We start from the raw sequence: 61,287 nt of genomic DNA on the forward strand, positions 1-61,287 counted from the left end.
TAAATTGTGTGTTGTTAGATAGATAGGAACAATTCAGATGACAATCAAGATACAAGAATGTGGAGTTTCAAAATTGAAATGAAGTTAATAAACATGTTGAGAGAAGAGGTACAAAAAAATCAAACAACAGGCTGTAGTACTGTAACTCAGTTGCAAAATCTGTATGGATTTCGATACACACCAATACAGGTGCGACAAAAATATCAACAATTGAAAGCTGATTACCAAACTTTCAAGCTACTGCAGACACAGACCGGTCTGGGATGGGATCCCATTGTAGGAATGGTTGTTGCACCCGATAAATTTTGGGATAATGTTTTTCATTAACCTGTACCATTTTCAATTTTTTTTTTTTTTTGGTAACATTTCGTCACACGTTCAGTATGTTTATTTTCAATATTTTCAATTGTTGTAGGCTACAAAAAATGTAAAGAAGTTTAGGACAAAAGGATTTGAGTATTTTCAAGAAATGGCCAAAATTGTTGAAAATTGTTGTGCCACAGGGGCCTTGGCCCGTGCATCCACACAATGAGCCCCTAACTTTGATGAAGAAAATGAAATGCTTAATAAATTTTGGAGCCCTGGAGCTAGTGGGAGTCATGCTGCTGAAACCATTGCTGTTGACTTATTCGGCGATGGTTATATGGAACCAGCAAAGGGAAAAAGTCACAAGAGGGACCTGCAGACACCCCATTTTTGACCGTCCTCAAGACTTGGATGTCACCGTTTGAACACCCGGTGATCATCCATGTTTGTGTTCGTTTGGAGTTCCCGGAGGCCTCGGCTACGCGCTTTGCCTCAGGATCTCCGAACTCGACTGCTTAGTGTCTGGTTTTGCACCAAACACTTGTGTTTTGCCTTGGAGGGGCAGGGAATGCCTTGTGAGGTATCCCCACACATCATCGGCCATGGCCAGAAGCCACCGGCTGTTGTTTTGTTTTCATCGGCAATGTATATTGCCGGTCGGCATTCTTTGTTGCCGGTCGGCACTCAATTTTGAGCAGCCGACTACTGTTCATCTGCTTTTGCAGATATTTTAATACAACTGTATGGCATTTTGTTCCCCTCCATACACGTGTATGGAGGGATGGCTCCCTTGTTAGCTTACCTTGTAAGCTTTACAAGATTGGCTCCTCTATAAGAGGAGCCCTCCTCTCTTGGCTCTAGGTTAGACATTTTAGAGAGAAAAGTTGTGTGAGAGCTCTGGTTTTAGGTTTAGGGTTCCATACATATTCTATCTCTATACCTCTCTCTCATTTGGCCTTTGTGTGTGTATAAGTGTGTTTGTGTCTTACTATTGCACACAAACACATAGTGTTCCACCTTTCCTTGGTTTCTTGAAGGACCAGAGGTTCTTCTTGAGGTTCTTGGGCTGTTTTGAGCTCAAAGAAGCTGCTGGAGTTTCATTTGTGAAGAGGGTCTTCAAGGGTAAGACTTTTGCTCCTTTATTCCCCATTTTTGCATTCTATTTTTGCCTATCTTAGAACTGTTTTTGAGCTTAGTGTATAATATAAAAAAGTTCTGTTTTTAGGCCCTCTAAATAGTTTGTTTAGGGTGTTTTGTGGTTTGAGGTTGTTTGACCCCTCTTAAGCCTTGTAAGGCTCCATTTTGTGCTATTTTGTGTAAGCTCCGAGACTTTGGTGTTTGGGCCTCCTCACCACTGAAATCTTAAGGGATTTCAGTGGTAAGGATGGTGCCTTGAAGTCCCAAGAAGGAGAGGGTCACCCCCTCTCCTTGTTGTCCTTGAGATGGACCATTTTTGGCCTCTTGAGGGAGCACCTAGCTAAGCTTATTGTTGACCATGCCTTAGCTGATTTTTGTGCTTATTATGTCATAATATGCCTCTGTTTTTAGTTGGTTTTGGTACACCATGCATGCTTAGCATACCTACCTTGTAATGCCACTTTGTTGCCTTAACATGCCTTAGGTTGTAAACCCTTGTTCTAGCATGCTTTAGGCTTGGCCTTGTGAAGCTTTTGTGCTTATTTTTCCATGTTTGAGGTCTGTCCTAGGTTGTTTGGGTCGACCTTGGCATGCTTAGTATAGCCCCTTTGCGTTTTTGGTTTGTTGGCCTTAAGTGTGTGAATGTATAGCATGCATCCTTGCCTTAATTTAGTGGGTTGGGACCATTTGCCATGTTATTTCAGTCCCTTTAACATGCTTGTATGCTTGCCTTGGATGCCTCTTTGAAGCTTTGAAAGCTTGTCTTGCATACTCCATGTTTTGGTCATTGTGCATGCTTTTGAGTTTGAGCCACTTAGGTGCCATCTAGGTGTCCTTTGGGTGTTGTCTAGGTCTGCCTTGGACCTGTTTTAAGCCCTCTTGGCCTTGTGAGGCTTGGTTGTCTTAGCCATGGTTTAAGTCCCCTTGACTTGCTTCAAGTACTTGGGCCATTTATTGCATGCTTAGCCTATCTTGTTTGCTTGGTTTGACATCATCTTAACATGATTCCGGTGCTTACATTGCATGTCATTAGTCCATGCTTAACCTCTTTTAAATGCACTTGAAAGTTGCCTTTGTTCGCTTAAGTATAGGCCCATTAACATGTGCATGTGTGTATGTGTATTTAGTCCTTCATTTTGGGCACTTTTGGCCACTGTTTTGGGCCTAATTAGAGCTTCCCAAATCATGTTTAAGTCTATCCTTTGCTTGCTTGCATGCTTACCTCGCATGTTGTTTGCATGCTTGCATGTACATCTTGCATTCCCATGTTGCATCCTTAGCTTGCATCCCTAGGTTGCATTGCATCTAGCATGCATGTCCTGTTCCTTGATCTAGTGATAGGAATTGGGCTTTGGTTTGTTGGTTTGCATTGCACTTAACATCAAAATGTGCACACTTGGTCCCTTGGGCCATCACGCATGGAAATGTGCGATTGATGGTCCGAGAACCAAGGAACATGTCCCTTTGAGTCATTAACATGATAAGGGACATGATTGGTGCATAAATTGCTTGAATTGCATTGCCATGCTCTGCCTTGCCCTCTGTTGCTGTCAATTGCAGATTCTGCAGGAACTTTCTGCCGACCGGCAGTGTCCAGTGCCGACCGGCAATCATTCCTGAGCCGATAGCTTCACCAACAGCCGGTGATCATACACCACTGCCGGTGGCCATTCTACTCAGCCGATGGTGTCTCCCAATGTCCAGGGAAGCAATCCTGAGACTTTGGCAGCCTTTAGAGGAGTATAGCAGGGAAAACAGAGGCAACCTATGCATGGCAGTGCACTTCCGAGCAAGACCCGAGCACGCGCGCATCGAACCCTCTTCCCGAGGCCCCTGTTATTACTTTTCCTGTGCTTGGTTAATTTGTTAATTAATTAGGTGATTTGTAATAATTAATTAGCTTATAGGTTAATTATTTGTATTATTCTTTTGGTCCCTCCAAGCGAGGGCGAATTTGTAATAAGTGTGGGTGAGTGTGTGTATGTCTTCCAATCCCCACTTCTTTCTTCCCTTTCATTTACCTGCTTATGAAAGTAGATTAGGGCATGTTTAAATTAGCATACCTCATGCTATGCATGCGTGCATCCATACATTTGTCCTGCATGCACCGGGCTCGGTACATCATGCTAACTGTATTTGTATTTCAATTCCAAATTGAATACGCGCATCAACTGATTGCATTTCACATACCATGTTTAGGTTAGCCGAGCCTACTCTAATTGCATCATGTATGTGTTGCATTAGACATTTAAACATGGACTTGGATCATGCATTGTTTACTAACGAGTTTATTGTTTTGGCATGGAGTACGATGTAAGTATTTTCATGCTTTAGCATATCGCATGCGTGTGAATGCTACCATAATAGCATGCTTACCATGTGGCTAGATGCTTATGTGATAAACTGTTTAAATGCCTGTGGGTGAAGGTTGGATTGTCTGAGTTGGAAAAACTCGTTGAAATCCGTATTTTTTAGCCTACTTGCGAGTAGCAAATTCCAAAGTGTTTTTCAAGACAAACGGATATGCAATGCTTATTTCCAAATTAGGCAATGTAGTCTATACTTGTTTGTTGCGCGCATAACATAATAATTCTAGGCTAATAAATGGAATAAGAACACATAATGTTTTCAAAAACGGATATCACGGTTAGTAGAGGCCGATCTTCAGATCGGGCGAGAGGGGGTGCTCATAGCTGACCTTCCCCAATCGTACCCTAGCTCCCGAGCCGAGGCAACTCTGTTGATGACGGATACGTGGCCTTTGGCACCGAGTCAGGGTTTCCTAAATTCCCCCATTTTAAAATATTTAGGTGGCGACTCTGTATCTGGCAAAGCAGCCCATATTTGACACTTCTTTTCAAAAAAATCTGTTTCTCAAAACGATTTGCCGGATTTGGACTCTTTGGTTCAGATTAAGAACCGTGACACAAATCGAGTCCGAACTGTAGTAGCGAGGGCCCCACGCGGGCGCGTCTACAGGACCCTACAAATAGCCAGACTGACAGTGGTCGTTCAAAAAGGTCATAGTCAAGTGGTTTCGATGATGTCTGCCGTAGCTTTCACTACTTACGTACTGGCAAAAACGAAACATTCACGAGCACGATCAACTGACACAAAGGCTATAAGTGCAAGTGGTGATGATTATTCCCTTGATGCATATAAAGATGCCCTGCTAGAGCTTGGGAACATACCACCGGTCTAGTACGTTACAACACTGACACTATTCAAAAACAAGGAATGGCGAAGGTTTTTTATGTGTACTCCTGCCCATATGCGCCTAGCTATGATCCTAGCTTTGCAATGAAGTGAGAAGTTGTGGCTTGATCGAGTTTGCGGTTTTCTTTGTGGTTGTGCAAGATAATTTGATGATTTCTAATTTGTTTTTATTCATTTTTTTTCACCCCATGATATGCTCTTTGTTATCCGTCTTTGTATGTTTATTTTTATTCTATTCTAACACTATTTCTGTTTTACATTTACATGTCATTTTATTCTTCTGCATTCTTTCATATCCGTTTTCTTATGACAAGATGACTAAATATTATTATGTTTTTTCTTCGCGTGTATATTTTCATTTAGTTCGATAAATGACTAAGGTCGACTAAATGTAGCCACTGGTTAATTTTAGTTTCACCAATAATGGTAACAGTTAGTATGTTGTTGAACATTTTTTTATAATTATGCTTTCACTGTGATGTAGCCGAAACAATGTCATACGACACAGAAAATAATGCAATGGAGAGCTTATCAGAGGAGGATGAGGTTATTGAAGATTTTATGGATTTTTTGATGATTGCTTTTATGCATAACCATATGAATGCGTCAAGTAGAAGACAACCGCAGTGAACTTGTCCATTCAAAGGTGATAATTATGTCTTCAGTTTATTAAATGGCCATCCAGAAACAATAATAGATATTATGTGAATGGATGTCCAAACATTCATTTTATTGAAAGACATATTACTTCAAAATGGCTTTGTCGAAACTAAACATATGCATATCAGTGTCAAGAAATCGCTTGGAATTTTTTTGTACACTTTTGCACAAAATGACCGGCATAGACTACTAGCCGATAGATTTCAACAGTCCACTAAAACTATTTGTTGGCACATCAAAATTATTATGCAGGCACTGTGCAAGCTTGCATCAACGGTTATCAAACCACGTAACCAAGACGAGATACCAGCAAAAATTTTAAATGACAGGAGGTTTTTTTTTCCCTAGTTCAAGGTATGACTATACGTTTGTCCTGTAAGTTTTCAATAACAGTAAGGAACGATTTTTTTTTTTTAATGTTATAAAAGTAATATCCAAGTTTGTTCACGTTTAATGTCAAACAATTATATTTCAAGTAGGATTGTGTCGGTGCTATCGATGGTACATTGGTGGATGCATGGGTCCCTACCTCAAGACAAAATACATTCTACGGTCGCAAATCTACGGTATCGCAAAATGTATTCACAGCTTGCGACTTGGACATGTTCACATTTATAAATTCTGGATGGGAATGTAGCACCCACGACAACGCTATTTTAGTTGACTTTATTATAAGAGCTGATCTACAGTTCTCACATCCACCCCATGGTAAGTGTCGCCAAATAACACTGTACATTTTTAAAAAACATTTTTGTGTACATGTATTTGACAGAGCATTGCCTAAATTATTTACATGTAGGCAAGTATTATTTAGTGGATGCTGGTTGCACAAACATGCCTAGATTTCTTGCCCCATTTCATTCCCAACGCTATCACTTGCAAGAGTTCTATGGCCGTCATTATTCTGGACCCTAGGAATTGTTTAACCATCGACATTCGTCATCACGCAATGTCATTGAAAGAACATTTGATATTCTGAAGAAGCGCTTCCCAATATTGTTGTCCATGCCAAATTGCAAGTCTACAAGACAAGGCCCTCTCATGATTGCATGTTGTTTAGTATACAATTGGAACCGTTTGTATGCAGATATGGACCCATTCTTCATGGAAGCTAATAATGAAATAGCGGCAAAAGCGGCAGCAGACGGGTTTGTTGGAGACCAAGCTGACTATGTTGACATGTCACAATATGGGTTGATGTACCAATCAAACTTCAGGGATGCAATTGCTATTGCTATGTGGCAAAATCATATTGGCCATAGGTAGATTTGTGATGTAAACAAATAATATGAATTTGGTAATATTATATGTATTATTACAATTGTATTTTTTTTTTAATTTTTTTTAATGTGTACAATGCAACTGTAGTTTGAAGCGTACTCTTTACAAGTATTATGCAGTTTTAATTTGACCTTTCAATAAAACAAAAATATAAAAACAAAAAAACATTTTACAATTGATCTACCCTATATATAAATAAAAATGGTAAAAGATGCAAAAATGCCACTTGTAAAAGAAAGTTCTGATAGTTATTGGAGCTAACCATTTTTTAAGTAAGTTGTCAAGATATATTTTATGACTTTCACATTTTGAGTTCTGCAATCATCAAAACTGACTAATAATATTATCTACTATTGATTCGCACAAAAATATGCAATTTATCAAAAGGATTAAGAGGCCTTAAATTTAAGGTTTCATGACAATCGTGCATGATTTAGGGGAGATTTATAATATGCACTTTAAAAAAAATGCATATGATGTCTTTCATAATTTTTTGACAAAATTTTATTACTTAAATACAAAATGTCATAATTTGTTTACTACAAAAGTCATAACTTTTTTTAGACAAAAAAATTATAGCACAAATTACAAAGTGTTATAACATTAGCATCCCTAATTTTAGAGTGCACATCCTAAATTCATTATTCATAACTTTAATACAAAATATTATAACACACATCACAAAATATAATTATAAATGTTTTTCGTTTGTTTTTATTCTTTTCTTATCACTCTAACAAAATAATATTCATATTTGACATTTCATAAATAAAAAAACAATTACAGTTGCACCAATACAGGATATAATTTTGAAGATGATACTCTTACACCATGCTTCATAGCCCAATGGGTATTAATTAAGAAAACAAAATAACCACAACATGTGTCAACCATTTAACCGCTCATCGAAATAAGTTAAGCATCATTGTCAGGTGGTGGTGGAGGTGGAGGGAAGTAGTGATGGTACAACTGAGTGACTCGATGGTCAATCTAATCAATGCGGTTACTTGTCACTTCATCACGTCACCCAGAGTCTACAAGAAACTCACCAAATTGTTGAATTAGTGAGTTCTGAGCAACGGCAAATTCATCGAACCGATTACCCAATGTATTAACCTGATTAGCCATTTGTTGTTCCCATTGTATGTGTCACACCCCAAACCCGCCCCTAAAAGTTTGGTCATGACCTAATCGAAAACGGACATTAAATCTGATATACACACATGGGGCCTGAACGGAAGCATTAACTATTATAAAATAACATAAAATAAAAAGAAACTACATCCATTGAGCGACCACTATTATGCCAGGATCACAAACAGTGAATTAGATGATAAATATTTACATACACATAGACAACCCCACCCCTTGGTTGGGCGTATAACAAAAACATTGGGAACTTCAACATATAATAGACAAACAGAGTATAAGCCAAAACTTAGCAAACTTCACAAAAACGGGTAGGCTTCACCCAAATGCTTGGACACACAGAAGTTGACAAAGGGAGACGAGCATCGAGGGTTATGGCTGACCTCCAGATTTATTACCTACAGAATCAGACAAAATACAGAGCGAGACAATCTCAGTGAATAATAGTACTTGGATAACTCAATGTTCAACTAGAATTACAATGCAGAGCAATGCATATATATAATGTAAAAGACAGGTAGTTAATCTGATTCTGTACTAATATTCAGAACAGCCTCGTCGGTTCACAACATCACAGATTGGCCCTTGGCCTGGTGGATTCACACATTCACAAATTGGCCCTCGGCCTCATTGTAACAACCCTCACTTTGCCTTAGTCATGCTCACATGCATTTATATGATTTTGTCTTGTCAAATTGCATTCATAAAATATTGTTTTGTTTTATCTAAGTGTTATTGCATGCCTTGTTCCTTGTTTGGTGTGTGTGTAGCCGAGGTCATCTTAAGCCTAGGTCACACCTTTGAACCTCTTACACCTAGGACCATCTTGGAACCACTTTGGCTGACCTCCACCTTCACCCTGGCATATTGGCCGAGATGTCGTCATCTAGGCCGAGGTGTGCATCACCTAGGCCGAGATGTGTATCATCTAGGCCGAGATGTTATCCTTTAGGTATTAGAGATCTTTGATCCCTGCACCTGGTGATCTTGTTCCTGGACTAGTATAACCTAGACCGAGGTGTGGCACATCTAGGCCGAGGTGTGGCACAGCTAGGCCGAGGTGTTGTCCTTCCTAGCCGATATCATTGTTCCCTTACTCGCCGAAGCCTTGTCCCAATCCGAGGTCCTTACCCGCCGGAGTGCCCTTGTTACCTTGCTTGTCATACACACTTTGTCATAACCTTGTCTTTTCACTCAGTCACCTTTTTTAGGAGAACCAACCGGTCGTTGCCACGTGTCCCAGCAGAGGGTTAAGTCTGCTGGCAGTAGAGAAAACATGTCATTTTGTGTCATACCTTTTGCATTGTAGAAAGAGAGGCTCTAGGAAGAGGAAGAGAAGTTCTTAGAGAGAGAACTAGATTTCCAAGCTTGATCTTCACACCTAGAACCGTTTGATCCGAGTGTTGAGGGTAGATTCTTGATTTACACTTGTTAATCTTATGTTTATTCGATCGCATTGCATGATCTAGCATGATTCATGAGCCATGCATTGATTTAAAGTTGTTTTAGAAAGAGAAAATGATGTTCATGTGTTCTTGAAGAAAAACCATGTTTTAATCTGAAAGCTTGTATCAAGATCCATGTTTTTGTATTTGTTTTCTTAAGATCTTCAAGTATGGGTACCAAGGTCTATGTTTTTGAACTCATAACATGAAATCTCAGATTTTGTAATAACAAGTTATGATTTTAGCATTCATGTTCTTCATGTTCTTGAAGGAAGAAAACCCAGATTTCCAAACCTCATTTCCCTAGGTGTGGTCACCGAGACCACTCTTGCCTAGATCTCACACCTAGGCCAAGCATCGTATCTCACCTTGGCCAACCTTGCATGATCACTTGCACCTTAGTCTATCTTGCATGCACACCTAGGCTAACCACTGCACACCTAGGCCGACCATGATACACCCTTGTCGGCACCTTGTAACACCTCGGCAGGTAACTTCACACCGAAGCCTAGGTAACCACACCTCGGCCAAGAGGTGTGGGACCTCGGCCAAGACCTCCTGGGTTCACCCAGCTAGGTCATTGTTGCCTAGATCATCTCTGTGCATCCATTCCAAGACCTAGTTGGTACCCATCATGTTTTCCCTAGATGAAAAACAGTGATTTAACTCCCAGCATGTTTTGCTTTGTTTTGACTTGATTTTGAAAGAAATGCCGGGATCATTTGCATTCATGTGAGGCTTGTCTTGAGAGTGCATTTCATATCCATCTTTGAGCATTCCTTCTTGTCTCCTTGAAGTGCATTCAGTAGACTTTGCCATGTGTTTGTAGGACTTGGACCCTTGCTTTAACCCCGACGTCTGAAGTGCTATGTGAGTGGTATTTTTAATAAAGCTATGTTAAAAAGTTTTGATAAAGCTTTGCTTCGTTTTAGAAAAGTATTTAATCAAGCATGAATGATTATCCCTAGTTTTGTATCAAGTATTATATTTGTTTTGATGACATTTTAGGAAAGTCCTTAGTGCCAGGAAACTATAATGCAACTGCACCCTTGTTTTGAAAGTCCTTACTGCCAGGGGACTATAATGCAACTGCGCCCTTGTTTTGACAGTCCTTAGTGCCAGGGGACTATAATGCAATTGCACCCTTGTTTTGACAGTCCTTAGTGCCAGGAGACTATAATGCAATTGCACCCTTGTTTTGCCACTGACGATTTTCCGCGTGGATTTGTTTGTTCGGAATGTCATCCCTTGGTATTATGTAGATGTTATTAACATCCAAGAAGATTTGAAAGATTTGATTGATGAACTTGATTCATCCCATGTTTTGTTACAAGCTATGATATGTATTGTTTTGGAAAAGATCTCGAATATCATTCATTCAAACCTTTATTCCTTATATCATTCACGGAGTATCCAAGCTCACCCTCTCCTTATATATATGTAGGTGTTTAGCAGGAAGGCGGTGACGCCTAGGTGTATTTTGCAAGCTTGTTTTGGATTCATACTTTTGCTAGCATCTTGAAGATTATACTTCTTGGCTTATAGTTTATTTCTTTTGTTTATGTCGGCTTGAGAAGCCTTTTGATCAAGATGTATTATGTACTTTATTTTATTTGTATCCAAGTTGTAAAACCATGTTAAGATGTATGTCATTGCATTTGATCTATGCACAGCTCTTATGGACTACTTAGATTTAAATTTATTGCTTCCGCACATGTAAGCTCCATATGTATACTCTAGTTGTGTGTGAATCTTTGTAAGTTGGCCTTTGGTAATCTCGGATTACTGGCCATCACGGCACCATTCTGCTAGGGACGGAATGGGGTCGTGACACTCATAGATTCATAACTTCACAAATTGGCCCTTAAACAGAACGGCATTAAGCCCTTATCAGAATGGCATACAACCCTTATCAGAATGGCGTTAAGCCCTTATTCATGCATGTATGAACTCAAGAGGTGGCTCGCACGGATTCTAGAGGTGACTCGCATTGCAGCACTTAGTTCCGTATAGCACTTTGCTTTATACTAACAGATCATACAAAATGGCCATAGGCGTCATAACTTTCACAGAACGGCTTTAAGCCTCATAACTTTCACAGAACGACCATAGGCCTCATTCATATATGTATGGACTCAAGAGGTGGCTCGCACAGATTCTAGAGATGACTCGCATAGCAGCACTTAGTTTCATGCAGCACTTTGTTCCATACCAGAAATTATTAGGTCATAAAGACCGAACAATGCATATTATGTCATAACATAGCATAACCGAAACGGATAAACAAAAACAAAATAACCTTAGTTCCTTAAGAATACCATTATGGGATAGTGCACATAAACTTCTCATGACTTAATTACCGATTAACACAATTATCTCGCGTATAGCAGAATAAGAATCATAACTATTACAGAGAACACATAATAACGTTAAACCTTTGCATTCATATCGTAGGTTCTGAACGACCTCGGGTCCATATGTAACACAACAGAACTATTTCAGATTCATACGGATGCACATAGCTTATCCAATTATTTTGATCCCTCAGAAATATCCATACTCGATGATTTATAGCTGAACAGCCTCAGGCCCATTAGTAGCAAAACGGTATGCTTTCATAGTTACACTAAAACCATTATTCCAGAACGAACATAAGTTCTCTTTCTTCATTAATAAACGACATAATTTACTTACGAAGAATAGAATGTTCACATCAACTATTAATCAGAGTCATACAGAGGTATACACCTTTGTTTAATCGTTCATATACGTTAACATGATTAACCTGCAATTAACAGAGTGCTAATGGTAATTGGTAGCTGTAAGTAACGCAAACTACGTTAATACTATTACTCACAGTGCTGTGGCGGAGTGAGGGTTCCTCCCGAAGTGTGCCCTACACACATATAACACACACATTAGTTTCATTTTTCTTGTTAAATCATTTCCTAAGTCATTACATTTCGAATGAATTTACAACCATCTTAAGGTCATCGAAAAATTATTCTAAAAATATCAGAGGGTCGAGCATGCAAAACTGAGCAGACATTTTTTTCCGGTCTGGGCCGCAGGTGCGGCCGTCCCCTCCGCACAAGTGGACATGGGCCGCACGTGTGGTCCCCCTTCTCCGCACGAGCGGCCAAAAGCAGAATGTAATTCCCATTTTTTTTTCCTCTTGTCCGCACATGCGGCCATGACCTCCGCACGTGCGGCCGTGACCCCTGTTTTGGGCAATCCGTATTCAAAGCACAATTCAACTAAGTTACAACACATCAAGGCCCAAAAATGGAGGAATTAAGACAACATAATGGTATAATCATCACATCAACATGGATTAAACATTCAATTAGGCCTTTAATTCTTTGAAACTCATAAACATAGCTCAATTCCATGAAATTCCTAACTTTTCACACACATAGATATACATATATATACATCGCCATTTGACTACATAGTTGAGCTCAAGCATGACAATCAAAGAAATAAAATATAATTTCTCACTAAATAGTTCAAAATCATTCCAACTTCATCAAGCATAAGAGACATCCTCTCAATTAATCACTTAATCCAATACATAAATGAGTTTCCACATGAAATAACAAGGAAACAAGATGCAATTCCTTCACATAGCTCAAATTAGTTCCCCCAAGACAACCATATGGTAAGTATAACTTCCCAATTAAACAATGATCACATACAACACTTCAAACATAACTCTAGCTCACCCAAATGAAAGGGCATGCTTACTCAAATCCAAGAAAGAGGTTATTTAAGATGAAATTTACATACCTTGAGCTTAAATTTCCGTAAACCCTCTCAAATCCCCCAATTTTCCTCCTTGATGAACTCTTTCTCTTCCTCTAAAACGCTCCTCTCCCAATTCTCTCTCAGGAGATATTTTATATAATGACTCTAAACCAAATAAATAAAGAACATAGATATATATCTAAATTGTGAATAAGGACAAAAGTTAATCAGTTTAATCACTCCAAATCAAATTTCTACAAAAATGCTTATTATTACCTAAAAATTATGCTGATCTCAAATGTAAAATCAATTCCAAAGAATTAAGCCTCTAAGGCTTCCAATTTCTGATCCAAACATAATAGTTGTAACAGATTTGTCTCCTATTAGACAGATATGAATCTATTTTCATAAGATTCACTTAATTAAATACAATTTCACATAAAATTTAACAATAAGCATTTAAATGCACAGAATAAGGGACTGAAAATGTACCAGAAACACATGCGAGGGTCTGGTTATTACAGTATGCGTTGATTGTACCGTTCTTGTTCCAGCGCCAAATAATCAGTCCAGTATTGGGGTTGTTGATTTGGTGGCATGACATTGTCATTGGGTCTTCGAGATCAGGTATTGGTTCATTTGCAAAATTAATAGATCCCAGTAAGTTTTCAACGCCACCAGCTCGGGTCAGTGCATACTCTGAAATTGGCGAAGTGATTTTCACATTTACTTCACCTTCAATGCTAACATGATGTGCTTTGAAAATTTTAGTTAGCAGAGCTCCAAAAAGTAGTAACCGGCCACTGAGAGTACCAAGATTTGCAACTACCATTTCCTTCAGTAATATGTAACATAAATCTAATGTTTGTCCAACTTCAAAACAATATAACAAATAAGCATTAAAAAATGGAACAACATCAAAATGTCTTTTTTTGGAAGTGACATTTTCGACTATCCATCGATGAAGAATATGAAGGTAGGGTTTCAAATGTTTTGCTTGTAAATTAGCACCGGTAAATCGATTCTCACAAATTGTGGTATAAATCTTAGTTATATCACCAACAATGTTAGCTAAGTCATACTCAATCTGAAAATGACATTGCAAATCCCCTGACTGAACTCCAATAATTTGTGCCAAAGTGTTGGATTTCAGTGTGATTATTTTACCTTTGACATAAGAGGCAGACTATTCTGTTCAACTTCTCCCTCAGTAGGTCTCAAATGAAGGTAAAATAAATACACAAGACGGGAATATACCTTCTGTGGTAAATTAGTTAAAAGTAATCATCCCATCGTCTCCAGTTTGCCAAGCAACAGAGGATCATATTGAGAAGGTAGATTTACCCTTCTCCCTGTAACAATTGGTCGATTGGCAAAATTTGAATAAGCTTGTTCGTGATTGTACGTGAGAAAATCAATAGTTGGATAGGTCTGTTGTTGTTGCTGTTGTTGACGTTGTGAAGGGTTAGAGGTTTCGCCACGTTCGGGTATAGCTCTTTTTGTTCTCGGCATGACTTATGAAGGTAAGCAAAATAACAGCAACAGTTAAGAAAAATGTATGAAAGATGTATAGCAAAATACATGAAAATGGTGTGCAAAAGGCAAGCAACAGATAGCCAAACTGAGCCTTGGGTGCTGGAAGCTGGGAGTGAAGCCAGTTGACCGGTCGGATGACCCACTGGTTGACCTTCGCGTCGACCTGTTTGCTAAAATATTCGGCTTACTTCTACATCTCAGCTCTGAAATTGTGAAGCTCTGGTTCAAACTAACCTCTTATGAAAGCTCTTCATCTCTTCTTTTACACGAATATGAATTGTAAATATCTACACTGAATTTTTGAAATTAATTAGTTGTCAAATTGATTGAGGTAGGTGGTGGAGGAGGTGGTTGTATGGCTCGGGTTTGTGATCTTGTTGTATTGCTACTATTTAAATAATGAATGTAAATAAGATGGTAAAGAAGTTGCTGAAGTTGTTGGAATGAAGATGGTGAAGATGGTGAAGTTGTTGGAATAAAGTTGGTGACTTATATAAAACCTCAGTGAAAGAAATGGTCAAAAAAATCCGTAGCTATAATTGCTTTATTTATTTATTTTTCTTTTCTTTGAACGATTACTGACCAACTGACAATCTATAGCTGAGTTTTGGCTTCTTCTTTTTTTTTTTTTTCTTTTCTTTTATCGAATAGTGACCGACTGACAACCAGCAGTGGAGTGATGGGTCTTTTGCATTTTCATAATCAAATACATCAATCAGTAGCCCCAATAATATGAGTTTCACAAGTGAGGCAGGGGTGAGAGACAATAATGAAGCTAAGGAAAAAAATACAAGTTAACTGATTTTTCATTAAATTGATAAAATTTAACAAATGAAAAAATGTTGATAATATTTGGTAACGTTTACGTTCTGGTTTATATTTAAAAAAAAATTAATAAATTGGTTTTTGTTAATTTTTATAAAAATGTAAATTATAAACGTTTTTGGTTTGAATAAAATATTTGAAAAATATTACAAACGTAAACAAAAAAAATATGTTTATTCAGACCTAAAAAATTAATTGACACAAATTATTTGAAGAAAAAAATTATTTGAAATTTTTTTTTATAAATTATTTTAAAAAAAATTAATTGAAAAAAAAAATTAATAATTCATTTTTTTAATTGAATTTTAAAAATAGTTTGATTATGATTGTTGATCAAAAATTTCAATAGAGTTTTGAATTGTGTGTTTGATTATCAATTACTGGTTGAATTGAGTTTTGAAAATTATTTTCAAAACTCATAACCAAACAAATTTTCTTATTTTACATGTCACATCAAACTTTCAAAACTTAATTCCATACTCAATTCAAAACTCAATTCAACACTCTATTCAAAAACCATAACTAAACAAATTTTCTACACTCAAATCATAATTTCAAAACTCACAAACTCAAAATACAACTCTATTCTCAAATCATATTTAGAAAACTCTATCAAATGCAAACTAACTTATTCTTACCACCAACTTGATTTGTCCTACTACCGATATGATAGGAAATAGAGTGGGGGACTATGAACTCATCTCATTACCATACCTATTTATCACTTTATGTGTCAACATTACATTAATAATAAATATAAAAAATATTTTATATTTTTTTTATTTATCAATCAATCATCTCTTCTACACGTACATGACTGAGTCTTAAAAATAAACCTAAAATATCGACTTTTATAACATTTTACTATGGTAACCGATAAGTGAACCTGCACCAAACAGTACAAAGGAATAACTTAAACCATGTACCTCACGTGAAGCTAGGGATGGCAATTTGAACTCAACCCGACGGGGACCCAATCCCCCGACCTCAATTAGAACGGGTTTTACCAGAAAATTATCCCCATAGGGCCGGGGATGGTATTGAAAATTGAATCCCCGATGGTTTTCGGGTCGGGGACAAGGATAGGTTCTCCCGAGCCTAGCCCCGGCCCGAATTATCCCTGCATAATTCCCCGAATATTCCCCATATATATATGTTAGTCTACCTCTCTCACTCACATAGTTCATTTCATTTCTCTCAGTCTCAGCCTCAGCCTCAGCCTCAGCCTCAGCCTCTCTCTCTCTGCGTAGTTGGTCTCATGGCGTCGACGGCGATCTCCCTCCTCCCATCACCGCCAATTGCCAATTTGCCGCTGTCCCTCCTCCCCATCGCCATTGTCCTTCCTCTCCATCACCGTCGTCCCTCCTCTCCATCACCGTTGTCCCTTCTCCCATCATCGTCAGAGTTCTGTCGCCTCTCTATCGCCGCCAATTGCCGTCGTCTCTCTCTCTCTGAATGTGTTAATTTTTTTTTTTATATTTGAGCTCAAATCTGTTGAATATACATTTGAGCTCCGGGTTTTGTTGTTGCTAATGATGAATAGATATGATTGGTGTTGTTGTTGATGAATGTATATGTTGAATCTCTATTGTTGAATATATGTGTTTGTTGCTTCTTTTTTTTTTTTATATTTTGGTCGGGGAATTTTCGAGTTCAGGGAAACCCGATCCTCATTAGGGGGTGGGGACGGCAGCAGTAATAGGCTCCTCATCGGGGATCGGGGTCGGGGACGGAAAAATTTCTACCATCGAGGATGGGCGGTGTAATCCCTGGCCCCAACCCGTTGCCATTCCTACGTAGAGCATTCACACTTCCTAGTGACTTCCACGAAAAACAAAACATTCCCAGTGGACTTCCACAAAAATACAAAACATTGTACTTGTTTGGATCCATTTTTCCAAAAATATTTTTCAGAAAATTCTACTTTCTTATTTCCCGTGTTTTTTTGTTTTTACTGAATTTTTTTAATATTTTAAGCAATTTTTTTACTACCTAACATAGATACACCTAAAAAGTAAAAAAATTATAAAAAAAATCTTTTAAAAATTCACTAAATACCAAAAATACAAAAAAAAATACAAGAATTCAGTACATTTTTTGTATTTTTATATATTTATTAATTTTTTTAAATATTTTTTCACAAATTTTGTACTTTTTAGATACATCTAAGTAAGATGCATCCAAAAAAGTAAAAAAAAATGTTCAAAAATTTAAAAATATTCACTAAAAATAAAAAAACACGAAAACCAAAAAACTCAGTTTTCAAAAAACTTAATCCATAAAACTCAAATCAAACACACTGATTGTTATGCAAATTAGGAGGTGTATACTATATGTACTTTTATTAAAAATATATATAATTTTATTATGAAATTTTATAATATTATTATAAAATGCATAATTTTACTATAAATTGATGTAACAAAAAATATCGTAATCAAGTACAAATTTTTACAATATCAATCACAAAATTTTAAACATTTCATTACGTCAATTTAAAATGAGATTTCGCATTTTTTTTATTAATATTATAAAATTTTATGATAAAATTATACATTTTATAATAATGTACATATGATATACACACCATAGCATTTTCCTAATTGACTGGTTAATTTCAAAACAGTTGTTGGCAATGGCATTCAAAATATTAGTTGGCGTATCCTGCAACATGGAGGCAAATGTTGAGCAATAATGTCAATCTTTGAAGTGCCTGTGTATGGAACACCGACACACTAAAGACACACGTGTTCACATGTCTGACATGTCACGTGTGTACACCTTTGTGAGTTTGTTTTCTTAATTTTAGAAAATTCATTAGGAGTCGAAATAAAATATAAAATTAAAAAACAAAATAAGAAAGAAAAGACAAAGTAGGAGAAAAATGGAAAAATAAAAATACACCCGCACCTACATTGATGTATTTCATATCTGTCCTAAATTCATATTTACATACGTAACAAATAAAAATATATAAAAGATATTTATTTCTTAACAGTATTCCTATTGTATCCGTATATGATTTTTTTCAAAATTACCGTGTCCGTTCTTAGATGTCAATTATGAAAGTCAACATAAATAATTGCAATGAATGACAAATTGGACACAGGGTTAGCTAATTTTATATCATAATAAATGGATGAAGACTGACTAAATTTCCCCATGTCATATTTTAATGCCACAGAAAGTCAACCATTTTCTAGATCTTATTTAACAACTAAAAAAAGCATACAATTTAGCCAAATCATTTATGGTTCGCATTCTAATTAAATGTTTAGATTAGTCAGAACGGTTGTTACTTCCTGGAAAGAGCTCTAGTTGCCGTCAACGAATATGCATGTGCAATTTTCACAAAGCCCCAGTTTTCAAACAAAGCTGCACCCACCTCAAAACCTGTTAAGATCACCATTTCCTCCTAGTTATCCCTTCAAACAGCACAAAAGGCTCCACAGCCAGAAACACACAAAAGAGACAATGGCAGAGAGTGCCGTGTTCCATCTACTAGCCAACTTTTCACTCTTCCTCCAGGGAAAGGTGAATTTGTTGAGCGGAGTTTGGGAAGAGATTGAGTACGTCAGGGATGAATTCGAGCGTATGTCGACTTTCCTCAGAGTTGCTGACTCTATGGAAGAAAATGACCCAGAACTCAAAGTTTGGGTCAAACAGGTGCGAGATGCTGCATATGACACTGCAGATGTTCTTGACAAATTCAAGCTTCACCTTGCACATCATCATGGCGATGGATTCCGTGGTTTTATTTGTAAAATTTCCTGCTCCATCAAGACTTTAAAAGCTCGCTATCAAATTGCTTATGAAGTACAAAGAATCAAGAAGAGGGTCGTCAATATTTCGGTGGGACATCAGAGATACCATGATAGGTATGGTATACTAGAGCAAGGCTCAAGGCCCACTGTAGTTAACAACACATGGTATGATTGTCGTGTTGATGCTCTTCTACTTGAAGAAGCTGAGCTTGTGGGCATCGAGAAGCCCAAAATGCAACTGATTGGGTGGTTGGTGGAGGGAGATCCTCGACTTAAGGTGATTTCGGTAGTGGGAATGGGAGGATTGGGCAAAACCACTCTTGTTAAAAAGGTCTACGATGATGCAACAACGAAGAAACATTTCCAGATTCGTGCTTGGATCAATGTTTCAGAATCATTCAAGACTGAGGAGCTCTTAAAAGGCATGATTCGCCAGCTCTTTAAAGAAGTCAAGCAACCAGTCCCGCAAGGAGTGGAAACCATGGATTGGAATAGCCTAAAAGGAATAATAAATGCCTTCCTGCAACAAAAGAGGTATGTCCTTGTTTTTGATGATCTATGGGATATTCAAGCATGGCAAGCTTTTAGATATGCATTCCCTGAGTGTAACTATGGCAGCCGAGTTATGCTCACAACAAGAAATGCTGATTTAGCCTCTTTCTCCAGTAAAGAATATCATGGCTATGTCTATGATCTCCAGCCCTTGCCTCCCCAAGAGTCTTGGGTCTTATTCTGCAGAAAGACATTTCAAACGAATTATTGCCCCTTGCATTTGGAAGAAATTTTGAGAAGCATTTTGAAAAGATGTGAGGGATTGCCGCTTGCAATTGTGGCTATCACTGGTCTTTTATCGGTGAAGGACAAGAGCAGCATAGTAGAATGGGAGAAGATCTATCGCAGCCTTGGTGCTGAACTAGAAGGAAATAATAAACTCTCGAGCATGAAAAAAATATTGTCACTCAGTTACATTGATTTGCCTTACTGTCTAAAGCTTTGTTTTCTGTACTTGAGTGTTTTTCCAAAGGACCATCTAATTGACCATTGGAGATTAATTCGGTTATGGATAGCAGAAGGATTTGTAGAAGTACAAGAAGGAGTACAAGATGAAGAAGTCGCCGAGGGCTACCTCAATGAGCTCATCAATAGAAGCTTGATTCAAGCGGCGAAGATAAAAGGTGGAAGGGTTAAATTATATCGCATCCATGACCTTTGGCGTGAAATTATTGTCTTCAAGTCGAGAGAGCACAACATTGTAACAATAGTCAATGATCAAGACACGACGTGGCCCGAAAGGGTCCGACGCCTGTCAATCCAAAATAATTTAGAACATTTACAACAAAGCAAGCGTTTCACTCGGCTACATTCTTTGCTCCTGTTTAGTGCAACATATTCACCAAGCATGTTGTCCAAGCTTGCATCATTAAGTGCTTTAAAACTTCTGAACGTGTTGGATTTGAGTGAGGCCTCATTGGACATTTTCCCTAATGAAATTGTCAAACTACAACATCTCAAATATCTGAGTTTAAGGGGAACCAAGGTAAAAATAATTCCAACATCAATAGGAAAGCTCAAGAACCTGGAAACGTTGGACCTTAGACACACCTACGTTACTGAGTTGCCAGGTGAGATCCTAAATCTCCAAAAATTGCGCCATCTCTTGGTGTATCAATATGAAGAAAAACTCAATTATTATTCTTTTGATAATGAATGCGGATTCAAATCCCCAATTAAAATAGGACGTTTGTCATCCTTGCAAAAACTTAGTTCAATTGAAGCAAACCATGGCAGTGGCGGCATTGTATCAAGAGAGATAGGGAAACTGACACAACTGAGGACATTAGGCATTGTGAAGCTAAGAGGTGAAGATGGGAGGGTGCTATGCTCATCCCTTGAGAAGCTAAACAACCTTTACGCGTTGTACGTTACTGCAATAGATGAAGACGAGATCATTGATCTAGAATCTCTATCTTCACCTCCTCGACTTCTTCAGACACTATTCCTGAAAGGTCGTTTAGAGAAGTTACCGCATTGGACGTCTTCTCTTCACAGCCTAGTGACAGTATGTTTATGGTGGAGCAAGTTAAGGGATGCTGATCCCTTGCAATGTCTTCAAGGTTTACCCAATCTAGTTTATCTTGATCTTGTTCAGGCATATGAAGGGGAGGGATTGTGTTTCAAGGCTGGTGGGTTCCAGAGACTTAAGATTTTATTGCTTATTAGATTAAAAGGATTGAAGCAGGTGATAGTGGAGGAAGATGCGATGCCTCATCTTGAAGAGCTTTATATTTGAAATTGCAAATTGATGGAGGAGTTGCCCTTTGGCGTTGAACAACTAAACAACCTTACATTGCTTGACTTATTTGATATGTCTGATGTATTGGTTTCCAAGTTGAATAAAGACCTTCAAGGTGGGGATTACGAGAGAATAGCTCACATCCCTGAAGTTTGGATTGATGACACAAAAGTAATGAACAAAGGGACTGATACGTAAGGCGAAAGAGAGAAATTGTATTTTCCTGTACATCCTTATGGATTGGATTAAAAAGAGTTTCTACCATGTTTGAATTCTTCATTTTTTGATTCCTCGTATTCCTTTGTTTCTCAATCTTCTTTTTCCTAAGTTGTTAATTTGATACACTTCAAATTTGCAAATGAATTATCATTTTCTGCATTTGTAACATTCTCACTATAAAGCACGGATACTTCAAAAAGGGAGACATATCCGGATTCCAATACTCCTTAGATACTCGCAGATACATATCGGATACTTCTTAATTAATTTTTTATTAATTTTGAAGTATCAGATACTCGAAGTTACATATTACTTATAATATTTTGTTTAGTTCTTTGATAAGAGGAATATAGTAAGAGTTAAAGTAATAGAATTTGTCAAATTGATGTATCCTTATTGTCTCTCTCGCTTCTCTCTCTTTCTCACTCTCTCACGTTTCTTCTCTTTGCTCTCATTCTTTTTTTGTTATTGGCATGTAAGGATGATGTTTAATTTGCATTTACTTTTGCTTTTAGTTTTGGATGTTTTATGAATGTTTGAAGACTTTTAAGTTAATAGGAATCTCTCTCTTTATTTATTACTTTAAGTTTTATTTTCATGCATATTACATTATTAAAATTATAAAAAAAAAAAATTTACGAACGTATTCCTGCCATACCTGTATCATACTTTCTCAAATTTTGACGTATCGCCATATCCATATCACCATATCCGTATCCGTATCTGTGCTTCCTAGGTTATCATTGATGACTTAAAAAAGTATATTTGCTGAAATTTTTATTTAATAATGGTTTTTTGGCTTTAGCTAAGGTCCTGTGATATTCACTAATGAAGGAGAACAAGTTGAAGCTATTGACTTTGAAGACTCTTAGTTTTATAGGAATCTTTCTTCTTTATCAAGTTGTCTTTTGTTATAGGTTTTATTTTTATGCATACTACATTACTAAAAATTGTAAAAATAATATTTTTACGAACGCATCCCCGCCGTACCCGTATCCTAGTTTTTCAAATTTTTTTGTATCGCCGTATCTGTATCGTATCGTATCATAACCGTATCCCGTATCTGTATACGTGCTTTCTTTCCCATAATACATATCTCAGTAAAAATGGCAAATAGTTATCATTTGCAATTATGACTCTAGTCAAAACCTCTAATTATTCTAATTGAGAGCATTTGCAACTAAATTCAAACTTTTCTAACAATTTGTCTCCTCAACTTACTTTTGGGAGGTTTCCTACGGTTTGAACTCAACGAATTTGAATTCTCAGCCACTAGGCCTACAATATCAATCAAGTTATTGTTCCCACTAATATACCAACACCCTCTATGCAATCTTTGAATGTGCAACTCATTGTAACAAAGATGGTAAAAGTAATACCAATTGAAGATAAGTTATTCAGAGAATGCTAAGATGGTTTGCTTATGTATAACAAATACTTACAAATGCAATGGTAAGGAAGAGTGATATGATTGCCATAAATAAAAATATTGGCGGAAGAAAAGACCCAAACTGACATGTGAAGTGTTAGTAAAAAGAATTTTTTTATTTTATTTAATAACATATTTTCATATAGTGGATCCCACTTGAGCAGGACAAAGCTTAGTTTGGTTTGGTTCAAGAAAGTTTGACAGGTGATCCTAATTTGTTTGTTTAAATTTTTTTTGTTTTCTTCAAGGGATTTCCATCCATTAACAGCGACAAGAAGTTGTTATTTGCCCACATTCCAAATTGTGGGTACTTGTATCAAGCCCAATACGTGGCAAGCCCTATGAGTGCCATATCACCAAAACCCCACCCGCGTGGTAGACCAATAAGGCACCACGTGGGCATACCACATGTTTGATACATGGCGAGCCATACGGGCGCCGTGTGCCAAGGTACCATGCAAAACCAAGACTATATGCTTAGCCTAAGCGGGAGCATACATAGAAGCTCAAATGTATCTCAATATGAAGAGCCCTGCAACAGGCAGCACCATGGCCCCGCAGGACCCATGGTCCTTCATACCTCACTCCAAAACCAAACAACAATATAATCAGCCCCCAGTTCACTTGGACTTGGACTTGGACTTGGACTGATAAACACTAGCTCTCCTAAACATTGAGATAGGCCTGCGGCCCATTCTCCTACTGGGTCGCCTAGAAGCGAGCCGTGGCTCTCCTAAACACTGAGGTGGGCCTTGGCCCATTCACCTACTTGGTTTCCTAGGTTGGAAGCAAGACCCAGGCATTACTACTCGGGATCATCAGAAGATATTGGACTGGCAATTGAGGTCATGGGATCGTCGAGATGGTTGTCTTCTTGCTAAGACAACTCCATCTCGACCAGGCTTGGAGAAGAGGCAACGGCGACCTTACATTCATGTCATCTGATGCATATACGAAACGTTACTTTCCACCTGCCATGAAACGTTGCTCTCCACCTACCGTCAAGCCACAGACGGCAGAAAGGCTTATATCACTTCTGGTAGAGTTAGGGAGAACGAGCCACCTGTTCAATAGTTTGCTTGGGCTCCAATACTCTTGTGACCTATATAACGTATCATTTATGCAGCAAGAAACTTCACTCCAGCACGCAATTCTAACACACTAAGTCTCACACTTAAATATTCCCTCTTACATTCTACATTAGTATTCAAGGTCCATTACTGCCAACCTCTCCCTCTCTAAAGCTTGCCTTGGCCTCCTCCCCACCTCCGGTGATCTCAATCCATTGAAGTGCCCGCCATCTTCCTAGACTATCTCTAACCACACCTCTCACCCACACAAATCATAGACAAATTGTTTAGCCTGTGTTTGGTTCATGGATTCCCACACAAATCATAGACAAATTCTTTAGGCTATGTTTGGTTCATGAATTTGGGGAAGGATTTGAAAAGGGGAAGGATTTGAAAAGGGAAAGGAAAAATGTGTGTGAAGCGTTGGTGAAATGTAAACATATTTGATTCACATTTCACCTAACTTTCCCCTTTTCTTTTCCAAATCCCTCCCCAAATCCGAGAACCAAACACAGCCTTAGGAAATATCATATGGGTTTCCTTTTTCATTACAAATTTACAAACCCAAATTCTAAGAAACTAAAGAAATCCAAGAGGTATTGATCCAAGAACAAGGACATAACACAACAAAGGACTAACAATAACAAGAGTAAGTAAATATAAGAGATGGGTGAGAGTGACTCACAGGAGGGTTGTTCTTTTTTTGTCGCGCCTCTCTCTCTCTATGGCTTGTAATGGTTAGGGCAGCAAAATGAGTCCCAAAGGCAGACCTAATCAAAATGGGTATTGAAAGAACAGCAATATGCTTTTTGTTGCGTGCTCCAATCACCGTGAGGGCCAATGGTGGTGACTGGTGGCAGAGGCAACAATGCTGCAGAAAGTGGTACAGAACACTTACATGAATGAGACCAGACAGTTGTAGGAACCATACCCATGTGAGTGTTTTGTGCAACTTTCTATGGCTGAGATATGTGAACCAAGCATTTCTTGTTCCACGGTAGCTGACATTAAAAAACAGTAGTTGGTGTATCCTGCAACACGGAGGCACATATTAAGCAATAATGTCAATTATAAAAGTTAACTATTTTCTGGATCTTATTTAACAAAGTTGATAATATGTCCAGTAAGATATGACTAAAGAGAGAAAAAAAATTAGCCACGGCCTATTTATATTGCTCAATTCAGGCCCACCCCATTGCCATACCTATTTACCACCTTATGTGTCAACAATGGATTGGTAACAAACATAGTATGACCCAATAAATGTTAAGACCTATTAAACCAATAAGTATTAACAAGGTGATAAATACAACGTGGTAAGAATTCATGCTGGTCTAGCATTATTGTTACTTATAAGTAAGCCTGCACCAAACAGGACAATGGAATCACGTAAACCACCTACCTCACATGTAGCATTCACACTTCCCAATAACTTTCATGAAAAACAAAACATTGTTATGCAAAAACAAAGACTTAAGAGTCCTACAGTTGCCATTAAAGAAATATGCACAAGCAATTTGCTTGCTGTGAAATAGGAAAAAAACATATTTTATAGCATATGCATGAAGTTAATACTACACCGCCGCACAGATCACTGAAACCACAGTTGACTTGGAGCATTGTAATTTCCCAATTTAGATCACCATTTCCTATTAATTATCCCTTTAAACAACATAAAAGCCTACTGCAAAGAAACACTCAAAACATAAAATGGCCGAAACTGCAGTGTTCCATTTACTAGCCAACATTGCACCCTTCCTCCAAGAAGAGGTGAATTTGTTGAGTGGAGTTCGGCAAGAGATAGAAGACATCATAGATGAATTCCAGCGCATGTCGACTTTTCTCAGAGTTGCTGATGCTAAGGAAGAAAGTGACCCCGGACTTAAAGTTTGGGTCAAACAAGTCCGTGATGCTGCTTGACACTAAAGATGTTCTTGACAAATTCAGGCTTCATCTCGCAGATCATCATGGTGATGGATTCCGTGGTTTTGTTTGTAAGATTTGGAGCTCCATCAAGACTTTAAAAGCTCGCCACCAAATTGCTTTTGAAGTACAAAGAATCAAGTCCAGGGTCAACAGCTATGAAGCACGGACACGAACACGTGACACGACATGGACATGTGGACACACAAATTTTCAAAAAATAGGGGACACGACACGCTAGGACACATTCAATATATATAATTAAATTTATTTATTATATGTCATAAAATTATTTAAAAAAATCATTGAAGGTAATAAAATTAATAAACACATATCATTAAAATTAACAAAACTAATCAGCCCAAAAATATATATATATAATTAAATAACAAAGGTAGAGAGAAATTCCAAAAAAAAAAAATCAAAGAAAAAAAACAAAATAGAAGAGAGACAGAAGGAGAGGTGTTACAATCAGCATATAAAGAAAAAAAAAAGTAAAAAGAAAAGAAAAGTCAAAGAGCAGAACAGAAGAGCGATAGAGAGAAGATCGAAGAATAAAAAGAAAATGGAAGAAGATCAAATGAAGAAGAAGATCGAAGAAGATTCGAACGAAGAAGAGAATCGAAGTTGTACCTTCGATAATAACAAGAGCAACAACCAGCAACCGGCGACGGCAGACCGCCGACGAGTGACGACCGACGACTGACTAGTGATGAGCGATCACCGACCACCAATGAGCCTTTCTCTCAGTCTCTTCTCTTTTCTCTGTTCAGGATCTAGGTCAGAAATTGATTTCATTGCTTTAATTTTTGTTTTTTTACACATTGACCCCCACTTCAAGCGTCATAAATTATGATTTTCACCCCCACAGTGTCCCAAACGTGTCCTTTACGTGTTCGGCTACAAAAAAAAAAAAGAAAAAGAAAGGCAGCTTCTGCAATGTGTCGGACATGTGTCCTGCGCATATCCGTGTCCAACACGTGTCCGACACTCATACTTGGCCCTCATAGAGGTGTCCGTGCTTCATAGGTCAACAGTATTTCCCAAGGACATCAAAAATATCTTGATATATATATGGTATATTAGGGCAAGGCTCAAGGTCCTTTGTTGTAAACAATGCATGATATGACTATCGTGGCGATTCACTTCTACACAAAGAGGCAAAGATAGTGGGTATCAGAAAACCCAAAAGACAACTGATTGGGTGGCTAGTCGAGGGAGGTACAGGGATGAAAGCAGTTTCTGTGGTGGGAATGGGAGGCTTAGGCAAAACAACTCTAATTAAAAAAGTCTACGATGATGCAACGGTGAAGAAAATTATTAACAGCCATGCTTAGCTCACTGTTTCCGAGTCATTCAGGGTTGAGGATCTCCTGAAGGACATGATTCAACAACTCTTTAAAGAAATCATGCAACCAATCCCTGTTGGAGTTGAAACTATGAGCATCAACAGGTTGATATGTTTGGTTAATTATTTTTTGCAACAAAAGAGGTACATGGTTGTTTTTGATGATGTTTGGAATGTTAATGCTTGGGAGGCTAAAAAATATGTGCTGCCTGACAACAATTGCGGTAGCCGTGTCATTCTAACAACTCATTTTGCCCATATTGCTTCAACCTGTTGTGAACAAACTGATGGTAATGTTTATATCTTGATGCCTTTGTCCTCATAGGAGTCTTGGACACTATTTTGCAACAAGACTTTTTGGGGGAACTTATGCCCTCCACACTTGAAGCAAATTTCTCTTCGAATCTTAAAAAGATGCAAGGGATTGCCACTTGCAATTGTAGCGATAAGTGGTGTTTTGGCTACAAAGGACCGGGGCAAAATAGACGAAAGAAATGCTTTATTACAGCCTTGGTGCTGAATCAAAGGGCAATGACAAACTAGAGAGTATGAAAAAAGCACTCTCTCAGTTACAATGATCTACCTTATTAGATTTGTTTCTTGTACTAGAGCATTTTCTTGGAGGATCAACAGAGTGTAGTAGAGTTTGGACAGCAGACGGATTTGCAAATGCTATTGTGGGGAAGACAATAGAAGTAGCAAATGGCTACCTCCATAAGCTATTCAATAGGAGCATGATTCAAGTGGCAAAGAGAGATCCAAATGGAAGGCCATCTAATTTCCATATTCATGACCTCATGTGTGAAATTATTCTTTTAAAGGCGAGACAGCAAAGCATTGTAACAACAGTTTGCAGATGGGACTCAAGGTGGCCAGAGAAGGTCTGTCGCCTATTGACCCAAAGCATCTTGGATAATGTAGAATATAGCAAGCATTCTTTTCAACTTCGTTCGCTGTTTGTGTGGCAGACGATGGATTCATTGCCTATTGCATCCTTGCGTAAGTTGTTTAGACATGGTTTGAGGCTACTAAATGTGTCAGATTTGGGAGGTACTCCATTGGAGACTATACTAGATGAAGTTTTTAAACTGATCCATCTTAAGTACCTAGGCTTGAGGGATACAAAAGTGAAGATGGCCCCAAAGTTGATTGGGAAGCTTGAGAACTTGGAGACCTTAGATCTATTAGGAACCTATGTGTCTGAGTTGCTTGATGAAGTCCTACGCCTTCAAAAATTCTGCCATCTCCTATTATACCATTTAAAATCTAGAAGCATTTAAAATCTAGAAGCATTTAAAGCTCCATCTCAGATAGGAAGCTTGCAATCCCTACAAGAGCTATGCACGATATAGGTAGACCAAAGAAGTGGAGGTGGGATTAGTATAGTAAAAAAGATAGGGAGGCTAACCCAACTAAGAAGAGAAGATGGGGTGACTCTGTGCTCTTCTATTCCAAAGCTCAACAATCTTCACATATTAGATGTAATTTCAACAAAAGAGGATGAGATCCTTGATCTGCAATCTTTGTCTCTAGTTCCTCGATTTCTTCAAGTTTATGCTTGAATGGACGTTTGGAAAGTTTCCACATTGGATACTTTCTCTCCATGGCCTTGCCACTTTACATTTAGGGTAGAGCAAGGTAAGGGATGATCCTTCACAATCCTTACAAGAATTACCAATTTGGCCGAGCTTGTACTTGATCAGGCATACGAAGGTGAGGTATTGTGTTTCAAGGCAAGAGGGTTTCCGAGGCTTAAATTTTTACATCTTTATAAATTAAAAGGATTGAGGTGGGTGAGAGTGGAGGAGGGAGCAACGCCCCACCTTGAAACTCTAGTTATCACAAATAATGAATTGGTGAAGGGGGTCCCTCAAGCATCAAACATCTAACCACCTCCAAACATTTGGGCTTTTCAAAAGGTCTAAGAAATTGATTTCAAAGTTGGATTGAGAAGTACAAGATGGGGATTATTGGAAAATAGCGCACATCCCTTGAGTTATAATTGGGTACTTAGAACATGGTCAAAGGAAAGAAAAGTTTCTATGATGAAAGAGGAAGAGGAAGGAGAAGAGCTCTCTCTAGATTGGATCAGTATCATAATTCATAACCATTTCTTTGTTCAGAATCTAATTCAAACATGTCCAGATTTATTTTAGTGAGTCCATTTCATGTTTGAGTCCAATTTAGTGGTCTTTGACTTATTCAAAGTAGTGGTATGTAGTTTCATCTTATGCAAGGATTGTGTCAAGTGGTGTCATGGTTCTTAGGATGGATTAGTGAGTGTTTGTTATTGGTCTATTGCTATTTTTCAGGTAGTGGAGTAAGAGGATAAATCTCTATTTAAAGAGCATTGTAGAGTCCAAATCTGTGTGGAAAAAGAATTAAAATTCAGTGTTTCCTTTGTCAATCTGTATCTAGCATATACTACTTTCTGTTTAAAAATACTACATTCTTTTCCCTTGTCTCATTTTTTCATTTCCGATGATTTGTTTTCTTTTTTTATTTGCATGATAGTTAAAAGAATAGATGATAGCATTTGATTTGTTGCACTTCATATCACGAATCGTGCATGCATCGCAATTTATTTTTACTTGTTTTCTTACTATTATTATTATTGTTGCTATTATTTATTACAAATTTAAAGTCAACATTTTTTTAACTAATGTTGAGACGGTATGGATCCTAATTTATAATTGAACAAGTTAAGACTAAGAGTACTCTTATCGGTCCTAGGAGTCCAATAGCATTATATATTTTATAAAGCACCGAAACTTAAAAACAAGTATCATAGTGTTATAGGACACAGGGACACATCGGGGATACAAGGACACATACGAGACACGACAACTAGCGTGACCCTTAATTTAATTTATTTATTTTTAGGAAACACACCAAGGACGCCAACTGGTTGTTTTTTCTCTATTCTTTAGTGCTTTTGATAAATGTTAAATGTTTTTACTTTTTGCTTAGATTTAAATAATTAATAGATTGTCCATAAAAAAAAATTAAAAAAAGTTAATAAGAGTTAAGCTCAAGAGTGTTTTTTTTTTTTTTTTTGGTTTCGAATTACTGTTAATTTTCAATATTTGTGGATGTAATATTAATCTACATAGAAAATAATATATATATATATATACAAAGTATTATTCTGTCCGTTAAGTCACCAAAGCAAAAAGTGAAGGAGAAGCAAGCAACCCAATAGGGACAGAATACTAAATGCGAACAGAGAGACTTGAACCCAAGATCTCGTACAACCAGCGCTTTGAAACCATGTTAAGTCACAAAATTTCCCAAAAGTCTAAGTTGTTAGGAAATGGACCCAATAATATATATCAAGCTATCTAACAGTCTGTGTGTGTGTCGTCCTTTTTTCAAAGGTTAAGTTTCTCTCAAGTTCAAATCTGAACATGATTATTTAGTTCGGGCTCATGAGGGTCTCATTTAACGATTTGAACCGTTCATTTTGTAGGGCCCTCCATGCATATCATCCATGAAAAAAATTAGGCTGATCCGATAATCGTAGCATTTTCATTGTATTGCATTTGTCTCCAAAAAAAATAAACAATCTATTTTCAAAAATACACCAGTCATTTACTTTTTTGGAAACAAACGCGAAAAAATAAAAAAAGGTTACAATTATTGGATCAAATTGATTTTTTTTCTTGGATGATATATATAGAGGGCCTTACAAATTGAACAATTCAAATCATCGAAACGGGACCCGTGGTGAGTCCCACAAGCCCAAATATAACAGTCATGTTTAGATCTAAACTTAAAATCACGATGTCATGTGTTTATACTTCTCAAATTATAGGGTTAATAACACCAATACTAATGCAAGACAAGTAGTGGATTTGCAAAACAGAGGCTATTTGACGGCCTAAACAGTGTGTACTTTAGGGTTTTAAGAGTGAAATTAAAGGCTAATAGGTAGGGGAAGGGATTAGGGTTGCTTTGGGGATGAATGGATGGGGTTTTGAGGTTGAAAAGTGCCCTTTTAGGGGGCTGTGAATAGTAATCCGAGAATAGTAAATTAAAACAAAAAGAAGAAGAAAGAAGAGAAGAAGATAGGTCTAGACATTACACCTAGATTCCATAGGCATCATACCTACAGTTTGATTGCATCACACAATCCATAAAGAAGCTTCAAAGCTCTCAAATTTTTATAAAATATCAATTCCCTTGAATTAGAAGCATTACATGACTTTATATAGATTTTAGAGATTTCCTAAACCAACTCGAACCAAAAAAGGAAACTACAATAATATCTTAGAATTCCAAAACTAATTTAAGACCAAGTAAGAAACATAAATAAAAACTAATTAAATAACTTGACCCATAAGACAATCCATGGGCAATCCACAAAACCCATATTCAGAACTTCTACTAATTACCAAAATACCCATAAGCTTAAAATACTAGAAAACATAAATATAATTATAAAATAAGACTCTAATAATATTAGAAACATTATTATGAATGGTTCCTATTAGTTTTTCTTTGAAACCATGCCAATTTCCAAATATCGTCACTTTTTTTAGTTTACTTTTCCTTGAGCTTCTTATGTTCTATATCATTCTGGATTGGTTGGAAAAAAGCTCGACCTCAAAGTGTATGAGAATCCGTAAGTTTTGAAATTACATCCATGGCTTCACATTAAAATGTCAAGTTCACACCGCCTTTTCTTCGTTGAAGATTGCAAAAAAAAATTAAAAAAATGAAAGATTGATCTTTTCAATCATGTCACTAAATTTTTCTAGAATAACAAAGTCAATTGGCATAGAAATCAAATCTTTGAATTCATCCAAATCAGTTTTCATAAGGCTTTCTTCAATATTCCCAACAACTCCGTTTCTTTTCTTTTTAGCCTATTTTCCTAACACAAGGTCATCTTTTGATTCACCATTGGCCACTTCATTGATTATGATTAGAGTAAATTCACTAGGTGACTTTGTAGGCGTAGTCAGAGACCTCGGGTTGCAATATCATGACCTTTAAAGGCATAATAAGTTCTGAAACAGCAGCAGGATGCATTAATTCTTCACTCCCTACAGCTTGTGTAACATCCGAGTCTTCTATTTGGACCTCATCCTCTTCTCAAGTAACAATTAGATCTTCTTCGAGTGCTTTTGAATCATCAATAAGAGCCCTTTCACCCTCATTAACCTCGTCATTAATCACTTTGCCTTGATTTCCATTCTCTTCCTCCACCTGTAACTCTAACGGTTTAGAGCTTTGATGTCCAACAACATTCATTCCCTTTAATGGTTCATCAGAGGACTTAGGTACCAAGTTAGCCACCTCTAGGTGCATGTTAGATGCAGGACTAACAGTGGAATTTTTTATTGGAGACTTCTCAACTTTCATAATCTGATTATCTTGCATCTTGTGCAGATTTTGATTGTTCTTCTTCACTTGTAACTTCAATTGCACAAGGTTTTGGTTTTCACCAATAGGTTTTAGATTTGGTGCAACTTCTTGTGTGTGATCCATGCTATATCTTGATTGACGTGGTACTTCTTGCTTAATAATAGGCCTTAAACCATGTTTAAATCCACAAGTCTTTGGCGTGTGTCTTCCACAACTTGCTTTCGCGTGTCAAGTGCCTCGAGTCTTTGCATATATTCTTCAAACAAAGTGTAGCCATGTCTTGAACTAACAAGTTGCTCATGTGACTCTACAGGATTATTTGAAGGCATATACTTCCCTTGAAGCTTAGCTTTCATCTCTTACCATGTGTTTATTGGTGGCAATTCCAATCTTCCTATATTTTCTTCCGAACGATACCCCCAAAGTTGTGCCAAACCTACAAGTTTCATCTTAGCAAATCTCGCTTTCTGATCACCCGTCCAATCATAGTAATCAAAATATTCCTCAAATGAAACAAGCCAATTAAAGAACACCATAGGATCATTAATTCCTTCAAAATCCAAAACTTCGTTGTTATGGGGTATAACATATTGTGGCACATAGGATCTCCCACTTTGTAAGAACATAGTGGCAAAACCTTAAAGCTCTGTTACCAAACTGATGCAGGACAAGTAATGGAATTGCAAAACAGAGGCTATTTGACGGCCTAAATAGTGTGTACTTCAGGATTTTAAGGGTGAAATTAAAGGCTAATAGGTAGGGGAAGGGATTAGGGTTGCTTTGGGGATGAATGGATAGGGTTTTGAGGTTGAAAAATACAGTTTTAGAGGGCTGTGAATAGTAATCCGAGAGTAGTAGATTGAAACAAAAAAGAAGAAGAAAGAAAAGTGGAAGATAGGTCTAGGCATCACACCTAAATTCCATAAACATCACATTTACGGTTTAATTGCATCACACAATCCATAAAGAAGCTTCAAAACTCTCAAATTTTCATAAAATATCAATTCCCTTAAATTAGAAGTATTACATGACTTTATACAAATTTTAGAGACTTCCCAAACCAAAACGAACCAAAAAAGGAAACTATTATATGAGTAATGCTAGGGATCATGAAAAAAATTTCATAAAGATGATCATGAAAGATTTTCCACCTTTAGATTACACATACAATAAAACAACATGCTCTAATCAAAGGATGAGAAATCTTCATAATGCATTTGATGATATTTTTTTCATGATCCCTAATATTATTCCTATTATAATATCTTAGACTTTCAAAACTAATTTAAGACCAAATAAGAAATATAAATAAAAACTAATTAAATAACTTGACCCATAAGACAACCCATGGGCGACCCATAAAACCCATATTTAGAACTTTTGCAAATTACCAAAATACCCCTAAGCTTAAAATCGTAAAAAATATAAATATAATTATAAAATAAGACTACAATAATACTAAAAACATTATTATGAATGGTTCCTATAAGTTTCTCTTTGAAATCATACCAATTTTCAAATATCGCCACTTCTTTGAGTTTACTTTTCTTTGAGCTTCTTATGTTCTTTATCATTACCAAGACACCCTCAACTATTAGCAAATATCACTTTGACCCCCTCATCTATGAACCCATACATATTGACCCATTCAATTATGAAAATCGTGCAAATACACCCCTTTTGAAGGTGGTCTAGAGGGGATGAAAGTAATACATTTTTATAGTTGAGGGGTCAAAATGCACGAGTACATAGATGAGAGGTGTAAAGTGATATTCGCTAATAGTTGAAGGGGTCTTAGTGTAATTAACCCTAAATTATATTGCATATATTAGATCTGATTATAAGAGCACTCTTAAAAGGATTTCAACTTTTCTAAGGTTGTAAGAACTATTATGTGTCAAACTACATTCTTCTAATTAAAAACCAACAACTTTAAAAAAAATACCCTTAAATAGTTGAATTGATGACCATATCTCTCCCATCCATTAGCAATATATTACAAATGTTAGTTCTCATTTCATTATATTTTGTAGACTGTCTTCATATGTCCCTTTCTTAGAAAGTTCCAGCTACAAGATTTGTCATTATTATTCTATAGCTGAGCTGTGGCATTCAGTGGATCATGGGGGCAAGCAGAACTACTTTCCCTTGGCAATTCCTTAGCCGAGTTGTAGTGCTTGGCGGACCACGGGAGCAAGTTAAATAGCTTTCCCTTGGCATTTCCTTATCCGAGCAATGGCACTTGGTGGATCACGAGGGCAATCACATGAGTTATGTCCCTCGGTAATTCTCTCCTCCAAGTTCTGATGCTTGGCAAAATGGGGGCAAACACTTGAGTGTTTCCTCTAAATTGAGTGTTTCCTCTAAAAAGCTGCTCTATAGCTGAGCGTTGATGCTTGATGGATTAGGGAAACACTAGGAAATTTTCTAAGGTGTTGTCCTTGGAAAAATCTACATTTGAGGTTTTTGCTCACTGAAAAGTCCTAGCCTGGCTAGGCACACTTCGGAATAAGAACCTAGCAATGCTAGGCATTCTCGGTATAAGCCCTAGCATTCGGTAGGCATTCTCTAAGACCTAGCATTTGCTAGGCACACTGTGATTAGTAGATGCTCGTATATGTTAAGTATTAGTGTATAAGGGTAGTTATGTCTTTTGTTCCTTTATGTCTTTTATTATAAGTATGTGTAACCCTAATATGTTTAGTGTGTGTGAAATAATATACAGCAGCAGCAGTGCTCTCTTTTCTTCCTCTCTTTCTTTTCTTTCTTTTATGCAAATCTAACATGGTATTAGAGCTTCATCTTCCTCCTTGAAGATTATTCTCTTGTTTCTTGTTTTTTTTCGTTCTTCCCTGCACACAGAAGAAAAAAAAAAAAAAAAAAAATCCTTTATGGTGGAAATTTGATGGGTTTTCACCCTAAATTTTTATTTTAATTTTTTGATGAGTTTTTGAGTGTTTTTCCAATTTTTGTTGATTTTTGGAAAAAACGATTGATTTTTTTTGGAAGTGCCTGCTAGGGCTTCTTTTTGGTTGTTTTTTCCTTCCTCTCTCTACCTTGGGAGCCAACTGGGACTGTCCTAGGGTTGGAAGGACTGGTTTTGATGATTTGGCAAGGTTTCACTCTATTTTTGTCGATTTTCCTCAGTTTCAGCACGTTCTCTCTTAGTTTCTGACTGGTTTTGGCCTCTCCAGTCCCTATTTCGGCTCTGTTTTTGTCTCTAGAGATAACTTTTATCCCTAAGTTGAGTTTGTGGATTCGCCTCTGTTTGTTTTTGCTGTTTTAGGCCGATATTTGTTTTTTTTCTATTGTGGGCATTTAATCTTCAATGGCTGAGGGTGAGACTAAGTATACAATTAGTGATGAGGGTGGCCTCCGTCGTGTTATGACTCTTACCGATAATCCCTCTCTTCAAATTAGTCCCGTTAAATTGGATGGTTCCAACTATTTGATTTGGTCACGCTCCTGTGGTCTTGCTATTGCTGCTCGTCGTTTGACTAGCTACATTACTGGTTCTCTTTCCCTATTGGATGGTGATGACTCACTCCATACTCAATGGATTTTGAAAATGCTCTTATTATGACTTGGCTAATCAACTCTATGCAGCCCACTATTAGTCGGAGTTTCCTTTTATTAGATACTGCTCATAAGATTTGGACAGCTGCAGCCCAAATGTACTCCAAACAAGGTAATGATGTGCAGGCGTATGAGTTGAGGAAGAAGCTTCGGAGCTTAGATCAGAAAGATAGATCACTCGCAGTCTACTATGCTGAGTTGAGTAGTTTGTGGCAGGAACTAGACTATTACCAAAGCTTCCAGGCTATTTGTTCTCGGGATGCCACGTTGTTTCAGCAAACCGTTGAGAAAGAGCGTGTGTATGACTTTCTTGCTGGCTTGAACTTGGAGTATGATAAGATTCGCGTCCAAGTGTTGGGTCGTTCACCTTTTCCCACCCTACGCGAGGCTTATGCCCTTGTCCAGCAAGAAGAGAGTCGCCGTAGTGCTATGGTGCATTCCTCTATTCAGGATCATTCTGCTTTAGCTGTTGCTCCTCCTACTCGGGCTCCTCGGCCTAGTTCGGTTCAGTCTGGGAGTCAGGATACACTGGTTGATCGAGATCGCTTGAAGTGTAATTATTGTGGGAAAGACAGACATGATCGAGAGCATTGTTGGAAACTGAATGGTCCCCCTAATCAGGGTCGAGGTCGTGGTAGTACAGCTCAACCCCAAGCACATGTGTCTGAGGTTGCTGTGAGTCCTTCTTCTGAGCCTAGCACTCTTTCCCAGGATGAGTTACACACTCTCAGGCGTTTGATGGCTTGACTTGACTCTCCTTCTACCACAGTTTCTTCTACTTCCGCTTCTTCCAATTTTGCCAACATAGGTATTCCTGCTAGTGCTCTTAGTACCTTATCATCGCCTTCTTGGATTATTGATTCCGGTGCCACCGACTACATGACAGGTGCCTCTAGTCTTTTCTATTCTTATTCTCCTTGTTCCGGACGAGACAAGGTTTGAGTGGCTGATGGCATTTTATCCTCTGTCTCTAGCAAGGGTTCGGTTCATTGTTCATCTTTGCTTTCTCTTTCATCTGTGCTTCATGTTCCTACTTTTTTCACTAACCTACTCTCTGTTAGTAGTCTTACTACTTCTCTAAATTGCTCAGTGACATTTTTTCCTACTCATTGTGTCTTTCAGGACCTGGCTACGGGGAAAACGATTGGCAATGGTAGAGCACAAGGTGGGCTGTACTTTCTGGATGCCGTTCCTCCTGTCGTCCCATCTCAAGCTCTCAAGTGCACTACTGGCTCTTCTTTTTCTCTCCTTCATCAGTGGCATCGCTGTTTGGGTCATCATTCCTTTAGTGTTTTAGAGAAACTTTTTCCTTCTTTAGTTTGTGATTGTCCTAGGAGTATTTTTGGCTGTGATGCTTGTGAACTTGCAAAGCATAAACGTACTTGTTACCCTTCAATTAATAAAAGAAATACTTTCCCTTTTATGCTTATTCATACCGATGTGTGGGGCCATTCCTCTGTGATTTCTACTTCTAGATATCGATGGTTTGTTACATTTATTGATTGTTTTTCCCGTGTGACTTGGATTTACTTGCTTCGAACTAAGAGTGAAGTTTTTTCTTATTTCCAAACTTTTCATAACATGGTGACCAATCTTTTTAATGCTCAAATCAAAATTCTTCGTAGTGATAATGGGACTGAGTATGTTGATGGAGTTTTTCGGGCATACCTAGAGGCGCATGGCATTCTTTATCAGACTAGTTGTGTTGGTACTCCTCAACAAAATGGGGTTGCCAAATGCAAGAATGGCCATCTTCTTGAAGTTGCTCACTCTCTCTTGTTTACCATGAATGCCCCTAAGTCATTTTGGGGTGGTGTTGTTCTTACCGCTACTTACCTTATCAATCGTATGCCTTCCAGTGTCCTCCAATTCCAGATTCCTCTTCAACTGCTTCCTGTCGCATATCCCACCTCTTCTCTTCCTTCTCGGGTGTTTGGGTGTGTCTGTTTTGTTCATTTGCAACCTCGTACTCGTGGGAAACTCGATCCTAAGCCTGCGCGTTGTGTCTTTATTGGTTATTTTGCTACTCAGAAGGGTTACAAATGCTATGATCCTCACACACGCAAAGTGTATGTAGGTATGGATGTCACTTTCCGTGAATCTGTGTTCTTCTTTCCTTCTCCTCCGCCCTCTCCTCCGGGGGAGAGTAGTAGTGGTATGGATGAGATTGTAGATGAGGAGATAGCCTATCAACACGAGTTGTCTTTTTTCCTTCCTAGCCAGCGGACTATTATTTGTGGTGAGGGGCAGCCTAATGATTCTCTTGATGTGGAGCTTGACATTAGTGGTCATTTGGATAGGGCTGATCTTAAGACTTATTCTCGGCGTCCGAAAGAGCAAGCATCCCTTGTGCCACCAAACCCATCATTATTCCTCATGCCAGTTCCAAGTAACGCATCTCAGTCTATCCCTCTACCTGTAGTTAAGAGTCATGTTGTCAATGATTCGAGTTTTCCTATTGCTCTTAGAAAGGGGGTTAGGGCTTGTACTCAACACCCCATTTTTAAATTTGTGTCATATGATTCATTGTCTTCTACATATCGTGCTTTTATTTCGTCTTTGTCTTCTACATGTATTCCCCAGGGTTGGACAGAAGCTATCAATGATCCTAAGTGGAAAGCAGCTATGATAGAAGAGTTACAAGCTCTAAGCAAGAATAACACTTGGGAGTTGGTTTCTCTTCCTAGTGGAAAAAAGCCTGTAGGGTGTAAGTGGGTGTTCACCATCAAGCAGAAAGCAGATGGAACAATTGAACGGTACAAAGCACGATTAGTGGCCAAGGGATTTACTCAGACATATGGAATTAATTACCAAGAAACCATTGCTCCTGTGGCAAAGATGAATTCCATTCGAGCTATTCTCTCATGTGCAGCTAATTTGGGATGGCCTTTACAGCAGCTAGACGTGAAGAATGCATTTCTCCATGGTGATTTGGAGGAGGAGATATATATGGATTTACCACCAGGATTCTCATCTCAGTCTACAGTTGGGAAAGTTTGTAGGTTGAAAAAGGCGTTACATGGTTTGAAACAGTCTCCTCAAGCTTGGTTTAACAGATTCCTAAAGGCTATGTTGAGGTTGGGGTATAAGCAAAGCAATACAGATCACACAATGTTTGTCAAACGCAAGCAAATAAGGTAACTGTGCTTATAGTATATGTGGATGACATAGTTGTGACAGGTAATGATGAGGAAGAAGTGACACGTCTAAAGATGCTGTTGGCCAAGGAATTTGAGATCAAAGACCTTGGTTCGTTGCGGTACTTTCTTGGGATTAAAGTTGCCAGATCTGACAAAGGCATCTTTCTTTCTCAGCGAAAGTATATTCTAGATCTTCTTGAGGAAACTGGAATGTTAGGCTGCCGACCTGCTGATTCACCAATTGAGGCTAATCACAATCTTTGTACTGGTGTTGGTGATCTTATGGAGAAGGAAAGGTACCAGCGATTTGTGGGAAGACTTATATATTTATCCCACACTCGTCCAAATATTGCCTATGCAGTTGGGATAGTGAGTTAATTTATGCATGAGCCTCGTGCCCCTCATTTGGATGCAGTGTATCGTATTTTGAGGTATCTTAAATCTGCTCCTGGAAAAGGGATTTTATTTTCCAATCATGGTCACTTGAGATTGGAGGCATTCACAGATGCTGATTGGGCTGGTTCTATAGATGACAGGCGATCTACCTCCGGTTACTGTGCATTTGTGGGGGGGAATTTAGTCACATGGCGTAGTAAGAAACAAACAGTAGTGTCCAGATCTAGTGCAGAGGCAGAATACAGGGCTATGGCGCATGGTACATGTGAATTGATGTGGCTCCGGTCCATGTTGAATGATATTGGGTTTGTTTGTAGTGAACCATTGACACTGTCCTGTGACAACAAAGCTGCCATTAGTATTGCTCACAATGCTGTTCAGCATGATAGAATAGAACAAAGCATATTGAGATTGACAGACATTTCATCAAGGAGAAATTGAATAAGGTTTTTATATGTATGCCTTTTGTGAAGTCTGCAGATCAATTGGATGATGTTTTACTAAGGGTCTTAGTAGTAAGGTTTTCCATCTTATTTGTTGCAAGTTGGGCATGAGAGATATCTTTGCACCAACTTGAGGGGGAGTGTTAAGTATTAGTGTATAAAGGTAGTTATGTCTTTTGTTCCTTTAGTATTTTATTATAAGTATGTGTAACCCTAATATGTTTACTGTGTGTGAAATAATATACAGCAGCAGCAGTGCTCTCTTTTCTTCCTCTCTTTCTTTTCTTTCTTTTATGCAAATCTAACAGTATACAACCTCGAGAAAGTACTCATACCTTGCGAACGTGTCTAAGCATGACAATGGGCATCCTTTCATTGAATGAAAATAACCCTTCACAATTATCTTAGTCAAGAAAACTGGAGAGCATGTGGCCTAGCACCCATATATCATTTTAACTAGGCAACAATACACGACTATTTTTATCAGAGCAATAATAGAAACCTTCCACTCATTCTCACTGGGCTCAAAGAGAATGAAAGCTTGGGAGTAATTGAAGGGGATAAAAATCACCATAGAATTATATGGGCCCCTACATAGCCACATGGCACAGTTTGAGATTAACACGCGCAAGGCAGTGATCAAATCCTAGTCAAACACTACAACAGTATTGTACGTGGAGTAAAACTCATCATAAGACAAGATCTTATCGTTATAGAAGTCCCAAACAATTAGAGATTGTGTGATGTAGAACTTCTAGATCAATCATGCTACTTGCTAGGCAAGACACCAGATTATTATAAATAGACCTACACCACTATCGGTTAAGATACGCTAAATTATCTGAATAATTTGTCCTGAATTTTCATAATATTAGAGGACTGACTTGGGTATCAGAGTGTTCTCGACCGTCTAGCGGCTAGGGCACTAACAATGTTTTGTAGATGGCGATCATAAGGTGGTTTAGATCATCTTCTTTGTTGGGTTTCTTCATCATCAAGTAAAACTTATTTTTTGTCTTTACAATTAGGATGACCGAGTTATCACATTATTGTCCCCCCAATACTTCATTTCCTAAACAAACAACCCCGTAAAGAAAAAATGATGACATTTAGCCCCCAAAACAAGATTTGAGTAGATTTGAGTCGTCACAATCACAAGTAATATTTAGGTAATTTTTATTTATCTATTTATTTACTTTTATCTAGATTGGTTTTCTTCCTAGTGGTTCTTTCAATTGTTTGACTGAAAAATCGTAATTTGCCTCTACTAAGCAAGTCATGTAAGCAGAAGCAGACACAACAGGGGACTAGCAGGGACAGGGGCAGGGGCGGGGGCGCCTGCAAACTTGAAGTTAACTCCAAAAATTATCACTAGCTTCTACTACTTTTTTATCAATTGTTTGTAAATTGTTGGAAAAATCCTTTAGCAATAGTTTTTCTAATTATTTTATATTACATATTTTTTACTACAATTACATAATAATATTTTGTTCATTATGTGATGTGTCACTTTTGCATTAATTGGATCCCACAATTTATGTTATTAATATAGTGGTGATATATCACATGATAAATAAAATGTGGTGTTCGTTATTAATATACTAGTGATATATTGTCAATCTAAAAAAAAAAAAAAGGAAAAAGAAAAAATAATGATATATCATATGATAAATAACATATGGTGAGATAATGTGAGCAATATTATTCTTATACTACCATCTACTAAATAGTCAAGTTAAATGAGAAAATAAGGAAAACATTCTTTTTATAACAATACAAGGAGACAAACTTTGGAAGGAAAAATTAATCAACAATGCTAGGGATCAATAAACAGTATTCAACCTTTTTTTTTTTTTTTTTTGATAAATAAGCAAATTTATTGAGGAAGCATCAAGATGATGCAAAGAACACAATTTTCATCTTTTGATGTAAATCTTTAGGGATAATTTTTTCTAAAGATTTTCTCTTTGGAAAATAATTTTGTGTTTAATGAAAATATTAATGAAAAGTTTTCCTCTTTTGATTTGTTGCTTTGTTTTTACAATGTGAAAAAGTATTTATATAATACTCTTTTGATAAAATTTAGTTGTCAATTTTAAATGCATATAATTTAGTCCCCCTCCTAAGCATAAATCCTGCATCCACCTCTGCATGTAAGAGCTTTGTTGTACACTAGTCTAACGACCAATTATACAGTACACACCCATTAAAGTGTGTACCTTATATTCTTGTTATGATCCAAACTAATCTTGGTTATAAATAAAAGTAGTCTTGGTTATGATTTGAAGTGGTGGACAAATCAAAGTAAGGTCAGCCCACGGTCAAACAAATTGGGGGCAAGCGTAATTATGAGGCTAGGTGGTGTTTGGATCCAACAGCAGGAAGTCCAGGTGGATATGGTATGCACCTTTTGGGGCTAACTTAGTCTAATCTAATGGGTAAAGTTGAAAATAAGAGTAGCAATTTTTATGCAACTTGCTACTCAATTCAGATTCAAAAGGAACTGTGGGGGGTGAAAATAGGTTTCACACATGTATTCTTGGATATATTTTTATTTGACTCCACAGCATTTAGACATATGAACATGTTAGGTACCAGCTAATGATTTGTATTTTCTGATCCTTTCCAAGGCAGGGGCTCCTCATATAAAATCAACCCCCCAACAAAAGAAAAAATAAAAATAAAAATAAAAAGAACTATAGAGAAATTGAAGAATTGTGTCATGCCATGTACTAACCAAAGAACCGGGCAAATTGACTGATTCTGGTGAAGTTCAATGAACAAAGCTGAATGCTTTTACGCTATGTTTGGTTGGAAGATTTGGGAAAGAATTTAGAAAAAGAAAGGGAAAAGGTAGGTGAAATGTGAAGAAAACTTACATTTCATCTAATTTCACACATATTTACCCTTTTCCTTTGCAAATCCATTTCCAAATCTCCTAACCAAACACAGCGTTAGTGATGTATGAACAAATTTAAACCCCTCATTCTAATAAAAAGGATACGTGAAATTTTTCTTTAAAAAAAAAAAAAAAAAAAAAAAAAAGGTTTGACAAGTGATCCTAATTTGTTTGTTCAAACTTGCAAATGTTGTTATGGGAATTGCATTCATTAATAGGCACACACAACAAGTCATGATTTTTCCACATTACATGAAAATATTGTCAAATTGCTCATTGTGTCCCAAATCACTGCAAACTTTTTAAAAACTACCACATGGGTTTTCTTTTCACTACAAATTTACAAACAAAAAATCTACGAAATGCAAAAGGCATTGATACAAGAACATGAATAAGAACACAAGAGCAGGAGACAGAGGAGTAACAAGAGTAAGTAAATAAGAGAAAGAGTGACTCACGGCTCCAATTTTCATTGCGCCTCTCTCTGGCCTGTGGATGGTTAGGACAGCGAAACGATTCCCAAAGCGAGAGCGGAGATTGACATCTGCTTCGGTATGCAGCTGAGTTTTGTCGGGTTACAGGTGGTGGACATGCTACCGGAGAGAGAAAGGCGTGTGGCGAAAAGAAGTGACGGTGTGTGCCGGGCCATTTCCCAATATAAGCCATTTTTGTATTGTATTTCCAAAACTAGGCCAACTTCTGACGGAATTCCAAAACTAAGTTAAAACGCTATTACTATTCGCGCTTTCACTGTTAGGAGCGTAAAAGTAGGTGAACAGTAAAATCGCTATTACAAATAGCGACTTTGATTAATAAGTCGCTATTACAAATAGCGCTTCTAGGGTTATTCTTTTTCCCACAAATTTTTGTTGCAAAAAAACGCTATTATCAATAGCGATTTTAACAAAAACAAATTTCCCAAAAAACGCTGTTTATAGTAGCGATTTTAACATAATTTTTTTTGCAGAAAAAACGCTATTCATAATAGCGATTTCAGTTCAAATTTTGTTCCAAAAAAACGCTATTCCTAATAGCGATTTTAACAGAAATTTTTTTTTTAACATAAACTTTGTTGGAATAAAACGCTATTTTCAAGATAAAACAAAAGAAAAAAACATAAAGCAATTATCATGTTAAAATATGTTTTTTTTTTTCTTTTGTTTTTGTGTAGAATGTGTAATTCATAAATTTTACATAATATGAAAAAAAACCTCTTCTCATATATTAATTTTACATACTATTTTTCATATATATAATTTCAAAATCATATTCATGTAGATTATTGAATTTTTTTTGGGAAAATTTTACATAGCGATTTAGCTATTATAAAAAATGTAATTAAAGCTCATTTAGCTATTATCAATAGTATATTAATTTTACATAGCGATTTTTTATTTTTTCATAGCGAATTGTTTCAAGTTAAATGAGCTTTAATTACATTTTTTTAATTACATTTTTTTGGGAAAATTTTTTTTGTTAAAATCGCTATTGTTTTAGAAAATGTAATTAAAAAAAAAATTTCGTCTTCACTAAAGTTGTTTTCATGTAAAATTTTTTTTTGCTTATTGTTTTGTGTAATTAATTATTTTTTTTTCGCTTTACTAAAGTCGTTTTCATGTAATTTTTTTTTTTCTTTTGTCTTTATTTTGGGTTGGAAGGTGTTATTTTGAAAATTATTTTGGCTTTACGAAAGCCGTTTTCATTTAAACATAAATATATATTTATTCTTTTGTTTTGGGTTAGAAGGTGAGAATGTAATTCAGAAAATCAGTTTAGTAAACCAGTTTAGTAAAACCATTTTGTACCCGTTTTCATTTAAATTTATTTTGTTATGGGTTAGAATGTGATATGCATGCTGTACAGTTCGAAGCACACCCACACATTGTGCAACTCGACGAGCAACGACGAAGGGTGAGACGCGAAGACCACCGCGGAGTAGGCCAAGAAGACAAAGGCCACAGCGAGAGCTCCTAAAATAAATTTTCTCAACATTTTTGTAATAATACTTAATACATAATATACGAAGTCAGTACTTTACAAAATACTCTTACGGGTATGAAAACAACATAACTGAAGTTGCAAATGTAATAGTTTTCAGTTACGTAGGTAGTACAGACATAATTCTCCCACAAAAATACATTATGGACACCATGAACTGAACACACATTACATACATCCTGGACACTCTTAACTGAACACACAATACATAAACATAACAGTTAGATAGAGAAACACCTAATTCATGACTTAATATTGCATATTAATAGCCGTAACATTTGACAGACACAATACATAAACATAAACTTAAACATAAACATAACATAACATAACAGTTATACTTACTCTAACACAGACATTACATATTAATGGAAGTTGTTATATTGCCGAAGTGTAGACATTAACACCTAATTCGCGCTTAAATCGGCAGGTGGCTCAGAATCTGAACAATCCGAAAGCTCAGCGTCAGAGACAAGTTCAGGATCCTCCATGATAGCCTTGATAGCCGCAACATTTGGTTCTGTTTTGTTCTTCTGGGCATCCTTCTTAAGTATGAGTAGCTGCATATCGCGGGCCAATCTACGACCCATTTGAGAAATCTCACGTTCTAGTGTTTGACATAGTCGATCAACATTATCAGGATCTTCCTTTTGGATCTCAACAGAACGTGCTTTTGGCACCTTCAGTCCTCTTTCCCGACATAATCTTTCGTTTTGCACTCGCTCTATAAATAGTGCGGGCCACTTAAGAAGTCTAGCCTTTGCATAACCATATCCTGTTTGATTTTCTGATGGATCCTCCACCAAACCACATGGATCTCGATAGTACTTGGGCATGACAAAATGTCGCTTCCCAAACCTATCATGATAAGCACAAGAGGCATCCAAGAAAGGAAATGGTGTTTCATCTTCAGCATCGCCACTTCCCCTTCCCCCTCCTCGTCGTGAACTTTCACCCCTTTGCAAGTTCCTACCACCTCTGCGACCCCCACTCCCTCCTATGAACCATGTAGCCATGCTAATTTTTTAAAACAAATGAATAATAATTTCGTAGGGCGAAATGAGTTGTAAGGTTGTGTCTTCACCTTGAGTTGTAAGGTTGTGTCTTCACCTTTACTCGTTTATATAGTTGATTATGAACGGATAAATGAGAATCCCACATATATGCATGCTGACTGTAAGGTAAATCAGTAGATTCACTGTTGCCATGTGACTTTCTAAATTGAGAATCCCACATATATCAATACGAGATGAGTTATCACTGTAACAAAAAAGTCGAGCAAAAAATGGAGAAAACCAAAGCATGTGGACCAAGTCACATCACTTCACAATCCATCTGCATATACGAACAAAATAAGGGCATGGTGACTGTAAGGTAATTCAGTGAATTCACTGTTGCCATGTGACTTTCTAAGTTGAGAATCCCACATATATCAATAATAGATGAGTTGTCACTGTAATAAAAAAAATCGAGCAACAAATCGAGGAAACCAAAGCCTGTGCACCAATTCACATGACAAAGACCATCCATCTGCATATAAGGACAAAATAAAGGCATGCTGTTGTTAACAGATGACAAAGAATCTCACATATATCAATAACAGATGAGTTGTAATAAAAAAAATCGAGCAAAAAATCGAGAAAACCAAAGACTCTGCACCAAGTCACATGACTTCACAATCCATCTGCATATACAGACAAAATAAAGGCAGGCTGACAATAAGGTAAATCAATGAATTCACTGTTGCCATGTGACTTTCTGAGTTGAGAATCCCACATATGTAAATAAGAGATGAGTTGTGACTGTAATAAACAAATCAATAAAACCGAAGACTGTGCACCAGGTCACATGACTTCACAATCTATCTGCATATACTGACAAGTCTCTCCACGATTTGACTACTCAATGTGTGAAAAAATGAAGGTTATGAAGCTTACGACCCGCTATTTGTATTTCATTGAAAAGTATGACTATTTGAATTGTTCTTGTCATTTGGGAAGCTATTCACCGACCTACCTGTTATGTTTTATGTGTTGTTGAAGGCGGTAGTTCGATTCACCAAGTTTAGTTTTTTGTCAACCCCTCATTCATTACCGGAGTCATAATTTTTACTGGACTTTCAATAATTGTAAGGTGACTCTTTCTTCTTTCCTGATGGAGATTGAAATTCGTTGTAATTTCATCCCTATTTCAGCAGCCCCAGTTAAGGGAACCTTTTCTCCGAGTTGCCTGATCTATTTTATGTGTTTTAAGTATTCACATAATTGAACATACATTAATCCATTAATTAATCCAGAACATTCATGAACAAATTGCAATTCAATAAAGAAAGTCATGAACTCATAAATGTGTACTTATAAATGTAGGTATTTCATAAACTTCAGGTTCATAACAAAAATACTTGAAATACATCCGTACGTTACACCAACAACAACGTTGTCTTACACTCCAGGAACGAACATATGAAAGATAACGGTGTTTGATTTCTTATTCATCATCTGACATGTAGTAGTCAGAGAGATATTTTTCATTGTTGAAGACATTATTTCGCTCAACCATTGTCAAATCTCTGTTGCTTGCTTCTGCCATTTCAGTGGCTAGCTGAAGCATGAAATGTCGACATCTCCGCATCAACATCCTGTTGTTCTCCTTCTTAATTCTGCTAACTGCTTTTTCATAGTCACTCACATTTCGTCTAGCCATGGTCAATGAACGACGATGAGGTACCGGTGCCCCAAAGTTACGTAGATCATTATACAATCCTTCTTGCTCCGTTACCCTGAACGCCCATTCTGCTCGGATACCAGCATAATAATCCTTCGGACTTGAGTACTTTTCGCTCTTGTAGTCATACATAAATGGAGGTAGCAGCCACACTTTCGGATTTCTTTGCTGGCGTGAACTTCCTGCACCTCTTGAAGACATTGTTAATAAAATTAAAAATAATAATAATAATAGTAATTGTATATCTATTACTATTGTTATGCCTTCAACAAACATCATACTGGGGTATTTATAGACATGATAGTGGTGCTAGGGCACTATGGAATAAGTGATACACGTGATATTATTTGATGTTATTCATTTCATGTAATTTTGATTACCCGTGACTTTGTGTACCTGTGATGTAGTCACGGATGTGGTTGTAAGATAAAATAATAATTGTAGGCCATAGAATCACAATGCTATCCCTTCATATTCGAGCAGTGCGTTGTCAAATAAAACAAAATGCAGTGAGTTGTCACATCGGCACATGAAACTATTTTGTCATGCTTACTTTTGTAATACAATAAGTACTCACTTGGAATTGACGATTTTCAGTACGTATAAGTGTTTTCGAGAAATTATAAATCAAATCGAAAAATGAAATTTTCTTTGTATTCAAGTAATATTGTTCATAAACTATCATTGTTTTTCTCACCAACATAAGAAAATGGTCACCTGCTAGGTAAACACGATTGGAACGTTGGTGCCTATATTTTATCTTATTTTCAGTTAATGAACTTCACAGTCATCCGATTTTTATTGTCATTACACAATCGTCCATCATATTTTTTTACCAACATAATAGCATTTCTGCTTCTTTTCACAGTCATAATAATGTGACTTAGATGAATTCTGAAATGTGCGGAAAAAACAAAGCATGTAAGTTGCACTGCAGAAGTCACATGCATCACGTAATGTCAAGAAACAAGTCACAACGTATACAAGCATGGCAAAGTAAGAAAGTCACATGCATTACTGCATCACTGCATAAAGTGACATGCAGCATTGCATCACTGCACAAAGTCACATGCAGTGATGCAGTGATGCACAAAGTCACACGCATCACTGTATCACTGCACAAAGTCAGATGCATCCCTGCATCGCTGCACAAAGTCACATACCTCCTACGTACTGTGCCCATTGCAATTATGCACAAAGTCACAGGCATCGCTGCATCTGCGGCACAATAGCCGATGCTACAGGCCGTTGATTCGTTCATGACTGCACAAAGTCGAGTCCTGACAGCCGTATCCACTGGATAAGGTCAGTGGCATGCATGTGATCGAACAGGAAATTGCATACACACAGGTACCATGTGTGTATATGGTATAAATATCGTAGCATACCACAACAAAAGTTTTACAGCTATTTCTACCGATATGATCATGACATATACGGTGGTTGATCTATATTCAGCAATGGGTCGCTATTGGGTTGCAGATGGAGATGAATTTCAATACCCATTAAATCCAAATTTGCGTTACTCACGTGCCACCGTCAATACCATGAGAGCTGAGTGGGAATTTCGCAAAACTCGAGCAAACGTTCTCGTTGAGCTATGCCGTGAAGTTAATCTTAAATTTCCTCGCCGGTTAGCCATGCGTATGCCAACTGACACTCCACAGTTGTTGCAAAGGGCATTGCATCGTATCCGCGACGAGGTTAATCGCATGACCCAACGTTTGCAGAGGTCTGAACTAATGAAGACCGCAAATGAGCGTGCCGAAGATGGGTTAATGGATGATGCACACCAGTACTACGCCTGGAGCATGGATGTTATGTATGAATCTGATATTGAGATGTCAGATGATGATGATAATGAATGAAATTGTTTGGATGAACGCCCAGGGCATTTCTGTAATGCATGCAATTTGTAATGCTTATCCATGACTTATCAATAAAGCGAGATATTTCAATTATTTTTAGCCTTCAACGAACATTTTTTTTATAGCTTCTTTACACATTTTGTTCAAACCAAACGCGTTTGTAATTTATGTTCTCCTAAATTACGGATAATGAGAGAGGGGTAGAGATGTGAAACAGATTTGTGTGATTCATCAATATAAATAAGAATAAAAAATTGTGAAATGATAATTGCGAATAAATAAGTATGACACTTACATCAGCTGTACAAGTTTGGCACATACAAACAAAAAAAAGAAAAAAAAAAAACCTATATAGTCCATATCGCAACCGCTAATGCCCTAACCTGCCCCCAGTCCCACAACCCCGACCGTGGATCTCCCTCCTCGGTCTCCTACGGTAGACTCTCTGAATATCTGGCACTCTCTCCCCTGCATGCTGCCCTCCACTGACTGCCTGCGGAGCCTGTGAGTGTGAGTGTGACCCCCCCTCTCCTGCATCTGATGCCCCTGATCCTGCCTGTGCCTGTAGATCATATACTGCTGTGAGCTGTGAAACTCCCACTCCCTCGTCTGGTGCAACTGTATCACGATCTGCAGCTCGACCACGACCTCTGCCTCTGCCCGCACCCCGACCTCGGCCGCGACATCCCCCACGACCATAACCTCTCCCTCGCGCTCTGGGGGGGGGCTCAATATGGCCCTCATCATCAATGTGTGAGATGTCAGTGAGAACTGCATCATGTGTACTCCTGGGCGCGGTCGAAGTAGTCCCCATAAAAGCAGGTGATAACTGGGTGGGTGGGGTAGCAACATCATGCATAAACCGGGGGGCGGTCGAAGTACTCCCCAGAAAAGTAGGATGTAACTGGGTGGGTGGGGTAATAACATCATGTATGAAGCGGGGCGGTGACCAATCAGGGTCAGGGTCAGCATGCTGGGTAAGATGTACGTGTGGGGAATATGGAGAAATGTATGGGGTATCATGTGGTGGGGTGCCTGAAGTCGAAGGACCTGCTGTGGCTGGCGCTGAACTGGAAGGCACTGACGTGGACGGGACTGATGTGTCTGGAGCAGCTGCTGCAGTGTGTACACCGTAGTCCCCAAAATGCAGACGATCTACCCGATGGGCATGCTGGATCCCCTCGTACAATAACTCTCTGATCTCTACAAGGGCCTGCAGACCAAGCTGTCCATCACGTCTGAAAATAGCATCCTCAGCCAAGTGATATGACCTCCCAGCTCGAACCACCTGTCAAAAAAATAGATATATTAGGCTATAGTTGACTGAAAATAATCAATTATGATATTAACAATTATCGGAGATATAGTACGCTACTCACCAATGACTCGAGAGAAGGCCCAACTCCCTGATATCCGTCCTCGGACAGGTGGCTCGGATTACCGACAAGTAGGTGTGTATGTCGCCGATACCACAACATGTAAGGGTCGGGAGAGGGGAGGACCCCATCGCTCCAGTCAGCCTGTACAATAGTGTCGCGACGGGCATCCCACAACTGTATGTATCGCATATGATGCTGACTCCAGTCAGTGCTGCCTCGGCCACGTCTATCCGTCGCATGCAACCGCCACTCGGTGTCACATCGATCCGGCACGGGCTGGACCCGACCAAACTGTCGGAGGACACGATCAGGGAGATGCCACTCAACCACGTCATAACAAATGAGTGGTACTCTCGCCATCCATATATCCTCACCTAGGCGGCAGTAGTCTGGGAGCGTGTGGAGGACATCAGCATAAGGCTGCCAGATAAACTACAATAACGACAAGTCTATTAAAAATCGGTCATAAACGTATACAGTCCATATGACAATTAAAATTTAGGTATATAAATTTGATACCTCGCCGTCTATCATCCGGTCAAGCTGGTCTCTATACACGACCACTACGTGGGTCGATACGACCTCGTGGCTCATGTCAACCCTCCATCGGCTACCTCGAGGTCCGGCCGGCATCTGCATGTCTCCCTGCCCGATGGGAACCTCACCAGGAGCAACTACTTGCCGCCTAGCCGGGGCAATGCGAATCAATCTCTCCCACGCCCAAATCTGCAATAGTTTGAACGCAATTACAATACTGATATATGCCATACAATATGAATTGACATGTAATAAAATTCTTACTAACCTGTAGCAAGACAAGGGGTCCTCCGATCTGAGTCACACCCACCTGAGTGGCTCGACATAACATCCTATACAAGCATGCCAAAGCCGCGGCGCCCCAGCTGTACTGGCCGATGACGTCAATGTCTCTCAACAGTGGCAAATACATCAGCTTGAGCAGGTTCTGTGACTTATCAGGGAGAAGTACCCCCCCAATAAGCCACAGAATATATGCTCGCGCATGCTGCTGTACTAACTCATCTGCAGCATCATCTGGAAAATCGCCCTGAAAATGCTCCGACAGCCACCTCACCCTCACTCTACCTGCCTGTAAGTCTGCAGGTGTAGGTGCTACTCCCAATAGCTCAGCACATAGCGCTATCCACTGCTCCGTCGTCAATGATGGGTCAAGTCCAGTAACTGCTCGCCCATCAATCCGTAGACCGCATAGGACAGATACGTCCTGCAATGTGACGGTGGCCTCACCGGTCGGGAAATGAAATGTATGAGTCTCTGTGCGCCATCTCTCGACGAGAGCAGTAATGAGTGGGTGGTCCAGTCTGATATGGCCTATACGATATACACCATAGAATCCCGCGCGTAGTAGACACTGCAAGACTCTATGGTGCAATGGACGATCCCACAGGCCGGAATCTCCCCGTCGACATGCCACCACGGTGCGTGACTGGTCCTGCATAACAGAATGAGTATTTTAAATTATAGCATTATCAAGGAAATGAAAAACAAAATGCAGTGTATTTTCATTGTACGCGTAAAGTCCAACAAACGTTATTGCATACCGGGTCCTCCCATATACTGTCAGCCCGATGTGGATGACTCAAAAGGGGGACCTCATCAGGTAGATGTGCCATGAAGCCTGTACAGTTGAAAAACAAATACATTTTGACAAACTGTATTGGTGAGCATGTAATTTAACTATATCAATTAAGCTGAAATTATTATGTACATGACGACTTGAAAAATAAATGTGGTCGATTATTTTAAAAGTATAAATTTGTGTGCCATTAACTAAAATCAAAAGTTTGCATATTATGTGCCCATTAAATATGATAAGCAATTCAACATAACCTATCGTTATCTATGCTTCAGACTAATATAAAAATCTTTTACAAAGTCATTTTACGATATCAGTTACATAAGCTTAATAATGACCAATAACATGTGGATAGTTTTTGTATGTCAATATTTACAAACAAAATGGAATGATCAATTTTTTTTTTCAAAACTTCATTATTGATTTTGGCATATTTGACATAACGTCATTATTGATTTTGACATATTTGACAAAATTCGTTACATTTATGGCATATTCGACAACTTCATTATTGATTTTGTAATTTTTGTTTTGCAATAAAATAAAAAATTTGTAAATTACGTACATGTAATTCACAAAATTCTGTAATAAACATTTTCAATGAAGTAGATAATAAAAACTATGATAGTTGTAAATTTCGTCAAGCAAATAAAACAATTACAATATATAAAGAATTAAACAACAGAAATGATATATTACAAATAAAAAATGTTCTATTACATGTATGGCCCCGTTTACAAATAATGAATTACAAAAGAAAATAAAATGATCTATTACAAATAAAGAATTACAAAAAGATCTATTACAATATGTAAGTATTACATAGTCTTCATCGACCAAGTCGCGCCGGACATGTTCGCCTGTCATGACCTGTCTGCTGGCACTCACTGCAACGAGCGGTCAAACGCCTATCTGATATGTCCATCTCATTCGGAATACGAGACATAGATGCACGACCCCGTTTCACTTGTCGCAGACGCAGTACATTAGGCATTAAAGTCCACTGCGGATCAGCCCAATAATCTTGATGTGGTATTGGATTGAATTTAGTTTCCCAAACCCTAATGTATACAGGAAGCCTATATACTGGATCAACGTACTCGAATGGATTGTCACCGCATTCAGACATTACAGCGAGCATATGAGAACATGGATAGTGTCGTATCTCATATTTCCCACAACTGCACGTGGGTTGATTCATCCGCACAATTTGTGTATTGCGACCTTGTCCATGGCGAAAAGATGTTTGCACCTCAAACACGCGGCGTGGCCTATAAAAAAATTATAGTAGAAACTAATGAAGTTCATGTTTTTAGGTGTAGTTAAATTGACAACATAATAACAATAATTTAATTTATATTACAAACTAACCTGTCATATGATATCAACTTGAAAGTATTTGCCCTTGCGATGCCATTCTCAATAGTTTTTTGCATCTGTCTAGGGTATTGGAACTCATTTCGTACATCTAGTTCAGCTTGGGCTCCCATCTCGTCAAAATATTTTACAAGCCGCCGAAATGTAAATTCTACCATAGCTGAGATAGGTAAGTTCCTTGCACCTTTCAAGACGCTATTGAAGCACTCTGCATCATTGCTAGTCAATACCCCCCAGCGATGTCCACCGTCATACGAAAGGGCCCACTCCTCAGGATTCATCTTGTAAACCCAAGTGATGGCTTCTTGGTCAATAGCCTGTATTTGTTGTAAGCAACCATTACACTTTCGTCGTTGATGAGCACTTCCTGCTTTCCATAGAAGTTGTTTCAGCTCCTTATTTCTGAACGTAGTGTTAAAGTTACTACAAACATGTCGAAGGCAGTGCCGATGATATCCAACAAATTGGAGCGAGGGATTCAACCAATGCCGCCTCACAGCAGCTAAAATACTCTCAGCTCGATCGGATATCAAAGTCACTCCCTGTCGGTCCATGACAATATGTTCCTTGATATTTGAAATGAAGAACGACCAAGACTCCAAACTCTCCTTGTCGACAACAGCAAATGCAAGCGGTAGTAGTTTGCCATTGGCGGTGACAATCGTTGCTACAAGCAACACACCAGTGTATTTCCCGTATAAGAATGTACCATCTATGGTTATAACAGGCCTACAATGTCTGAATCCATCGATGACGGGTTTGAAAGACCAAAAAACAAAGTGGAAAACGGGCATAATGGTTGTATTTCCGGTATATCTATGCTTCCATTGCACGATGGTACCAGGATTAGATGTTTGTAATGCATACATGAATTTAGGCAACATCATATATGATTCATCCCAATCTCCGAATACCATTCGAATTGCCTTTGCCCTTGCATGCCACGCCTTCTTGTAATGTATAGTATAGTTCATGGATTTTTTTATGTCTTCGATGACATTCTTAATGGGCATATCAGGTTCGTTCTGCATACAACAATACCTATGAGTCAGATTATTTTGGTGTGAACACTTTAAAGACACAATTTTGGTGTGAACACTTTAAATGAACAATGTGTATATAAATGTAAACATTTATTTTGTATACTCACCACAACTTGTCCCAAAAGATGAGAAGCAATGTAACTGGAGCTAATATTTGTGTGGTCCCTGTTCGTTCGTGGGTATAAACAATGGTGAGGACCCCTATACTGCTTTATTTCAAAAAGCCCATGTCTCTTACTAAGAGATGCACGCAACCACCATCTACAGTCGTGCTTGCAAGCACACACCCAAACGTCTCGCTTGGAGGTTACGACTTTGTACTCTCGATTATTTGTTGCATGGTACAATTTGACAGCATGTACGAGTTGCTTCTTATCAACGAAAACCATCCCTTTGTCCAACTCTGGATTTTCAGCATTCCAGATTCGGTTACGGGGAACGACATCGCGGTTACTAATGTCAAAATCACCACCCATGTGAATGTTTTCAAAGAAAGGGATTTCAGGTCTAGGTGGAATGGGGGCATTCTGAATATCAACGGGAGCGTCGACATCATCTTCTTCATCATCATCATCATCATCTGATCCGCCCAATAAATTTTCTTCATCACACATTTCATTCTCATCATTGTCTAGGGCGACATCAGGACCGTACATGTCACTGTCAGCAAACTGCACAAAATTAACCGTTTCAGCCATATTACCAGCAACTTCAACTGGAGTCGTATGATGGCTATAGGTGGGCACATCTTGGGTGTTATTGTGAAATTCAGTCTCGTATCCACCATGTGAACTTGATTCTCCACCATGGCCATGAAATGTCTGTTGTGTGTAGCCAGCTGCATAACATTCATTTGATTCATACATAGGAGACTGAAATGCTGTCGTGTCAACCCCATGTGTCAGCAATGTAGTGAACGGATGCGATTCCATCTGTGTTACATTCGGAAGATTCTGTACAACCTCTTTCTGAATGTACACTTCCAAACAATTTGGTGGTTCGAAATTTCCACCGATACTTAAAACGGTGTTCAACGCCTCATCGTCATTTATCGGTAATATTTTGTATTTGCTGGTTGCTTGCCACTGGCGATAAGGATATCTACATTTGAAGATCAATCGGACTGTTTCCCCGTAACTTGCGACCTTGGACATAAACATCTCCTCCAAATTGCCAAGTGTGGTGCCAAGTTGCACCATATATATCCCTTTCGGCTCAGCATCATATGACACACCTTCATCGGGATCCCGAATTATGTTTCCCCCCCAGTAAAAGATAATTGGAACAGTTGCCATATACTTGCTTCAATGAAACAATAAATATTAAAATATCAACAATATACATATATTGAATTGTACTTGTAAAATAAACATTAAAATTTGCAGAAGCCACAAATAAAAGCAACCCTCTAATTTTTTATCAATTTATATTTTCCAGGGTTGAAGGAACTGTAGAGGTGAAACATTAATTCAATTTGTATTTTGTCAACTATATATTTGTGTCTCAACTTGATTATTACTTTTTATTCAATAATCTTGTTCACTTATTTTTATTCGTATAACAGAACAGCTGAGATTTCATCTATACGTGAAGTTACATATTGTGTGAAGACTCTTATCTTTTCAACGTGAATGTTCTTTGTTGTCATTGCTCTATTGTCTTCATCTAAAAAACACATAACAAGAAGTATACTTGTTGTCTTAATTCTTTCGAATTAGTGGCGAAAAATAAAATAGGTTGACAGATATTTAGTAGAGGGTCACGCGATTGATTTGGACAATATAAAATACAGGGTGCAAACATTGAGAGAGATTTTTTTAACCTGGTGATGTAATTGTTCAGATTTATGGAAAATATAAGTTAATTTGATTTGCTCCAACTTGTGCCATTACGGACCTTAATGACAAAGTTATTTCCTATGTGAACTAGTAACCCTCGTCCATTTTGTAGAGGGCATAGAGGCTTTCTTATAAAATTAAAACAACAAACTGATTTTGGATCATTTTGGATTGTTCTGAAAAGTAAGAAAAAAATTAAATTTATTTACTCCTTTTTTTTCTTACACATACAAAAACAACAAAATTATTACAGAGATAATTTATAATGGCCAAAAATTAGAGATAATTAAATTGAAGTTGGTGGTTAAATGTATGGACTACATTTTGGACAGTTATCCATGTGAATCTATCGGGCCATCCGTACCAATTATTTGGTATTACAAAATACATGCTTACCCATCAACGTGCCAATTTTTTTTTTCCCTTCTTACGTACGAAATTGCTACGGACTATTAATTAAAATAATTTATTACTCTTTTCATGCATATATGTCTGCACACCTCTATGGACAGAATAATTATGATATTTGCTTCCGCCAACCCCTAATTTTGTAAATCTATTTAAGTGGCCTTCGGTAATCTTAGGATTACTGGCCGGTCATACCTATAGTAGCGGGTTTGGGTCGTGATAGAGTGGTATCAGAGCACGAGTTGATTATTTGAAGTGTTTCCATGTTGGATCATTTTGGATCGTTCTGAAAAGTAAGAAAACTTGATTTTGGATCATTTTGGATCGTTCTGAAAAGTAAGAAAAAAATTAAATTTATTTACTCCTTTTTTTTCTTACACATACAAAAACAAAAAAATAATTACAGATAATTAAATTGAAGTTGGTGGTTAAATGTATGGACTACATTTTGGATAGTTATCCATGTGAATCTATCGGGCCATCCGTACCAATTATTTGGTATTATAAAACACATGCTTACCCATCAAAGTGCCAATTTTTTTTTTTTCCCTTCTTACGTACGAAATTGCTATGGACTATTAATTAAAATAATTTATTACTCTTTTCATGCATATATTGTAACTACTCTAAAATAGCAGCCAAAGTAGATTTTCATTTTCAATGGTAGTGGACAATCACAAAGTGAAAAAGACGATAAGTCAGTTCGTTCAATACCCATTTCAAAAACTTTCTCAAATTTTCTTCAGTTTATCATAAAATTTTAATTTGTACTAGAATACTATTATATGTATTACAAATTCAGCTCATTAAATGTTTTAATCATATTTTGGCTGCTTGACCCCAAATATGACCCCAAATATAGTGAAATAAACCAAACGAAATTAAACCAAATTTTTTTTTTTTAAATCAAATACAGTCAAATTTAAATATTTTCAGAAACCAATAAAAATATTTCTTTTCAATAAAATAGAGTCAAAATTAAATATTTTGATAAACCAATAAAAATATTTCTTTTTAATAAAATAGAGTCAAAATTAAATATTTTGAGAAACCAATAAAAATATTTCTTTTTAATAAAATATAGTCAAAATTAAATATATGAATTTCGGATTTTTTAATCGCAATTCTTAATTAAAAAAAATTACTTTTAAAACCCTAATTTCCTTTTAATTCCTCTTCACAAGAAAAAAAAAACAATTTCCAATTCAACAAATGTACGTTGGTTTATTCAATATTCAAAATATAGACATTTTCATTCACAAACATAATTTCAAAATTCTAATTCCTGATTTGAAATTTAAAAATATAAACATTCAAAATATTCAAATTTATTCAATATTCAAAATATTTTTCTTTTGGGTCCAATGCCAGTGGTGCAATACATAGTAATTAATGGGTGGACATTGGAGATTCTTCTTTCTACTAATAAACCCACTTCGCAAAAGTATGAAACAAAGAACTAGCTTGTTGGTCAAGAGTCTTTTTATAGCTATTTTAGCCCAAACATGACATGCCAAACGAAACCTAAGATTCACAAAAATTAAATTTAGAAGGCATAACACTATTTACATACATCCTAAAATTATATATATTACAGCTAAATTAGCTAATTGCCCAATAGAAATCCAGTCTATGATTTTGCATAATGATGAGTAGCTCTTTCACTTGTTCATGAATTCCCTTCATTTGACTTGATTATGATTGTGTTTGAATCATAACTTTGAACACAGATTAAAAATAAAATAAAATAAGAAAAAAAAAAGAAAAGAAAAGAAAAGAAAATAAAAGAAAATAGAAGAACAAATTAGATTTTATTTTACTCACATTTTTCTTTCTCTTAATTCAAACTCAGTTTTAAGAGATTGATTGACCTGACAAATGAGACACTTTCTTAATCAAAGTTGTATTAGATTTATCATTGCAGAATTGATTGTAAAAAGAGAAAAAAATACTCTCTTTTTTTCTTTTTTTTCGGCTGAAGGTTAGATTTGATTTCAAGTTTTTGGTACACCTATTAAAAGACTTGTGAATTAAGTTAATGTGGTCATTTAATGTTGTACCCGAGCCTTGGATTTACCAAGAGAAATAAATAAATTCACCTCATTTTCTTTTTGTCAAGATAAAGAAACATAATCTTAGGGTGTTGTCATTTACTGCATTCCAACAAAAAAATCAAGATTGAGATCTGAGTCGATTTTTTGATATGAGTCGATTTTTTGACAAAAAGGGTTTGTTTGGATATGAGTCGATTTTTTGACTATTTAATTTGGGGCTAAAAAATGTCGTTAGTGATAGGTTTTTTTGACTTTTATGAGAGAAAAAATAAAATATTTATGATTTAGATATAACATTTTGTCTTATATGAATAAAATAACTTATTTTATCTTATATGACTATTTTAGCCCAAACTAATATCCCAAACGGGAGCAAAGCCAGATTGAGTTATTGTGCCCTTTCTTTGACTTGAAACCTTGAAATTTGTTTATGTTCATTTTATTTTTTATTTTATTTTTGGGTAGCCCTATTAATATTTTGGTTTTGTTGTAACGGTCCATGAAATTTTGGGATGATCAAATTATATTAAATCTAGCATTTAGTGAATCTTATCACGTTTTCAAGAGATGAGGATATGTAAAATATTTTGATCCTCCATGTAATTCTCTCTGCCTTAAATTAATCAGAGTATACATATGTGACAAAACTTTCCTATTTTTTTTTTTTAAATTTTAATTTAATTTGTTTTTTGGGGTAGGTCATCCATATGTGATCCTAACACATTCAAAACCCAATAAACAAAACCCCTAAATAGTCCCAAAGAAACATGGATCCTTTGTCTCTTGGGTATCACAATGCAGGTCTCGAGTCTTTACCTCTACAATTTCTCCCAAATTAATGACATTTACATGCTTTGATTTCTATTTTAACTATCTTCATTTGTATAGGAGAATGTAAAACATAAATAGAAATAAATATGATGAAACTTAGATATTTTTGTACATAGACAAAAATGTTCTCACATTTGAAATAATGAAATTAACTAATTTATAAAAAAAAACATAACAAAATAAAATGATAGTATCCTCTTGAATAAAAAAACAAAAAACATTAATATTTCATTATAAATAAAATATAAATTTATAAATCATATAAATAATATTACTTTCTTTATTTGGAAGCTCATTTAACTTGAAACAATTCTTTGAAATAGATTATTGAATTTCACTTACAATTAGATTTTAATCTATTAATTTTATAATATTAGAACCAAAAAAATAAAATCCATTGATGCTATAATATTACAAAAAAAATAAAGCATTTCAATTTATTCCAAAAAATAAAAAACCAAATAAATAAAAATACTTTATTTAAAATTATATAATGACAGTATATGTTTCAAATTAAAAATACTTTATTTTGATAAACCAATAAAAATTTCAGAAAAATTCAAAAACTAACCATGATTCCAAAAAATTCAATTTCATTTCAAAACCCTAACATTGACAGAAAAACCCTAACCCGTATGCCAAAAAATTCCAAACCCTAATTTCATAACCACAATGATAAAAACCCTAACACATTTAATAATTCACAAGTAAAACCCTAACATTGACAAAAAAATACAACACATTTACAAACACAAAAAGTAAATACATAAAATTAGGGTTAATGTCATACCACGGAGAGAGAGAGAGCAGAGACAGAGAGCGAGAGCGAGCTGAGATGGAGCGAGAGCAGAGAGAGAGAGAGCGCGCGAGAGCAGAGAGAGAGAGAGCGAGCGAGAGCAGAGAGCAGAGAGAGCCAAAAACCTAAGTCTGAGTATGCAAATGAGGGGGGGTGAGGGGGGGGTTTGTTCGTATATATGAGG

At 37.2% G+C, this 61,287-nt stretch overlaps 2 protein-coding genes across 2 annotated transcripts; both read right to left on the bottom strand.

Annotated features, from left to right (window-relative positions):
- Positions 1-7,826: 7,826 nt before the first annotated feature.
- On the bottom strand, positions 7,827-43,808 carry LOC114290817 (uncharacterized). The gene is made up of 5 exons (XM_028234799.2): positions 43,631-43,808; positions 24,976-25,108; positions 24,763-24,847; positions 12,052-12,090; positions 7,827-8,147 (listed from the first exon to the last, which is right to left on the bottom strand). Exons 2-5 carry the CDS (start codon positions 25,083-25,085, stop codon positions 8,049-8,051), a joined length of 333 nt encoding a protein of 110 aa, XP_028090600.2. The 5' UTR covers positions 25,086-25,108; positions 43,631-43,808; the 3' UTR covers positions 7,827-8,048.
- A 2,870-nt stretch (positions 43,809-46,678) lies between these two features.
- Positions 46,679-55,984, bottom strand: LOC145800710 (serine/threonine-protein phosphatase 7 long form homolog). Its single transcript, XM_082890437.1, has 9 exons — positions 55,880-55,984; positions 55,048-55,158; positions 52,541-52,612; positions 51,947-52,384; positions 51,661-51,867; positions 51,142-51,573; positions 50,465-51,050; positions 49,058-49,190; positions 46,679-46,700 (listed from the first exon to the last, which is right to left on the bottom strand). Exons 1-9 carry the CDS (start codon positions 55,982-55,984, stop codon positions 46,679-46,681), a joined length of 2,106 nt encoding a protein of 701 aa, XP_082746563.1.
- Positions 55,985-61,287: the final 5,303 nt, after the last annotated feature.

The sequence above is a fragment of the Camellia sinensis genome, chromosome 10, assembly GCF_055761805.1.
Source record: "Camellia sinensis isolate YWXY chromosome 10, ASM5576180v1, whole genome shotgun sequence".
Classification (NCBI taxonomy): Eukaryota; Viridiplantae; Streptophyta; class Magnoliopsida; order Ericales; family Theaceae; genus Camellia; species Camellia sinensis.

What these genes read in the sequence shown, in the direction of transcription:
- LOC114290817 (XM_028234799.2), bottom strand. Translation starts at nt 25,085, where the DNA reads ATGTCAGCTACCGTGGAACAAGAAATGCTTGGTTCACATATCTCAGCC. An exon ending in AACTGTCTGGTCTCATTCAT is followed by an intron (nt 24,848 to 24,975) that starts GTAAGTGTTCTG and finishes CATTTTGATTAG; the next exon opens with GTCTGCCTTTGGGACTCATT. An exon ending in AAAAAAAGAACAACCCTCCT is followed by an intron (nt 12,091 to 24,762) that starts GTGAGTCACTCT and finishes ATATGTGTGTAG; the next exon opens with GGCACACTTCGGGAGGAACC.
- LOC145800710 (XM_082890437.1), bottom strand. Translation starts at nt 55,984, where the DNA reads ATGGTGGAGAATCAAGTTCACATGGTGGATACGAGACTGAATTTCACA. An exon ending in GACTCCAGTTGAAGTTGCTG is followed by an intron (nt 55,159 to 55,879) that starts GTAATATGGCTG and finishes TGTTGTATGCAG; the next exon opens with AACGAACCTGATATGCCCAT. An exon ending in GGGCAAAGGCAATTCGAATG is followed by an intron (nt 52,613 to 55,047) that starts GTATTCGGAGAT and finishes TCTGTTATGCAG; the next exon opens with GACCAGTCACGCACCGTGGT.